At 46.0% G+C, this 71,824-nt stretch overlaps 1 protein-coding gene and 1 pseudogene across 1 annotated transcript; both read right to left on the minus strand.

The window, feature by feature from the left end:
- Positions 1-8,870: 8,870 nt before the first annotated feature.
- On the minus strand, positions 8,871-22,532 carry LOC136161880 (histone-lysine N-methyltransferase PRDM9-like; annotated as a pseudogene).
- Positions 22,533-43,818: 21,286 nt separating this feature from the next.
- Positions 43,819-61,271, minus strand: LOC136157749 (histone-lysine N-methyltransferase PRDM9-like). The gene is made up of 16 exons (XM_065919526.1): positions 61,197-61,271; positions 60,670-60,793; positions 60,257-60,364; positions 56,086-56,135; positions 54,132-54,288; positions 53,200-53,301; positions 52,715-52,986; positions 52,110-52,177; positions 50,847-51,040; positions 48,194-49,179; positions 47,572-47,687; positions 46,852-46,859; positions 45,948-46,028; positions 45,721-45,800; positions 44,855-45,046; positions 43,819-43,902 (listed from the first exon to the last, which is right to left on the minus strand). Exons 1-16 carry the CDS (start codon positions 61,269-61,271, stop codon positions 43,819-43,821), a joined length of 2,697 nt encoding a protein of 898 aa, XP_065775598.1.
- Between the last annotated feature and the right edge of the window lie 10,553 nt (positions 61,272-71,824).

Here is a 71,824-nt window from a genome sequence, read left to right on the forward strand (position 1 = left end):
GGTCAATACCGAAATCAAGTTGATTATATTCTTTGCAGCCAAAGATGGAGAAGCTCTATACAGTCAGCAAAAAGAAGACTGGGAGCTGACTGTGGCTCAGACCACGAACTCCTTATTGCCAAATTCAGACTTAAATAGAAGAAAATAGGAAAAACCACTAGACCATTCAGGTATGACCCAAATCAAAACCCTTATGACTATATAGTGGAAGTGACAAATAGATTCACTTTATGTGATTATGTGATTATGTCTGCTAGACAGAGTGCCTGAATAACTATGGATGGAGCTTTGTGACATTGTACAGGAGGCAGTGATCAAGACCATCCTCAAGAAAAAGAAATGCAGAAAGGCAAAATGGATGTCTGAGGAGGCCTTACAAATAGCTCTGAAAAGAAGAGAAGTGAAAGGCAAAGGAGAAAAAGAAAGATATACCCATTTGAATGCAGAGTTCCAAAGTAGAGCAAGGAGAGATAAGAAAGCCTTTCTCGGTGATCAGTGCAAAGAAATTGAGGAAAACGATAGAATGGGCAAGACTAGAGATCTCTTCAAAAAATTAGAGATACCAAGAGAACATTTCATGCAAAGATGGGCACAATAAAGGACAGGAATTGTAGGTACCTAACTGAAGCAGAAAATATTAAGAACAGATGGCAAGAATACACAGAAGAACTGTACACAAAAGATCTTTGTGACCCAGATAATCACGATGGTGTGATCACTCACCTAGAGCCAGACATCCTGGAATGTGAAATCAAGTGGGCCTTAGGAAGCATCACTATGAACAAAGCTAGTGGAGGTGATGAAATTCCAGTTGAGCTATTTCAGATCTTAAAAGATGATGCTGTGAAAGTGCTGCACTCAATATTCCAGCCAGTTTATAAAACTTATGAGTGACCACAGGACTGGAAAGGTCAGTTTTCATTCCAATCTCAAAGAAAGACAATGCCAAAGAATGCTCAAACTACAGTACAGCTGCACTCATCCACATGCTGACCAGTTAATGCTCAAAATTCTCCAAGCCAGGCTTCAACGGAGCATGAACTATAAACTTCCAGATGTTCAAACTGGATTTAGAAGCGGCAGAGTAACCAGAGATGAAATTGCCAACAACCATTGAATTATCGACAAACCAAGAGAATTTCAGAAAAACATTTATTTCAGCTTTATTGACTATGCCAAAACTTTTGACTATGTGGATTAAAAGAAAGTGTGGCAAATTCTTCAAGAGATGGGAATACCAGACCACGTGACCTGCCTCCTGAGAAACCTGTATGCAGGTTAGGAAGCAACAGTTATAACTGGACATGGAATAACAGACTGGTTCCAAATAGGAAACGGAGTATGTCAAGGCTGTATATTGTCACCCTGCTTATTTAACTTATATGCAGAGTACATCATGAGAAATGCTGGACTGGATGAAGCACAGCTGGAATCGAGATTGCTGGGAGAAATATCAATAACCTCAGATATGCAGATGACACCACCCTTATGGCAGAAAGTGAAGAAGAACTAAAGAGCCTCTTGATGAAAGTGAAAGAGGAGAGTGAAAAAGTTGGCTTAAATCTCAACATTCAGAAAACTAAGATCATGGCATCTGGTCTGATCACTTCATGGCAAGTAGATGGGGATACAGTGGAAAGAGTGGCTGACTTTATACTTTTGGGCTCCAAAATCACTGCAGATGGTGAGTGCAGCCGTGAAATTCAAAGACTCTTGCTCCTTGGAAGAAAAGAAAGAAAAGAAAAGAAGAAAAGAATACTTAGATGGCATATTAAAAAACAGAGACTTTACTTTGCTAACAAGGGTCCGCCTAGTCAAAACTATGGTTTTTCATGTATGTATGGGTGTGCGACTTGGACTACAGAGTAGTCATGTATGGATGTAAGAATTGGACTGTAAAGAAAGCTGAGAGCTGAAGAATTGATGCTTTTGAACTGTGGTGTCGGAGAAGACTCTTGAGAGTCCCTTGGACAGCATTGAGATCCAGCCAGTCCATCCTAAAGGATATCCGTCCTGAATATATCTTGGAAGGACTGATGCTAAAGCTGAAACTCCAATACTTTGGCCACCTGATGTGAGGAAGTGACTCATTGGAAAAGACCCTGATGCTGGGAATGATTGAAGGTGGGAAGAGAATGGGGCGACAGAGGATGAGAGGGTTAGATGGCATCATTGACTCCATGGACATGAGTTTGAGCAAACTCCAGGATTTGGTGGTGGACTGGGAGTCCTGGCGTGCTGCAGTCCATGGGGTCACAAAAAGTCAGACATGACTGAATGACTTAACTGATGGTTTGGGTAGAGGAATTCATATGGTTAAAGCTAGGCTCAAGACAAAGATAGGTTCAAGGAAAAGTACAGAAACTGAGGATGTGGCTAGTCATAGGGTTCTTTAATAAATAGTTTGACTGCATCGCCAATAGTTTGGAGTAGGCTGTATGGCCCTACAACATTTGGGTCTTCTCAGAATTGTGTATAGCCTAGAACTTTTCATTCTACTTGTATTAAGAATGCTATATCTAGGAGGATGGACATAGTAACTATTAGAATATTATGAACATTTTGTTAAGGATAGGATTTAAATCTCTGATCATACAGGTTCAAGTTTTATGCAATTATCAGATTCTGCCACCTTAAATAAGGTCTGTCTTTGGGTGGAAATTTTTCCTTATCCATTAAGATAAAATTATTCATTATTTGAAGGCACTTATTTAAAGTTGGCCCTATTTCTCTTGTCCTTTCCTACTGGGAAAATTGTATAACAGATGGAAACTGACCTGAATGACTCTGGTCTGAACTCAGATCATGTAGAACTTTAATTGTTGAACAAAACAAACCTTTAATACTGGTCACACCATTCAGGTATCCTGATCCAACAGCAAGGTTGTAAACACTGTTGTTAATATGAACTCTAAAATAGGACTGTGCTATTATCCCTAGGTTACTTGTTCTGTTGATCAATTTCTTGGATCAATAAGTGGTAATTTGACTTGACTGGGAGGTCTTGGATTTCAAAGTCACTTGGAAGATCTTTTATTCTCCAAGGCCACCCCAATTAAAATCATTATTAGCTCATTAAAAGTTCTGTTATCCCTTAATGTCCTACTGGACAAACCACAGCTTTGACCCTATGGACCTGGCTTGTTTACACATTAGGGGCCTGCCGACCACAGCCATGTTGCCCTGACCAAGGGAATGTGTGACCCCAGTTAGGGAGGTCTGGGGACTGAGCCTGACCCCATCTGCGTGGGCCAGAATCATGTGCAGAGGGAGACCATACTCTTGAAGTTTAGAAAAAGGGAAGAGCACATGTGAGCTTCACTTGACGTGTGTTTAGGAATCAATGCTTTACAGTATCGTTTTATCCAGATCTCTGCCTATTTCCTCTTCACCCCTGAGCGGTTCCCCATCCCTGGGGCTCCTGGAGACTCCTCAGGTGAGCTCCCTGGTAATTATTCCAATTCACCAGCAAGAGCACGGGGAGAAGGGAGCAGGTTTATCTGGGCAATTGATTGCAGAGCACATGGACCAGCAAAAAGCCACTGAGCAGCAGGTGAGGTTGCAACTGTGTTCTCCTTCCAGTAGACGTCATAGTAACTCAGCAGAGACCAGACCTGCCCCGCCTCTTTCAGCCCAGCATCTGGTGTGTTTTCACAGAATCTCAGTGGGGTAATAGAAGACCCAGACAGCTAGAACCAAGGTAGTGTGTTCAACATTATTATAATGGCTGTAAAAACAGTTAATATCACACAGAACCGAAGGGAATGTGGAAGAGCAGGAGGGGGAGCCTGGGTCCCCAGTGAGACCCTCTCAGCAGAGCTGGGCCTGGGTCAGGCTTGGAGGGTGTGACCGAGCGTTTGCTGCACAGGACGGCACATTTAGAGGGCCTCCTGCAGCGCAGGTTTCAGGGCTAGATAGCAGCTAAGTGCAGAGCATGGTGGCTGAGCTGACGGCTGTGGATCCTGCAGGCTGAACGCTGGGCCCTGAACGTTGGAAGGTTGTCTGGAGTCAGAGGACGTGCTTGCTCTCTCTGCTGAGATGATCTCAGCGGGGACCCAGGTTCCCCCTCCTTCTCTCTAGCAGCCATTGGAGTGCAGCCACTCCCCACAGGGAGCCCTGAGGAAACTCGGCAAGGAAAATACAGGATACCGGCCCCAGAGGATGAGGAATGTATCAAAAGGAATAATTTCAGTGAGATGACTCTTGCACCTTCCCGTACATTAAAAGTGCCAAATTCCTCACCTTTAGATGCTGCCTGCATTTTTGAAGTCCTAAAAGATTCTTGCTGAAAAAACTTAACTCTCAACACCTAGATTATAAATATTTTTATGTCTACACATATGAAGTAGACACTTTCCAAAGAGCAACAAAAGAAGACAAATATCAACATTCAGCACACTGGCACCAATGGTGGACACTCCCCAAAGGATGCAACTGATGGAGCAATTAAAACAATCATCACCCCTTTCCCCATAAGACTGTGGAAGGGACACTGAGTCTGGGCAATTATACAGGGAAGAACAAAATCTGACTCCATGTTCAAAAAATATTTTTTTTTTCGAATTATATCTTTTATTTTAACCTTTGCTTCCTGTTGGTCTGCTTGCTACAAGGATACTGTCCTTACATACTGTTTACTGCCTCAGGAAACCTCGCCCCTCTGCCTCTGTCCAGGACCTGTCCACCTGTGGATGGCTACAGGAGGGAGAAAGTAATACATCTCCTCCCGAGACTGGCCATTCCAGGAGAAGTATGCCAGATTAATGGCCTTTTTACTGTATTTCCTCACCTCCCAGCTCTGTGTTCTATAAAAGACACTGGCATCCAGACCCTGACAAGATGGTTTCTTGGAGATATTAGTCTGCTATCTTCTCAATCTGCTGGCTTTCCAAGTAAAGTCATATTCCTTGCCTCAGCACCTCGGGTCTGATTTATCGGCCTGTTGTGAGGCATACACAGCGAGCCTGGACTTGATAACAATCCCACATGCCTTGCAGTCAAGAAATCAAAACATAAAATGGAAGCAATATTGTAACAGATTCAATAAAGTCTCTGAAAATGGACCATATAAAAAGATCTGAAACCAAAAACCAAAAGGAGCTCAGTAGTTGTCTGAAATGTTTAGAAAGGAGTTCGTGCCCCTCTTGCCCATACCCCCTGAAGCCACACTGAACAGTTAGGACCTGTCCATTCAGGACACCCTCTCCAAACCCCAGCTGGAGGTGCTCTGCCCCCAGTGCCCACCTGGGTCTCAGCAGGTGGCAGGGACCGACCCTGGGGGATCTCCTCTCTGGTCCATGGGGAGCATCACACCAGCCACCCTGTCTCCCTGCCCATAATAAATAAGGAGGGTTGTCAGCACCTGGGTGAGTGATGCTGTGGGCACCTGGACGGCCTCGTCCTTGTGAGATTTCGTGTGAAGACAGCACAGAAGGGGAACCAACAAAGAGGGATCCAGGCAGCAATGAACCCCTCTTTACAGGGACCCTGTGAGACCAGGACTCACTGCCCACCGTGCTCCCACTTTTGGGAACTGGCCTCTGTCATTCTCTGGGCAGGAGGTGGGAAGGACCCGGTCTCTCTTCCACCTCCTGAGACCCAGGTCGCCACCTGGGGTCCAGAGAGGGTGTCCTGAATGCACAGGGCCTAACCTTTCAGTGAGGCTGGCCTTCGTCCAGAGTGCACTGACCTGCTGCTGGGTCTCGGGTTCCCTGGATCCAGCTCCCCCATCGCCAACCCCAGCTTGGTGTCTTGGGAGCCCCTCACTGGTCGGAACCCAGCAGGTGAAAGCTGCATGCCCAGCGAGAAGGAGGAGACGCCGGTGGGGCAGGGGCCCAGCATGGAGTGTCCAAGGCCCCTCTGCTCCCCCAGGAACACCCAGACCCGCCTGCCGTGGCCTTTCTCCTCTTCAGTATGTGTCTTTATGGCTGATGTTGCCAAACACTTTCCTCTGGAACAGAAGGCTCCATGACCGTGGAAGAGGTGGAGGTGAGGAGGTGCTGTAGCCCTAAACCCAGAGAGCTTCAGAACTAACTTCCCGGAGCCCTGAACATACTGCCTGTTACATCTGTACCAACCGAGGCCAGATCCAGGCAGATTCTCTGTGGAAACACTTTCCATGTCCAACAAGAGAACCAAACTAGGCCAAGATCTGTGAGATTTTCTGAGGAAACACTTTTCTGTCCAACAAGCGAGGACTTGTTAACCCCCAACTGAACCCCGAGACGTGGGATGTGCGTAACTCTGGAGACTGCAGGGAAGGTGTTTGAGAGGCTTCTTCCCGGGCGGCTCCCCGAGGCCCCTGGAGTTGCTGGACCCAGAGCGGGAGCACTCGCGCTTCTCTCCTCACTGCAGGCCAGACGGTGCCCCCAACCGCACAGCCCTGCTCCCCTGCCTCCCTGAGTTCAACAGAAACCCCCCGGTCACAAGGCCAAAGCGCAGTCTTCTTGGTGAGCAGAGCAGAGGCTGGTGGGAAGGGGGGTAGAGGCTGAAAGGTTTTTTGTAGAAGAAAAACACGGACGTGTGTTCCCGTGTGTCGCAGCCAGATGCTGCAGTAATTGGTGTTCCCCACACATTTATGGGTGGGTTTTACTTTCTGTATTTTCTAAATTTCTTCTTTTTTAAACAGCTGCATATTATGAGCAAATTTTTGCAATCAACCACGAGCACTTGCAAAATAAGATCTTTTGTTTTTTTCTTTTCCTAAAATGTTGCAGTTTTCTATGTTGACAGATGAACAGCCTCCTACTTTTAAGTATTCATTTAGTTGACTGCGCTTGGTCTGAGCTGTGGCATGCAGGGCCTTCAGTTGCTGCCTGTGGGGAATAGTGCCCTGAGCAGGGATTGAACGTGGCCCCCTGTGTTGGGAGCTCAGAGTGCTAGCCTCTGGATCAGCAGAGAATGCTGCGATCTCCTACTTAAAAAAAGATTATTTATTTATTTTTGGCTGTGCTGGGTCTTTGCTGCTGTGCGGGCTTTTCTCTGGTTTTAGGGCATGGGGGCTGCTCTCTCGTTTCTGTGCTGAACTACTCCCTGTGGAGGCTGCTCTGGTTGGGAAGCAGAGACTCTAGGCTCTTGGGCTGCAGTAGTTGTGAAAGGACTTAGTTGCTCCACGGCACGTGGGGTCTTCCCAGATCAGGGATTGAACCTGTGTCTCGACGGGTGTGGTTAACCTTAAGAACACCACGGACTTTACTCTGTGTTGGAGCTAGGTTCCGGGTCTCAGCAAGAGTGGCTTCCTGGGGCGGTCCCCACCCTCACTCACCCAGGGTGGGGGGCTTAGTGTCCACCTTGTCCCCTCGTGCAGACTGGTCACCCCGGGACGCGTGCTGTGTGAGCATCTGCTCTGCTCACAGCGCACCCCGGGGCCCATCAGACTTCACTCATGAAAGGGAAGTGTAAGGATGAATTATTCCATGGTTGAGAATTTCAAGGTCGCGACAGCGTTGACCAGAGCGCACAGACACAGGTACGAGGCCCATGCATAGAGAAGCCGCGGTGTGGGATTCAAGGACCCTCCGTGTGGGGGTTGGATGGGTGCCGGACGGGGATTTCCAGCAAACGCGGCTCCAGGCTCTGTGCTCGGCAGGGGGACGACTGTGGGCCCTGCCTGTCTGTGGAGGGGCCCTGGGGCTGCCCAGCTCAGCAGGAAAGGCAGGGGTGGGAAGGGAGGTTGCCCTCCCTTAGCACCCCTGACCTCACACCCCCTCATCAGGGCATCCTAGTGCCTAAACGGCCCCTTCCTCATCTATCTGAGGACCTGGAAGGTGTGGGGGCTGGAGGACATGCAGGAAACAATATTCTGTAAAGCAATTATCCTTCTATTAAAAATAAAAGAAGATTAAAGGGAAAAACACAAAGGACAGCAAAGCTGGGGATTGCATTCTCAGCCAGCTTCTGCCAGATTCCGCCTGTGATTACGCATCAGACCAAAATGCTGGTGCTCCCACCCTGTATCACAGACGAGAATAGAGACACAGAGAGGTTGAGCATCTTGCCCCAGCTCACACAGCTGCTGAGAGCAGGGCTGAGACCTGGACCCCTGTCGTCAAATCTGGAGTCCAGATGCTGTGATGACCCTGAGGGTGCGGCAGAGACCAGACGGCTGATGCTGAGTCAGGCGCGTGCGCACACACACACACGTGCACGTGGCCTTCACCTTTGTGGCTACAGAAGTCAGAGGGAACCAGAGGGCCACGAGGAGAGGCCAAAGGAGAGTCGACGTCTATAAGGAGGAGAGGCCCCACTTCCCAGGAGGCTGGGGAATTCTCTTCCCTGGTGAGTCTGACTCCACTCTGCATTCCTCTCGCTGGACCCAGGATTGACTATCCAGTGACCTAACTGAGTTGGCTCCAGAATTATGCCTCCCCTGGGGTTCAGCTACCACTGGACCCCACTGCTGTCAGTAACAACGGGGAATGAGTACATAGTCTGGGATTCAGATTTGTTTGGAGACAAAATTTGTTAGAAGAGACCTAAAAAACCACGAAGGCAATTGGCATGAACATCTCCAGAACACTTAAGAAACCCTCTGCGGTTTATATACCTCCTCTCCTGTCATGAAAGTGGAAGGTCTCTTTAACAAATAATTCTGTGCTTATCACACTCTTTCTTTAAAATATTTATTATATATTTATTTATACGGCTGTGCTGTGTCTTAGTTGCAGCATGTGGGAGCTAGTTCCCCAACCAGATATTGAACGTGGGTCACTGCATTGGAGTTTTGATCCCTGGACCACCTGGGAATTCTCTCCTCATACTCGTGGGGACAGTAACGGGTCACAGGCCTCCTCTGAGGCCCCCTTAGAGCTGAGGCATGGGGTGGCTGCAGAAATCCTCCTGTGGCTAAGGTGTGGTATGTTGCTCATGACTCACTCACACTCCCTGCAAACATAGGTCTTCGCCCCTGTCTGTGTCCTCTGGTGTCTGATGAAATCTATCTTCTGAATGAAGCTTCGGCCACACTCCCCGCAAACACAGGGCTTCTCTCCTGTGTGTGTCCTTTGGTGTTTGATGAGGTTGAAGTTCTTACTGAAGCTTCGCCCACACTCCCCGCAAACATAGGGCTTCTCCCCTGTGTGTGTTCTCTTGTGTGAGATGAGATTTGACTTATCACTGAAGCTTCGCCCACACTCCCCACAAACATAGGGCTTCTCTCCTGTGTGTGTCCTCTGGTGGGTGATGAGGAGGGACTTCCGACTGAAGCTTTGCCCACACTCCACGCAATCATAGGGCTTCTCCCCTGTGTGCGTCCTCTTGTGTTTGATGAGATTGGCCTTATCACTGAAGCTTTTCCCACACTCCCCGCAAACATAGGGCTTCTCTCCCCTGTGTATCCTCTCGTGTGTGATCAGGAATGACTTATTGCTGAAGCTTTGCCCACACTCCCTGCAAACATAGAGCTTCTCCCCCGTGTGTGTCCTCTGGTGTCTGGTAAGGACTGACTTATTGCTGAAACTTCGCCCACACTCCCTGCAAACATAGGACTTCTCCCCTGTGTGTGTCCTATGGTGGGTGATGAGGAGGGACTTCCGATTGAAGCTTCGCCCACACTCCCCGCAAACATAGGGCTTCTACCCCGTGTGTGTCCTCTGGTGTGAGATGAGATGGGACTTCTGACTGAAGCTTCGCCCACAATCCCTGCAAACGTAGAGCTTCTCCGCTGTGTGTGTCCTCTTGTGTCTGATGAGATTGGACTTATCACTGAAGCTTCGCCCACACTCCCTGCAAAAATAGGGCTTCTCCCCTGTGTGTGTCCTTTGGTGTGTGATGAGGTCGGATTTCTGACTGAAGCTTCGCCCACACACCCTGCAAACATAGGGCTTCTCCCCTGTGTGTGTCCTCTGGTGGATGATGAGGACGGACTTGTGACTGAAGCTTCGCCCACACTCCCTGCAAACATAGGGCTTCTCCCCTGTGTGTGTCCTCTGGTGTGTGATGAGATGGGACTTCCGATGGAAGCTTTGCCCACACTCCCCGCAAACATAGGGCTTCTCCCCTGTGTGTGTCCTCTGGTGTGTGATGAGGTCTGATTTCTGAGAGAAGCTTCGCCCACACTCCCCGCAAACATAGGGCTTCTCCCCTGTGTGTGACCTCTCGTGTGTGATGAGACTTGACCTGTCCTTGGACCCTTGCCCACACTCTCCGCATGTGACCCTCATAATCCCTGAGACCCCAGCCCCCGTGAGCAATGTGCCTGTGTCCTCTGGATTCAGTTTCTGGCTTGTGCTGGGCTCGTCTTTCATTCTCTCATGCACCCCAGAACCCCCCACTTGTCCTCCGGGTGAGTAGGAAGAGACCCTTGAAATCCTCTTCAGCCTTACACTTTTCAGCAAAGCTTGGGGCCTGTCCTTGGCCTCCTGACCCTCTGGTTTGTCGCTCGGGCTGTGTGGATCTGAGTATCGCTGATTTTGACTGCCTGGGCAGGGATCCTCTGGTTGGAGGTCTCTTTCAGATGGTCTCAGGAGGGTCTGAGAGGGGTGACTGTGTTGGATGTGTCGGCTGAGGAATTCCTGACTGGAGAAGGCCAGAGAGCACGAGGCACATCGGTGGATCTTGGGCTTCGGTTCTGCTGAAAGTGGAAGCTTTTGTCATGTAGCTGGTTTGCCATTGTCAGGCCCTCCCCACTCATCATCTAATTGTTGAGAGTGCAGGATCTGTCTCCCATCAAGTGTCTTTACAGTCCACTCTTCCATTCCACTGTTATTCTCTACATCTACAGAAATCCAGGAAACGGGTGTCAAGGGCCTTTTCTACATATCACCCAGATAGGGACCTTCCAGCTGCATCAGAGGCAACAACTCTCCTGATAGAGGTGGAGCTGCAGGAACTTTCCCTGCGGGTAATTATCAGAAATGTCATGTCACAGTGGCCACAGGTATTTACCCTACTGAGGGATAAGACTTGGTGAATTAGGTGACATCTCCTGAGAGGCTCCCTGTCAGGGGAAAGGGTCTACTAAGTTAGGGGTGCCTGGCCTGGAGCTCTCTGCATATGGGGGGCAGCACAGGGGCTGGTTAGAGCAGCTGTGAGTAAATCTGACTTTGTGGCTCCTTGTTCAAAGAGCAGCCTTTGTGCCGATCTCTGCAGGAAGTGGGTTTGAAACTGGATGAGCCCGAGTGGCCCAGGTCCGACTGGCTACAGGTCTGGTTATTGCTGCCCAAACTGGTTCAAAAATTGCTCCTCTCTCAGTCTCCCATAAATCATAAAATAATTCCATATCCTTTCTCAAGCCTCACCAGTACTCATAGCTTATTTATTTCATTCAGGCCTAGTCCACTTAACATGCACTAGGAAGCCCTGTTTAAAAATACATGTCCAGCAAGACCCTTCACACACTCACTCCCAAGCATCTTCAGACAGCCCACTCTTCCCTCATGTCTGGCAATGAACTGACCTCTGAGGACACTCCCGGCTGCTGTCTCTTCCCAAAAGTGAACCAAAGCATCGTCTTAGCACAGAGAACATGCTGCTTGCAGCTGAAAGCCTCGTGGTTGTTCTGTGTCACCCAGGAGGACCCCTGGGGCCTGCACGTGGACAAAGGCACTGAGGCTTCCGTGTTCCGTCCAGCCTCCTTCCTCTCCCTCTGTGCTTCCTCCCGGGACCCCTTGCATGGCCTCTCTTCCCCGCCCTGGCGCTGTGGCACTGGCTGCTCCCCTGCCTGGAATCCTTCCCCGCAGGTCTTATCTCTGCAGAGGCCCTGCCGCACCGTCCTGCACCGCACCGCACCCTCTGCTCACGCTGACCCGAGGCACGTTCCCTGCGCTGGTTTTCCTCAGCACCAGCCCCTGTCTGGTATGAAGCCCCTGCTGCCCCATGGCAGTGGTTCTGTCTGTTTCGGGGCGTGAAGCCCCGTCTGACACAGAGCGTGAACTCACATGACAACAGACTGGAAAAGGAACTGAATGCGCATCACTGTACACGTGTCGCTTAGAAATGGGAGGAAATGAAGCAGAAACAAATAAAGGGCAGAGAGCTGGTAGGTGATAGAAAACTTGGAATTTGCTTCTAAGCCTTTCAGCAGAAGGTGATGTTACATATTATTTTGTATGAAGTATTAAAAATTAGAACAAGCATTTTTAATATAAAAATTTTTCCTAACAATCATAGGAAAAGAATCAAATTCTCAGGCATTTTAATTGCAACTCAACTGACTTTGGACTGGTTGTCCTCTGCTTCGAAATCGGACCACGGAGGCTCCCAGGATGGGGTGGGGTGCTGGAAGAGGGGAGACACTCACCTCTCCCGGCCGCGAGCTCACTCTTCCCCCTGCTGTTCCGCTTGATGCCAAGGTCCTGACCATACTCGTCCCCGTACCAGACCAGCAGCTCACAGCCCGGCCTGACCACCTGGCAGGTTCGGTAGAAGATCTGCCCGTGATATTGGAAGGCCACCAGGTTCTGCTCCTCGTCGTCCCGGGCACAGTTCACATACCTGGGGTCGAGGCCGGGAAAGGGAAAGAAACCTCAGGAGACGAGTGCCCTCCACTCTCCGCCCATGCCCAGCTCCTTGCCTTCCGCCTCTGAGGCCGCCCCTCATGTGGACCTTCTGTTCACACCTTCGACCAGGCCATGTGAATTCCCATGCTTTTCTCTCCTTACCTAAGTAGCCATTTTCTGGAGCCCAGTTCCAGACTCATCTCCACCTGGAATGTCCGTGAGGCTGGTGACCTTCAGCTCCTCTAAACTCTGAATTAAGTTCTCTTTCGTCCACAGGACTTGGGGCTCCTTGGCTAGCACGCAGCCCTCAGCACTCACCCCAGCCTGCCTTCTCTCCCGAGGCTTTCTCCCATCTCCCCACGTGTATCCAGGGTCTTATTCGCTTGCCCACCCCCTCCCACGGAAGCTTGGAGAGAATTCTGATATAGCTTGAGACACGGAACAGTAATAGTCTGTTCACTGTCTGCCTGCCCTGATGAAAGGAGAGGCCCTCAGAGAATAGCCCTGCTCAGGGCCAAGCTGCCCCCCATTCCTTCTGAGGCCTCAGGGCCCGCTTCTCACTGGAACCAAGCCTGAGGTGGATGTTGCCCACAGAGAGTCAAGGTCTCCTGTGTTAGGTTATCCTGGTGTGGGCAGTTACTCAAAGATAGAGGAAATAATTTTACTGCTCCTAAAATCAATTGGCTAATGTCTGTTTGCAGTATGTTCTCCAACAGGACATGGGTTGTGTGATCTGCTTCAGTACCGATGTTCACTGTCTAAACAGAAACATAAAGTGCGTGATAAGTGTCCACTAAGTGAGTTAAAGTGTCCCTGGTGAATCTAGACTCCTCAAGTTGTTTTCAAGTCCACCAGTTTTGTTCAGCATATAGACTTGTATCTTGACGGCACATGCCATATTTTTATTTCCTTCTTTCCAGTGTCTTTTGAAATGAAAAAGCATGATATGGAGGGAAAACAGGAAAGGAGATGTGAGAGCTGTTGAGGGAGCCGGGTTGAGAAGGAAAGGGGCGTGGGATGGAGGGAGTCTCAATGTCTACACACTGCAGACCACTGCACTCACCTCATCCAGTTGGCCCAAGACGTGTCCTTTCCATCCACATACTCGTAGCAGTTCCTCCCTTTGGTGATCTGTGGGTCAGAGAAAGAGTTACAAGCTTTCCTCTTTATTATTATTTTTTTTGGTAGGAAGCAATAGAAGAGCTATTTGCCTGTGTAGTCACTGGTGTTTTTCAGCCTGCATGGATTCAACTGCCTGTTGGACCACAGGGTAAGCTCTTTACACATATTCCAAGTCTGAGTCTCTTGGTTCATTGAAGGCAAGGGCTCCACAAGGGAGGAGTCACTTCTGTGTATCTCTACACTGTGCTCCCACCTCTCCTCTGACCTTTAGATGGAAGTCCTCTGTTCATATCCAGGACACACAGTACCCAGGGCTGCCCGTGTCATTGCCGACCATGTTATCACCATCTGTGTCGTCCCATGTAGACATGAAGTACCCCTATCACATACAAACGGTTAGAGGCCAGAGGACAGGGAAACGGGTGCTTCTCACCATCCAGGCGTATCCACCGTTGGCGGCCTCTTCATCCTCTGTGATCTGGCCCTCATAGGGTCCAAAGTGCAGGCCCAGCGGCAGATCGGACGCCTCGTTCCACACTCCAAGCCCAGCGTCAGGGATGCCCGACAGTCTGATGCTTAACCCAGGGGGCAGAGTGAGGGCTGAGCGGTTGACATGCCCCCTTTCCACTGCACAGTCCTTTACAAAGGTTGGGGCCCATGGGCAGCACAGCTGTCGATGAAGAAGTTCTGACACTCCTCACAATCTGGAGGTGAGAACAGGGATGAGAGGAGGTATCGTGATGTTTCTGGTCGTAAAGACTTTCAGAAAGAACTGGGGCATTCATGGCATTTGGCCTCGATCCTGCACCCCAAGTCATAGAGGAAGGGGATGGCCAGGGGACCAAATGGTGAGGTGAGGTTAGTGGACCAAGGCCTCATTGCCCCTTCTCAGTGAGTGGGCCAGCGGGATCACTCACAGAGGTAGTCGTCATCCTGAGGCTCGCTGACCTCTTGGTACACGTGGCCCTTTCTTTCCCGTAGACTGTACCTCTTCACTCCTGTCTCCTTTCCTCTGAGTTCTAAGATGGAGAACAGAAGCTAAGCAACGATGGTGGGGTTCGGGGGGTTAGTCCCATTTTATCAGATAGTGTGAGATCTCCTACCTGTCCATCTATACACTTTGTTAAAACTTTCTTACATGTATTTTTCAAACTTTTACTTTTGTAATTTTTTGCTTTTATGATACAATATTAATTTCTAGGTCAGACTGCATGGCTTATGGGATCTTAGTTCCCTGGCCAGGAATGGAACTCACACCTCCTGCAGTGGAAGCCTGGAGTCTTAACCACTTAACCGCCAGGAAATCCCTTCTCTATACTTTGCTTCTTCTCCCTTTAACTACAGGTTCAGGAGACTGAGGCTCCACTGACCACAGATGCCCAGTTCAGTGATAGCATCTTGCACTTCCTGTTAGTAGGTTTAACTTCCAAACCATCTTACTTAGGAAATAGTTCAATGACACATCTGCTCAGAAAATATATGTTAAGGGCACATGACATGTAAGGCATTGAGCAGAGGTCTGGACACAAACACTAACAAAGGTTGGTTCCCATTATCACAGCTGGATGTACTGAACTACTTGTAGGTGTCATTTATGCCTTAAACTTGCATTTAATGGAAGGCTTTCAAGCACTGTATGAGTCATGTATCCTTATCCTCACTTTACAGATAGCAATCAGGACCTCAGAAAATGTATAAGATTTTCCCAAGGCCCCAGTGCTAACTTCATGTCTCAGATCAGTCCAGCTTAAACCCCGCCTACCCAAAGTCCACCCCACAGACCTAGGCCATACTTATTAGTTTTTCTGCAGGGATTGGAGGAACTTCCCAAATTTCTCTTACCGACTTTTTGTCTGGGGTGCTGTCCAGGGGTCCTTGCTTTTCTGTGATGGGGCACTGGTTTCTGAGCCTGGTTGGAGCCACTTGTCTTCAGCGATTTTGCTGCTCCCGGCAATTCCTTCAATCTAGATTCATTACTTAATGGTGCCCTGGACATTCTCTTCCATGTGAGTAAAAGACAACATGCATTTCTTTAGTTCTTTAGGACTTTATGAAGTGTTTTCACATGCATGACTTGAGTTAATACTTTGACAATTCTTGGAAATACCTGATATGGGGGGAGGGGGGTCTGAACACTGGAGTGTAAGAAAAGGACCTAGGTGGATAGGGAATCAAAACTAGAATTCATATCTTAAGGTTCTTCCCCTTCAACTTTCTGCATAAAAGTGAGAACAAGGCAGGGAGAAAAGCTGGAGGTCAGGGAAAGAGGAGGGTAAGGGCTGGTAGAGAGATCCGGGGGCTTTCTCTTAATAGTGGCCCTTTGACGGACGAGGACGAATGGAAAATTACAGAGGGGACGAAGCACATGTGGAAAACAAGGTGACAAAGCAGTGAGATTAAGAAGAGAAAAGACGATCGGCAGAAACACATTTAGACAAGAAAGCAAATGAGATGAAAGCTGCAGGTTGCCATGTCCTAGCGACAATGTTTGGAATTAAAGTAGCCGGTCTCATCAGTTCTCCTTGAACAAGGCTGTATGGCCAGCTGGTTCTCCTCAGTTTCCTGATACATGAATTGGTATACAGGCTAATTCTTAGTATTATAGTAATGTTGAAATTTAATAACCTTCAACAAATTGTTGTGTGAGCTATTTAATACAGTAAGAATGTGAATGTACATCCCTCACGTATCAATTTATTCCCTCAACTGCCACTATATTTCAAGTGTGGCTCAGAGATACTATCTTCAGCATCCTTTGACCTTTCTACTCCTAGATGAATGCTTAAATGTGGAGTCACTCACTCACGAACCAATCAGGGGGCACTTAGGGGCTTTGAGGTAGGCCTGGACTTCTGAGAACTAATGGGTGTGGTCCAGGATCTCAAACCTCACAACACAGGAGCAGGCTAAACAAATGATTACAAACAGGAGAGTTGCTAATTAGAGCTCAGTGGAAGGAGTTGTTACTCCCTCCTATAAGAATGAGCATTTGAAATGATGCCCAGATGATGAGTTTCTACTCAAAAGCAGATAATCTATGTGAAGTCCTTCTGTTATTTTCTTATTTGTTGCTTTTCAGTCATAAACCCGAGGCTTATCAGGGTTGCAAGTTGCTTCCTCTTATTGAAGTGAGAGGCTCTGAGGTAGGGATCTTGTCTCCTTCTTCATCATGGACTGTCCACTCTACAAACTGCCCAGCATGTCCTTAAGCTCCTTCATCTTGGACTGTCCACTCTACAAACTGCCCAGCATGTCCTTAATCTTCCCTTATTCAGATGTTTTAGCATATCCCTCCCTAGCAAAGCACAAAAAACTGAGGTTGAAAACATCTCTCAGATGAATGATATAAAGATGTATGAATAAGCTTCATAGAACTATGGAAGTTTTAATCAGTTTGTAAGGGGTTTAGAGAACGTGCCTTGGTTTAGATTGCACTTCCAGTGATACTGTGGTCTCAGGTATATAATCAAATGTTTCTTACCTTTTCTTTGTATCTATAATGGTGATAGCTCTGTACCTACTTATAGGTACTGTAGGATTGATTTAAGGTTTAAGCAAGTTTTTTCACATAAAATGCTTAAAGTCTGAAACATTATGAAAATAATGTAACAACAGAACCGCCTACTACTCTTGTTGTTCTTACTAACTGCAAAGATGGTGATGATATCAGACATTGTGCTAAAGATTCAGGACAGGGAGGCAGCGGTCTCCAGGATCTCTGTGTTTTCTCCTATTCTCACCTGTGACTGGATCCATGAGGAGGATATTTTGGCAACAGGATTTGGGAAATACTCACTTTCTGGTGTTTACTGTGCTCCACTCTGAAGGGCATCGAAGAAGGTTTACCTAAAAAACGATGAGAATCAGTGTTTTGGTTGGGAAATGTTTCCAAACTCTGGGTATTCTAATTAAGGACACATAATTCTAAGCCAGAGATTGACAAAGACAATGATTACCAAAGGAGGAATGGAAAATGATTTCTGTATCATCAACTCCCATGGTTCCACTGGGAGCATTACATAATTTACTTAAAAGTAAAAAAAAATATGAAACTTCATCCGTGCCTCATCTGATGTTCATAAAATATTTAATAAATTTAATAGTCTATCATGACAAAAGTTCTCAACAATGTAGGAATAGGAGGAAGTGACTGCAATATAATAAATGTCATATTTTGAAAGTCGACCTCTAACATCATAGTCATCAGTGAAAAAGATCAAGGAAAAAAGCCAAGGATGCCCGTTATCAAATTTCTGTTCACCATAATATTAGAACTCCTAGCCAGCGCTGTAGGTTAGAAATGGAAACAAAAGGCTTTCATTTGGAAAGAAAGAAGTAAAATTCTGTCTGCTCACAGGGACATGGTTTGATGTGCAGAAAAATCTTTAAATCCCCACACACAAAATACCTGCACAGAAAGTTGCATGGTACAAAATCAACACTCAAATATCTTTCCATGCATAAAGAATGACCATTCCACAAAGAAAAATAAGAAAACAATCCTATTTAGTTTTTATTTTTTTGATGCTATAGTCAAGAGCTAGATTAAAAAAAATATTTATTTTTATTTCTTTGTTTGTGTCAGGACTTTGTTGCAGCATGTGGGTCTAGTTCCCTGACTAGGGACTGAACCCAAGTTCTCTGCATTGGGAGTGTGCAGTCTTAGCCATTGGACAAAAATATTATTTATGATAGCATTGAGAAGAATGAAGTAATTAGGAGTAAACTTAGGGAGATCAGACTTATATGTTGAAAACTACAAAATATTGCTGAAAGGAGTCTGATATAAATAAGTAGATAGGTGTCTCATGTTTATGGATTTGGAGGTTTAATATGATTAAGGTGTTCATACTACCCAAAGTAATTTAAAGATTCAAAGCAATTCCTACTAAAATTCAGGGAATTTTTTTCAGATATAGAAAATCCATCCAACAGTTAACACGGAATCTCAGAGCACCCCAAACAGGCAAAGCAATCGTAGAAAGACCAGCAAAGCTGGAGGCCTCTGATTTCAGAACACACTACAAAGGGACAGGAACCAAAAGAGTGTGGATTTGGCAAAACCTGTGTGCTTAGTCGCTCAGTCTTCTTGACTTTCTGTGACCTTTTGGACTGTAGCCCACCAGGCTCCTCTGTCCAGGGGATTTCTCAGGCAAGAATACTGGACAGGGTTGCCATTGCCTTCTCCAGGGGATCTTCTTAACCCATGGATTGAACCCACATCTCCTGTGTCTCCTGCACTGAAGGCAGATTCTTCACCTGCTGAACCACTGAGGAAGCTGGCTGGCATAAAGGCAAATATGTCAATCAATGGAAGAGAATAGACAGCCAGAAATCTACTCCTGGATACATGGTCTAATGATCTTCATCTAGGGTGTCAAGATAATGGGGAAAGTTTACTCCCTGTAATGAATGGTGCTGGGGAAGCAAACTAACCATATTCAAAATAATGAACATGTTACATCTTGAAGAAAAATCAACTCAGAATGGATTAAAGACCTAAATGCAAGACTTGATAAGACTCTTAGAAGAAAACAAGGGTGAAGCTTCAGGACACTGAATCAGCAGTGATTTCTTAGATATGGTGCCAAGTGCACAAGTATTAGTAACAAAGTAAAGATAGACAAATGAGATTAATCTTAAAACCTCTGTCCAGCAAAGGACACTGAACAGAGTTGAAAAGGCCACCTATAGAATGGTAGAAATATTTGTAAAATATGCATCTGATAAGGAGTTAATAAGCATACACCAGTATGAAGGCTACCTATAAGCCACGAAGAGAACCTGATGAACCATGATGGCACCTTGATATCAAATTTCCATGCTCCAGCATTTTAAGAAAACAAATTTCTGGGTTTAAGGAATGCAGTTTTGTTATGGCAGTCTGAGCTGATTAACAGTGAGAGAAGGAATTGACTAGACATTTCTCCAGAGAAAATACACAAATGGTAACAAACAGGAAAAGATGCTCAATATTACTAATCAATAGGGACATACAAATTGAAACCTTCTGTGATGGGCAATATGTATAAGAAGACAACAGCAAGTTTGGTATGGATATGGAGAAATTGGAACCCTTATACACTACAGTTGGCAATGTAAAATGTTACAAGCTTTCTAGAAAAGAGTATGGAATTTCCACAGAAAATTAGAAGTGCTGTATGATCTAGCAATCCCACTCAAGAGTGTGTTTCCATAAAAAATTGAAAGCAACATATTGACTAAATAGTGGGCAAATGCATGGTCATTGCAGCATTATTCCCAATGGGCGAGATTGTAAGCAATCTAAATGTTCATTGGTGGATAAAAGATAAAGATTATATATGAGATATATCTTATAGCTCTTATATCCACATGCACCCAACAGAATGTTTTGAAGCCTTAAAAAAGAATTCTGTCATATACTACATCAAGGATGGGCCTTGATGATATTATACTAAGAGAAATGAACCAATCAAAAAAGACAAATATGGCCTGATTCCACTTCTCTGAGGTATCTAAATTAAATCCATGGAATCAGAAAATATAATCGTGGTTGCCAAGGGCTGTGAGGAGGAAGGATTGGAGAATTGTTCCTCAGTGGGTTAGGGCTTCAGTCACGCAAGATGTAACACTTCTACAGATTTGCTGTACAGCAATGTGTGTATATATCCCCGGTGGCTCAGCAGTAAAAAATCCACCGGCAATGCAGGAGATGCAACAGATGCAGGCTCAATCCCTGGGTTGGGAAATCACCTGGAGCAGGACATGGCAACCCACCCCAGGATTCTTGCCTAGAGAATCCCATGGACAGAGGAGCCTGGTGGGCTCCAGTCTATGGGGACGCAGAGTCAGCCATGACTGAGCGATTAGCACTGCGGCCACTAACACTAACGTGTACATAGTTAGCAGCGGTGTGCCATACACTCAGAAACTGTTAAAAAGGTAAATAAAGACGAGCAGGCGTATGGTGAACCGAGGCGTATGTATTCCCTATGAAGAGTCTCTCCTCATGTCAAAACCTTTGCAGACAACCAAATGTTTGGTTTTCATGTCCGTTTCGCTAGTTTTAATAACCTCAGGGAACAGAGGGACTTCCCTGGTGCACAGTGGATGAGAATCTGCCTGCCAGTGCAGAGGACTCAGGTTCGATGGCTGGTCCAGGGAGAGGCCACTTTCTGCGGGGCAGCTAAGCCTGTGTGTCAAAAACTACAGAGCCTGCATGTGCTCTGCAACGAGAAGACACTCACCGCAGCCAGAGAAAGCCTGTCCACAGCAACAAAGACCCAGTGCAGCCAAAACTAAATAAGTAATTTTTTAAAAATCTGGGAGAACAGAAATCCATAGATGGAGAATCATAGAACTATCTAAATTGTTTTCTCCAGTCAAGCAGATTAAATCTGCTAAACTGTTTGAGCAGCAGAAGAGGAAGTGAGCTGCTCACTTCTATTTTATAATAAGTGTACTTCATTTTATTTACCTGATGCCATCTCTGGTCAGTGAAATGTGGGAAAGATCATGGAGAATAAATAGTTCTCTCCAATCCTTTCCCAGAATCAAAATAAAGAATTAGTTTAACGTTAGGGTAAGAAGATCATTGGTTTTGTTTTATATACATATATAAATAATGTATCTTGACATAATATGTTAATCATTTCCTCTTTGAAGAGATTTAATCCAATAACCAATAACCAATCTCTTTGGGGAATTTATTTATAAGGTTTGTTTAACTGCCTTTCACTAAGAATGTTTAGGAAAAATAATTCTTTTTTAAAAGAATGGTAAATTTTAACCATAAAACTTTTGAGAATTTCACTGGAAAACCTATACATTCATCTTCATTCAGGCTAATGTCAATACTCAGCCACAGCCACTTTGGAATGCTGAAAATTATGTTTTCCTTGCTGCCGGCTGAGATGTAGTTGAGACCTAAGCCCAGGCTGGTTTCAGGAAGACACGTCCACATCCTCCTGGCCTCTCACCTTGCTGCCTTGGTGTCCATTCTTCATCAGAATCCTCAGTGTCATCTCCCTGGGGCTTGATGACCTGCCTGCGGGGATGCATGAAAGTTGGTCGAGTGGCTCTGAAACCTGGAAAGAAGCAAAACATTTGTTCTAAGAAGGGGAAACAAAGCATAGAAGCAATAGAAAGTGTCACAAAGTCAGGGAATCTGTAGGATGTGCTGGGGGAATCTAGAACAAGGCAAGAGGTGAGCTCTGCACTACAGGTTCACCCTCCCTCTGGTACAGAACTGCAAATATTTCCTCCAGGTTAGTCTCCACACAAAAGGGAACTGTGAGCAGGTGAGGCCACCTAAGAGCAGGCCAAGTGAACACTGAGGGTGAAGACCTGTTTCATGTTTCCCAGGCTCACAGGCGCCCAGCACTTCCTGTTACCTATAGCAATCAGCGCTTCGTAGTTTCTTTTCACATTCCTATATCGGATTTTTTCCCATTCTCCCATCTCTTCCCATTCCTCCTTGGAGAAGTATACGGAGATGTCTTTGAAAGCATCTTTGGCCTAAGGGAAATAATACATTTCATCAGTGATTTACTAATCTAAGTCAGACCTTAGAGCTGGGCCTTCTCCTCCACCTATTGAGCAGGGAATAGCCTGAAGCTTCTGGATCGTCTGTGTGAGACAGGGATGAAGACTTTCCTTCCCGACTGTGTCCTCCTTAACTGAACAAACACTGAGCATTTTCCTAACTCTCCCTGGACACAGAGCAGTTGAGAAGCTAGTGTCCCGTTTTGTCCCTCTCCACCGCACCATCTCAGACAGGACCAGGCGTTCCCATCCTGTGTACGGTCACAGGGAAGTTCACTCAGCTGCCAAGGCAAGCAGTCTGTGGTGCTTCAGGGGCCAGTGCCATGTCCTTCCTATAGAGCTGGCTTCGAGCCCTGCTTTGCTGCCTCCACCTCTCACCGTGGACTTCCGCTCTGTTCTCCCGGCATCTCCCTCAGTGCTCTCCTCTGGAGACCTGTTCGGCCTCATGGCCATTGGAGTGCTCAAGGCCAAGGTGCCTGTGGAAGAAGAAGGTGCTGAGATAGCCCAGACCACTGTCCAGAGCCTGAGCTGCCTGCCTTGGGTGGAGTGTCCAGGGCAGGAAGGTGAGGGGAAAGTCAGGGTGAGGGTATTGGTGGGATGGACGGATCCTGACTAGATATGACAGATCAGCCTAATATGAACTAGATTTGGTTTCTTTGGTTCCCCTACAATTGAGCCCCTGTGAGGAAAGGCACTGGGAGGGATGTGTCTGTGGGTGACGGAGGGATTCTCGAGGAGACCCGGAAACCCCTAACTGCTGGACTGGGGTCAGGCTGAAATCAGGGCTCTGTTCCAGTGAAGCAGAGGGAATGTTTCTCCAAGAAGGGTTTTGAGGATCTCCTCCTACGGACTCAGAAATATCTGGGCATAACGTAGCTTCTACGTCTAAGGGAGAAGTCGCTCGGCTTGAGGAGATCTGGGTTCCACGGGCTGAAGTAACTGGGGTCCTCAGTCAGAGGGGACTGGGGATCTTTTGTCTGATGTAGAATGCGCAGGGTGAGAAAACTTGGGATCTGTGAGGCTGAGGAAATCGGGGGTTTCTTATTAAGGGACTTTTGGGCTCCGATAGGCAGGACAGTTAGGGTCTTGAGGAGGACGAGTTATAAGAGCTCCCCGGCGGAGGTATTCAGGGTCTCCGAGGTTTAGGAAATTTGCTGTCACTGCGGGTGGTATTTTTAGGGTGCCTCAGGCTGAGGGGAACTGGGGTTAATCTAGGTATTTGAGTGTCGCAGCACTAGGGGATTCGGTGTTTCTGTGGGTGAAGGGACTTGTAATCCCTGAAGCTGACGAGACGCAAGCCCCCTTCAGATTAGGACTCAGGTTACTCAAAGTTGACAGGATTTCGGGCCTCCCTCCCTGGAATTTGAAGCCATCAGGCTAAGAGTTTACCAGAAGTGCGCAGGACACGTTCCCTTCAGCCTCCCCGCTGTTCTGCCGCACTGCCCACCCTGTCCCCAGGAACGCTAGAGGTTCAGCGAAGTCGAGTCCTTCGGCGCTGAGGTGAAGTGAAACGCCAGCAACCTGCCTGTACCCTGTCAGGCACAAGCGACCAATCGACGTTGTGACTGAGGCGGTCTGGCCAATAGGCGCTCGGAGAATGCGGAGCGCGATGGAGGCCCCGCCCCACCGCTCGGGGATTGGCTGCTCTGTGGGCGTGTCTGCCAAGCCTCCAGTGCGCAGGCGCAGCTTGGCTGGTCTCTTTGTTTTCAGGCATGGCCTCTGAGGCCTGGATCCTCAAGTGGGCGGGTTGTCCTCAGGCTGAATGTTTCTTTCCAGTGCCCTCAACTGATATATCGGCTCCACCAGACTGTAACCGCGCTCCCGGAGTTTATCCTAGGCCCACTCTGCCCTGCCTTATCAAATCCAGTTTTGGCGAGAACTCTTATGTGGTGAGTACTGCATTATTCAAGGGAAACGGTGTAATTAACTGCATTCTGATGAGATGCACGATAAACACCATATGGTCAAAGATTTAAACACAATGCGTGGAATAAGGATGTTAGAAAAAACTTGGAGGATTTTTAACCTGAATGTAGAAGTGGCACTGATGAGCCATCTGTTTATTTAATGTAGGTATGGAAAGTCTTCAGAAATGAGGTATAAGTAAAACCTCAGAGCCTTGCAAGTGTTTTCTGTAAGCCAAGGCATCGATCTGGAGGACTGTGGATCCATAGAGCTGGTTTTGCCTGACACCTACTGGCTTTACAAGATAAAATAGGGACAGTGTTTCTAGCCCTTAGCTAGCTTTGCTCACAGAAAAATAATGTGATTTCCATGCATTGGAAGCAAAGCGACTGATTGTAGAATTAGCATCAAGTGGTGTTTGGGAGTCTACATGGAGAAATATTACCAGAAAACCGAGTTTATCTCTTGGTGGGTGTAGAGCTAGAAGGTACAACGCAGCCAAAGCTCATGGGAAGGAAAAGTGTATTAATTGCAGAACCATGGGGAACACCATGGAGCTTTCCAGAACAGTCTCTCTGTAAAGCACAAATTTGGGTAAGCTTTAATCTATGAGTACAGGCATGTTCTGGCTTCTGTGGTGACTCAGATGGTAAACAATCTCTGCATAGCAGAAGACCCGGGTTCAACCCCTGAATGAGGAAGATCCCAAGAGGAGGGCGGGGCAGTCCACTCCGGTATTGTTGCCTGGAGAATCCCATGGACAGAGGATCCTGGTGGTCCATGATGTTGCAAAGAGTCAGACATGAGTGAGTGACTAATACTTGAACTTTACAGGCATGTTCATTAAGGGTCTTGCGCTGTGGGAGACTCCAAGCTTCAGTTGATTGAAGTCTTGAGAGTCAGAACCAGTCACCATTAGCATCCCTTACATTCCAGCTCGTCTGGTATACATATAGCTATCTATTCTTGATATAGATATAGATATCTATTCTTCTTCGTATTCTTTCCCCTTATCAGTTCAATTCAGTCACTCAGTTGTGTCTGACTCTTTGCAGCCCCATGGACTGTAGCACGCCAGGCCTCCCTGTCTATCAGTAACGCTCGGAGTTTACCCAAACTCGTGTCAACTGAGTCGGTGATGCCATCCAACCATCTCATCCTCTGTGGTCCCCTTCTCCTCCTGCCCTCAATCTTTCTCAGCATCAGGGTCTTTTCAAATGAGTCAGCTCTTCACATCAGGTGGTCAAAGCATTGGAGTTTCAGCTTCAACGTCAGTCTGTGCAATGAACACTCAGGTCTGATCTCGTTTAGAATGGACTGGTTGGATCCCCTTGCAGTCCAAGGGACTCTTGAGTCTTATCCAACACCACAGTTCAACATCATCCATTCTTCAGCAGTCAGCTTTCTTCACAGTCCAACACTCCCATCCATACATGACCACTGGAAAAACCATAGCCTTAACTAGACAGACCTTTGTTGGCAAAGTAACATCTCTGCTTTTTAATATACTGTCTAGGTTGGTAATAACTTTTCTTCTAAGGAGTAAGTGTCTTTTAATTTCCTGGCTGCAGTCACCATCTGCAGTGATTTTGGAGCCCCCAAATTAAAGTTAGCCACTGTTTCCCCATCTATTTGCCATGAAGTGATGGGACCAAATGCCATGATCTTAATTTTCTGAATGTTGAACTTTAAGCCAACATTTTCACTCTCCTCTCTCACTTTCAACACGAGGCCCTTTAGTTCTTCTTCACCCTCTGCCATAAGGGTTGTGCCATCTTCTTTGCTGATATTTCTCCGGGCAACTTTGAATCCAGCTTGTGCTTCATCCAGCCCGGTATTTCTCATGATGTATTCTGCATAGAAGTTAAATAAGCAGGGTGACAATATATAGCCTTGATATGCTCCTTTCCCAATTTGGAACCAGTCTGTTGTTCCATGTCTGGTTCTGACTGTTGTTTCTTGACTGCATATAGATTTCTCAATAGGCAGGTCAGGTGGTCTGGTATTCCTATCTTTTGGGAACTTTCCACAGTTTATTGTGACCCACACTGTCAAAGGATTTGGCATAATCTGTAAAGCAGAAATAGATATTTTTTCTGGAACTCTCTTGCTTTTTCGATGATCCAGTGGATGTTGGCAATTTGATCTCTGGTTTCTCTGCCTTTTCTAAAACCAGCTTGAAGATCTGGAAGTTCACAGTTCACGTATTTTTCCAGCCTGTCTTGGAGAATTTTGAGCATTATTTTGCTAGTGTATGAGATGAGTGCAATTGTGGGGTAGTTTGAGCATTCTTTGGCATTGCCTTTCTTTGGGATTGGAATGAAAACTGACCTTTTCCTGTCCTATGGCCACTGCTGAGCTTTCCAAATTTCCTGACAGATTGAGTGCAGCACTTTCACAGCATTATCTTTTAGGATCTGAAATAGCTCCACTGGAATTCCATCACCTCTACTAGCTTTGTTTGTAGTGATGTCTCCTAAGGCCCCCTTGACTTCACATTCCAGGATGTCTGGCTCTAAATGAGTGATCACACCATCATGACTGTCTGGTCCATGAAGATCTTCTTTGTACAGTTGTGCTGTGTTTTCTTGCCACCCCTTCTTAGTATCTTCTGCTTCTGTTAGGTCCATGCCATTGATGTCCTTTACTGAGCCCATCTTTGCATGAAATGTTCTCATAAGCATAAGTTTTAAGGTTGCTATTGCAGGGAATGGCCACAAGGCATCAGGACTTTTTCATGCCCAGTTTTGATTGCCTTGAATGTGAAAACTTTCAAGTTTTAACTCAAGACTGTAATTCGATATGGAATGTACCTGAAAAAACACCCAAAAGCTTGTGTGTTTTTTCTGAACATTCTTATTTATTTATTTTAATATTTTTTTTAGTTTACTGGCAGATCCATGTTGCATGTGGGATTTTTAGTTCCCCGACCAAGTGTCGAACCCTCGCCCCCTGCCTCTGAAGCACAGGATCTTAACCACTAGACTGCAGGGAAGTCCCCCTAAGCTTTATTTTTTTAAAGTAACCTTTATTTCATATTGTAGTAACATTGATATGCCATGTGTTGTTGGTGGCAGGTGAACCGAATATATTTTCTATTTTGTTGTTGTTCAGTTGCCGAGTCAGGTCTTGTAGGAGCGTTCCCGTTTCTACAGGCCCTGTTATACTGGTTAGACATCTATTTGTATAAACATAAGTGTTCATAAATGTAAATATCTAGGTACATAGATATGTAAATTTCCAGATAGAGTTGTCAATGTCTAGCTATGTAGATATACAAATGACTATATGCATAGAAATAGACATTCTAGGTATATAGATGTATAAATACCTAGCTTTATAGAGACATAAATATCTATATAGATAGACATATAAATATATATGTACATGTAGACATAACTATCTATGTATATACAGATGTAAATATCTATTATAGATACATATAGCCATAGATATCTATAAACATAGAAATATAAATATCTGTATACACGGAGGATGGTTACATAGTGGACAATGAAGGAGACCACCTTATAGACAAAACAAGTGATACAGATAGTGGCATTTATAAGAGCATACTAGGAGAGTGAAAGATAAACATTTTCAAACAAAGAGAACACAGCTAAGCAAGATGAATATGACTAGTCTTAATCTGATGACAATAAACCAACAAGTCCACGGGGGGGTCCGTAGATGATGGCAAAGTCTGGAAGGGTGAGGTAGTGAAAACAAGTTAAATGTTTCATCTTTGTTTACAAAGTATACCTTATACATTTTTGGATTCATACTTGTTACCTCCTTAAATATGTATCATTCTATATATCCTCATATGCCCACATACAAACTGTTTCAACTCAAATCAGGCATAACTCCAACTTGTTGCAGCTCTAGTTAGTCAATAGTTGCAGTTTCATGAAAAAGACACATTGTGATTCTTTTGTATAGACCAGTAATGGTTAGGATTTCTGTATAATTTTTTTTATTTTTTAGAGTCCTTAGAGATCATTTAAAATTTCAACACTTCTCCCTGCTTCACCTTATTCTAATTCAATTGACATTGGAAAAGTTATGGAAAGAGTGTTTAATATAATCTGAACTCACCAGGTATCTACTGTTTGGTGTACATAAAGATCTGAGAAGTAGACTTCAATGGATGTAAAAATAAATATTGTGGATATAGAACATATTTAGAAATTGTGAGAGTCATTTGACCAGAGAGCAATCACAATGGATCCACTTCATCTCCCACACCCATGAGGACAAGTTCATCTTGGTAATAATATCAACAACTGAAGAGTTAAAGTGTTATCACTGTGAAAAATGATTATGAAAAGAAATCTATGCAATGTTTTCATAGATAGAACACAACTTTCCAAGAGGCTTTAAATTTCAGGTGAATGTTTTATTATTTGAAATCTTGAGTGGATTACAGACTCTGTAAGTTTTACAGACTGTTCAAAGTTACATTCTGTTCCATCCCAGAATGAATGCATTACCTTTTGGTTCATGCACTTGTGACGGACTTAATCAGCTTAGAGACAATCTGTGTTGGAGAGTGTTCTAAACCAATGTGTGCGTACCAGCTGCAGGTCTGACAAGAACCATTTACTCTCATGTTGTAGTTTCTGTTCAGTGGCTAAGTTGCATCTGACTATTTGTGACCCCATGGACTGCAGCACCCTAGGAATCCCTGTCCATCACCAACTCACGAAGCTTGCTCAACTTCTTGACAGTTGAGTCAGTGATGCCATCCAACCATCTCTTCCTCTGTCATCCCCTTCTCCATTTCCTTCAACCTTTCCCATAATCAGGGTCTTTTCCAGTGGGTCGGCTCTTTGCATCAGGCGGCCAAAGGATTGGAGCTTTGGATTCAGCGTCAGTCCTTCCTATGAATGTTCAGGACTGATTTCCTTTAGGATTGACTGGTTTGATCTCCTCGCAGACCCAGGGACTCTCAAGAGTCTTCTCTAGCACCACGGTTCAAAAGCATTAGTTCTTCATTGCTCTGCCTTCTTTGTGGTCCTGCTCTCACGTCCGTGCATGGCTACTACAAAAACCAGTAGCTTTCACTCTCTCATTGGGATATCAAATTTGTTTTTACATGTTGTCTGCTATATTTAGACCCTTGGTTCATACTTCATGTACCCATGTAGTGTTGTATTTCAATCCAGTTTGAAACAGAGCTTTATTTGAAGAACGTTTTGCCCACCAGCAGTGTTCTATTCTCACCAGCACCACTTACCTTGGTGTGACATCAGAAACTCTTACATGTGACATGAATATCAATTTCATCTTAGTAGAGTTTAAACAGAGAAGTGACAAAATCAGGGTGCCTATTTTATCAGGTTTCTCCAGGCAGAAAATTGAAGCTTGATGTGGTTCAATTGCTCAGTCGTGTCCAACTCTTTGCAACCCCATAGACTGCAGCATGCTGGGCTTCCCTGTCCTTCATCATCTACCAGAGTTTGCTCAAACTCCTGTTCATTATGTTGGTGATGCTATCCAACCATCTCATCCTCTGTCATCCCCTTCTCCTCCTGCCCTCAGTCTTTGAAATAGAAACTGTTAGAAGGCGGAGTTAGTATAGCTTATGGGCTCCTTGACTCCATTTTTTTTTTTTTTTGCAAAAATTTTCTTATGTACTTTTTCAAATGTGACCTTTCATTCATATAATAGCGAATAACAGAATTACAAGAAAGCAATTTGAAACAAAGGATTGTTTCTACCCTGACAATCTGAACACAAAGGAACCAGTGGGAACTGCAAAGATCTGGGGGTCATGTTTTTAAGAAAATTTTAGGTTGGCAAATACTAACTAGTATGCTTTCCTTTTCAACAGTTTTTATTCTGATAAAGAATATCCTTTTCTAGAAGGCTTCTAGTGTGGCTGCCTCCTGCTGGAAGCATGGGAGAAGGATTCAGGGCACTGTCTGTCTGTCTTTACAAGACACTGGACTCAACTCTAAGAAATCCCTGGATCTTCCCTGGATCTTGACCACCACATGGCCAAAGATACTGGTAACAGTTTTGTTTTGCTTGTTAAAGTGTTTAATGACAAAGATTCTTTCGATTTCCTGATGTGGGTGACATGTGGGGCCCAGTGATGATTTTTTCTTTAAGAAACGTACTTGCCACTTCCCACCTGAGGGTGAGGCCCCTGTCCAGTGATGAGAGACCCTGCATGTGTGTGACCTGTGTTTCCAGGAGAGCAACTTTACACTAGTTAAACCTGGCCAAGTTCTGTCTGCATGGTAGATTTAGACCTCTCTGTCTTGTCTAGGAGCTTCCCTGGTGGCTTAGATGGTAAAGAATCTGCATGCAGTGCAGGAGAACTGGGTTCTTCTCTGGATCGGGAAGATCCCCTGGAGATGGGAATGACAACTGAATCCAGTATTCTTACCTGCAGAATCCCATGGACAGAGGAGGCTGGAGGGCTACAGTCCATGTGGTCACAAACAGTCAGACATGTCTGAAGGATGAATACTTTGACTTTTCAATCCTGTCTGCACTGATTATGTTTCGACAAGACTGCTTGCTTTCTGCAATGAGAATATTGACACCTGACCATGTTCTGTGTGCTCTAGGACGTGGAGACCTGGGTGCGGACTGGGCCTGGCCTCCCTCCTGGAAAACTCCGTGCCTTTGTCTGAATGTCAGTGCTCAGAGGTCTGGGGTCTGGAGCTGAGGTGGGCTTCTCTGGGTAATGTGCCCTGCTCTGAGAGGGGTTCCATGGCCCTCCCAGGGGTCAGTGCTGCAGTAGGGGTCGTAGTCTTTCCTCCTGCCAGGCTCACCTGCCCTGAGGCTCATGGAGACTCCTCAGGTGTGCTACTTGATAATTATTCCAGTTTTTCAGCGCATTCAGTTTGAGTAGGGAGGCAGGTTCACGTGGTTCACTGATTCCAGGGTACAAGGATCAGGCAAAAAATCAACGGGCAGCAGGTGAGGTTGCTATGTGATCACCTTCCCTTCAGCCTTCCCTGCTTAGCAGACACCAGACCTGTCCCCCGTCTTCTAGCCCCACGCCTGGTGTGTTTTCTCAACACCTCAGTGGGAAAACAAAGAACGGAGCCTGCTGGAACCAAGGCAGTGTGTCCAACATTATCGTGACAGCTGTCAAAAGAGTTACTATTAGACAGAACCAAAGGGCATGAGAGGGGGACTTCTCTGGGACGAGAGAAGCTTTCAGGAACCCAGTCGTTTCCGCCTTTGGGGCCCAGTCATCAGGGACCTGGTGTCCTAACCAAGAGTCATGCAGCCGCAGATGCAGGGTTTGGGGACTCTGTGGGTCTCACCCCATCCACACGGGTCTGGATCCTGTGCCCAGAGACCCCGTGTCTGCTCTTCACCTCTGTGTGCATTGCCCCTTGGAGATCGCCAACATCTGAATTGAGGGTGTTGCCCTGATTAACCTGTGGTCTTTCTCTTCTCTTCACCTTGTGAGATTCACATGAGATCAGGCACCTTTGAATGGGTTGCACCTCTGTGTTCTGTTGAGTGAAAACCTTTGGCGGTGTCATATTAACATCACAGTGTATCACAGAACTAATCTGCAGGGTCGCCGCTGTCTGGGGTCCCCTAGATGGATTTTCTGTAATTTAATTTCTATTTTCTATTGGAATCAGGTTGATTTCCATTGTTTTATTGGTTTTAGCTGTACAGAAACTTAATTTGATTTTACATAGTAGTGTATCTATTCTTTTTCCATTTTTCCCCTCATATAGATTATTACAGTCTCTGTAGTAGAGTTCCCTATTCTTTTCAATAGGTCCTATTTGTTTTTCAATTTGTTAGATCTTAGTGTGTATATAAATCCTAAAGTCTTTATCCCTTCTTTCCTTCGTTTGATACTCATAATTTGATTTTCGCACGCTGTGAAGTCCGTTTTGTACATTATGTCATTGGTATGAATTTATAGGCTACCCCTGTAAGTGATATCTCATGATATTGTCTTTCTGTCTCTGAATTTCCTCACTTGGGGTGATGATTTCTTCGTACACCATACTGCTGACAGCATCCATGTTTCACTCTGTTTTATGGTTGAGTGGCGTTGCAGTTATAGCTGTTCCGCCTTATCTTCACTTTTCTTCCACTGGGCCTTTTGCTGGATTCCAGGTCTTGCCTATTGAAGGAGTGCTGCCTTGAAAATCAAGGTGCATGTGTCATTTTGAATGCTGATTTTCTGTGGACCACGCTTCCCTGATAGCTCAGTTGGTAAAGAATCCACCTGCAATGCAGGAGACCCCAGTTTGATTCCTGGGACAGGAAGATCCGCTGGAGAAGGGATGGTCTACCCACTCCAGTAATCTCGGGCTTCCTTTGTGGCTCAGCTGGTAAAGAATCTGCCTGCAATGCGGGAGACCTGGGCTTGATCCCTGGGTTGGGAAGATCCCCTGGAGAAGGGAGAGGCTACCCACTCCAGTGTTCTGGCCTAGAGAATTCCATGGACCGTATAGTTCATAGGGTTGCTAAGTGTTGAATACGACTGAGTGACTTTCACTTCACATTCTCTGGACCTAGGCCCATGAGTGGGAGTGCAGGGTCAAATGATATCTCTATGTCTTGTATTTCTTGGAAGCTCCATGCTGTTTTCCATAGCGCGTTCAACATTTACATTCCCAAAAAGATTGTAGGAGGATTTCATTTTCCGTATATTCTTTGCAGATGTTTCATTTTATTTATCTATTTAATATTTATTCTTGTAGAATATTTTGATGATGGCCACTGTGACCAGAATGAGGTGATACCATATTGTAATTTTGATTGGCATTGATTCAATAATTTTTGGTGTGGACTATCTATCCATGTGCTTTTATTATTTTATACTTTGTGAGTACAATTTGTCTCTTGACACTTGGCCCTGTTTGGAATTCTTTTCTGATGAAACACCCCAGGACATTTCTTGAGGGCAGATGTCATTTAAAGCCCTGTCAAACTTGTGACTATTTAGAGCCCTTCAGCACCTGTTTTATGGCTTCCCTGCTCACTTGGTGGTAAAGAATCCACCTGCAATGCAGGAGACTTTCAGGAGGCCTGGGTTTCCTGGGTTGGGAAGATTCCCTGAAGAAGGAAATGGCAAACCACTCAAGTATTCTTGCCTGGGGAATCCCATGGACATCCTTTGTCCTGGCAGGCTACAGTCCATGGGGTTGCAAAGAGTCGGGCATGACTGAGCAACTAAACAACAAAAACCGCACCAGTTTTGACATGTAAATATTGATCTGTACCAGCTAATTACTCCCCCCACCCCCTGCCACCTTTCCATTTTGGTAAGCCTATGTTTCTGAGTCTGTGAATCTGTTTGCATTTTGTAATGATGCTCATTTGTATCCATTTTTAGATCCCACATAAGTGATACTCTCTATTACCTGTCTTTCCCTATCTCAGTTATTTCCCTTAGTTTGATCACCTCTAGTTTCTTCCCTGTACATGGAAATGGCATTATTTCATCCTTCTTTCTGTCTGAGCCATAATGCATTGTGTATATGTGCCTCATTTTCTGTGTCGATTCGTCTGTCCTTGTACACTTAAGTTGCTTCCCTGTCTTGGCTATTGTACCTAGTGCTGCCATGATTTTTGTAGTACAGGTGTCTTTTAAAATTTTGCTTTTTTTCTGAATCTACTTCCAGGTATTGGATTTCTGGGTCACTGGGTGCTTCTGTGCTTAGTTTTTAAAAGAACCTCCATAATGTTCTACCTAATGGGTGTACCAATTTACATTCCCACCAACAGTGTTGGAGGCCTTCTTTCATTCCACACCCTCTGCAGAATTTATTGTTGTAGGTTTTTAATGTGGCCATTCTGACCAATGTGAGGTGATACCTCATGGTACATTTGATTTGCCTTTCTCAAAGAACGAGTGATGCTGAGCATCTTTTCATGTGCTTTATCACCGACTCTATGACCTCTTTAAAGAAACATGCGTTTAGACCTTTGGCTGATATTATTGTTGAGTTGTTTTTTTTTTTTTTTTTTTTTTTTTTTAATTGAGCAGTACCAATAATTTGTATGTGTTAAAGAGAAAGTTCTTGTGAAATCAACCCTGCATATTCATTGGAAGGACTGAAGCTCCAGTCTTTTGACCACCTGATGCAAAGATTTGACTCATTGGAAAAGACCCTGATGCTGGGAAAGATTGAGGACAGGAGGAGAAGTGGGCAGCAGAGGATGAGATGGTTGGATGGCTTTACCCACTCAACAGACATGAATTTGAGCAAACTCCCAGAGATAGTGAGGGACAGGGAGGCCTGGCATGCTGCAGTCCATGGGGTCACAAAGAGTCAGACAAGACTTAGCAACTGAACAACTACAAAAACTTGAATCCTCCTGAAGATTAACTGCCTAGCAATTCAGCTGGCATTTAATATTCAGTTGTCCAGTATGAAAGACAAAAAGATATGACACTGAATGATGAATTCCCCTGGTTGTTAGGTGCCCAATATGCTACCGGAGAAGAGTGAATAAATAAATCCAGAAGGAATGAAAAGGCTAAGTCAAAAGGGAAACTGTTGTGGGTGTGTATGGTTGTATAAGTAAAGTCTGATGCTGTAAAGAGCAATATTGCATAGGAACGTGGAATGTTAGGTCTATGAATCCAGGTAAGTTAGAAGTGGTCAAGAAGAAGATAGCAAGAGTGAACATTGACATTTGAGGAATAAGTGAACTAAGATGTGTGGGTTAGGGTTAGGGTTAGAATGTGGTCCACTGGAGAAGGGAATGGCAAACCACTTCAGTATTCTTGCGTTAAACCCCATAAACAGTGTGAAAAGGCAAAAAGTTAAGACACTGAAAGATGAACTCTCCAGGTGGATGGGTGCCCAATATGTTACTGAAGATCAGTGGAGAAATACCTTCAGAAAGAATGAAGGGATGGAGCCAAAGCAAAAACAACACCCAGTTGTGGATGGGACTGGTGATAGAAGAAGGTTTGATGCTATCAAGAGCAATATTGCATAGGAACCTGGGATGTTAAGTCCATGAATCAAGGCAAATTGGAAGTGGTCAAACAGGAAATGACAAGAGTGAACATCGACATTCTAGGGATCAGCAAACTAAGATGGACTCTAATGGGTGAATTGAACACAGATGAGCATTATATCTACTCCTGTGGGCAGGAATCCCTTAGAAGAAGTGGAGGAGCCATCATAGTCAACAAACGAGTCTGAGATGCAGTCATTGGATGCAATCTGAAAAACAACAGGATGATCCCTGTTCGTTTCCAAGGCAAACCATTCAATGTCACAGTAATCCAAGTCTATGGCCCAACCAGTAATTCTGAAGAAGCTGAAGTTGAACAGTTCTATGAAGACCTACAAGATCTTCTAGAAGTAACACCCCAAAAAAGATATCCTTTTCATTAAAGGGGACTGGAACGCAAAAGTAGGAAGTCAAGAAACACCTGGAGTAACAGGCAAATTTGGCCTTGGAGTACAGAATGAAGCACGGCCAAAGTTAATAAAGTTCTGCCAAGAAAATGCACTGGTCATAGCAAACACCCTCTTTCAGCAACACAAGAGAAGACTCTACACATGGACATCAACAGATGGATGACACCGAAATCAGGTTGATTATATTCTTTGCAGCCAAAGATGGATATGCTCTATACAGTCAGCAAAAACAAGACCAGGAGCCCACTATGGCTCAGATCATGAATTCCTTATTGCCAAATTCAGAGTGAAATGGAAGAAAATAGGGAAAACCACTAGATCATTCGGGTATGACCTAAATCAAATCCCTTATGACTATACAGTGGAAGAGAAAAATAGATTGAAGGGACTAGGTCTGATAGACAGAGTCCCTGATGAACTATGGATGGCAGTTCATGACATTGTAGAGGAGGCAGAAATCAAGACCATACCCAAAAATACAGAAAAGAAAAAGAAATACAAAAAATCAAAATGGCTGTCTGACGAGGCCTTACAAATAGCTGTGAAAGAGGGAAGTGAAAAGCAAAGGAGAAAAGGAAAGATATACCCATTTGAATGCAGAGTTCCAAAGACTAGCAAGGAGAGATAAGAAAGCCTTCCTTGGTGATCAGTGCAAAGAAATAGAGGAAAACAATAGAAAGGGAAAGACTAGAGATCTCTTCAAGAAAATCAGAGATACCAAGGGAACACTTTATGCAAAGATGGGCTCAATAAAGGACAGAAGTGGTAGGGACCTACAAGAGGCAGAAGACATTAAGAAGAGGTGGCAAGAATACAGAGAAGAACTGTACAAAAAAGATCTTCATGACCCAGATAACCATGATACTGTGATCACTCACTTAGAGCCAGACATCCTGGAATGTGAAATCAAGTGGGCCTTAGGAAGCACCACTATGAACAAAGCTAGTGGAGGTGATGGAATTCCAGTTGAGCTATTTCAAATCCTAAAAAATGATGTTGTGAAAGTGCTGCACTCAATATGCCAGCAAATTTGGAAAACTCAGCAGTGGCCACAGGACTGGAAAGGTCAGTTTTCATTCCAATCCCAAAGAAAGGCAATGCCAAAGAATGCTCAAACTACCCCACAATTGCACTCATGTCACACGGCTAGTAAAGTGATGCTTAAAATTCTCTAAGCCAGGCTTCAGGAAGACATGAACTGTGAACTTCCAGATGTTCAAGCTGGATTTAGAAAAGGCAGAGGAACCAGAGATCAAATTGCCAACATCCCCTGGATCATCAAAAAAAACAAGAGAGTTCTGGAAAAAGATCTATTTCTGTTTTATTGACTATGCCAAAGCCTTTGACTGTGTGGGTCCCAAGAAACTGTGGAAAATTCTGAAAGAGATTGGAATACCAGGCCACCTGATCTGTCTCTTGAGAAACCTATATGCAGGTCAGGAATCAAGAGTTAGAACTGGACATAGAACAACAGACTGGCTCCAAATAGGAAAAGAAGTATGTAAATGCTGTATATTTTCAGCCTACTTATTTAACTTATATGCAGAGTACATCATGAGAAATTCTGGGCTGGAAGAATTAGAAACTGGATTCAAGATTACCGGGAGCAATATCAATAACCTCAGATATGCAGATGACACCACCCTTATGGCACAAAGTGAAGTAGAACTAAAGAGCCTCTTGATGAAAGTGAAAGAGGAGAGTGAACAAGTTGGCTTAAAACTCAACATTCAGGAGACTAAGGTCATGGCATCTGGTCCTATCACTTCATGGGAAATAGTTGGGGAAACAGTGGAAGCAGGGCTCCAAAATCAGTGCAGATGGTGATTGCAGCCATGAAATTAAAAGACACTTGCTCCTTAGAAGGAAAGTTATGAGGAATGTAGACAGCATATTTAAAAGCAGAGACATCACTTTGCCAAAAAAGGTCCGTCTAGTCAAGGCTATGGTTTTCTCAGCAGTCATGTATGGATGTGAGAGTTTGACTATAAAGAAAGCTGAGTGCTGAAGAATTGATGCTTTTGAACTGTGGCGTTGGGGAAGACACTTAAAGAATCCTTTGGACTACAAGGAGATCCAACCAGTCCATCTTAAAGGGTATCATGCCTGAGTGTTCATTGGAAGGACTGATATTGAAGCTGAAACTCCAGTACTTTGGCCACCTGCTGCAAAGAGCTGACTAATTGGAAAAGACCCTGATGCTGGGAGGGATTGAGGGCAGGAGGAAAAGGGGACGGCACAGGATGAGAAGGTTGGATGGCATCACCAACCGAATGGACATGAGTTTGGGTAAACTCCAGGAGTTGGTGATGGACGAGAAGGCCTGGCGTGCTGAGGATAACGGGGTCGCAAAAAGTTGGAGACGACTGAACAACTGAACTAAACTGAGGATAATAATTTGTTGTAGGTGTCATGCATTGAAGTTAAGTAAGAATCAAGCTGTTGTTTTAGTAAAACCTGTATCAGCATAGGGTTTGGAGAAGGCAATGGCACCCCACTCTAGGACTCTTGCCTGGAAAATCCCATGAATGGAGGAGCCTGGTAGGCTGTGGTCCATGGGATCGCGAAGAAGCAGACACGATGGAGTGACTTCACTTTCACTTTTCACTGTCATGCATTGGAGAAGGAAATGGCAACCCACTCCAGCGTGTTGCCCGAAGAATCCCAGGAACGGAGGAGCCTGGTGGGCTGCCGTCTATGGGGTTGCACAGAGTCAGACACGACTGAAGCAACTTAGCAGAAGCAGCACAAGGTTATACAAAACAGGTCCACACCCCCCTGACCCTGCTTTCTCACATCCACGCCCCGTGCCCTGCATCCCCACATCCACGCAGTGCAAGCCAGCAGTCTGCCCTCTCTTTCCATTCAGTCTTTGGTCTTCGCTGAGGTGTTTTGGCCCTGGGGAAGGAAATGGCAACGCACTCAAATGTGGCTGCCCGAGGAATCCCATGGACTGAGGGGCCTGGGGGGCTACAGTGCATGGGGTCGCAAAGAGTCGGACACAGCTGAGCGACTGAGGTGTTATACAGAATTGCGTCTAGTGCCGCCGTGTTTGCATCTGCCGTCCACTCCACCATCCAATGAGCAGGAAGGACATAATCCCTGCTCCTTCTCAGCCAGTAAGTAATTGGAAGAGATTATTAGTGGTAACAAGAATTCGTATTGTAACAAGGAAAATGAGTGTTTGAAGAATCAGGTAATGTTGCAGTCTGAGTGAACGGATCGTATTGCGAAGTCTCTAATTGATCATATGACAAGTAGGGCCACCAGCACACATTATTGAGAAATTATCTATTTAGAACTGAATGATAGCTTAAGGGTTTGTAGTCTGATTCAGTACCAGGTTGAGATAATTATCTCTTGGCCTGTATACATGAATATTACTGTTGGAATTAAGCTAATTGTGAAGGCATATGAGATAATCTTACATATAGACGGTATGTGGTGGTTTTTATCAATGTTAGAGCTTGTTGTTATGATAGATGATATACATAGTGAGGCTAGAGTGAAAGAGGAAATTTAATCTATCACTTTTATTTGGAGTTGCACCAATTATTTGGTTCCTAACACAAATGGATAAAAGTTTGAAAAAGCCATGCTGTTAGTCATGGGAGTATAGAAACAGCAATTCTTATATACTTCTGTGGTAAATAAGAAGGTATTGTCTCCTCTTACTAGATTCACAACCAAGTGTTTTTTTCTAAACTATATATACAGTATAGGGGGCCTAGAATGATTTTTGGGTTTAAGGATAGGAGTAGAAGAGGTAGGATGGGTAAAGATATGAGAGCATTTTCTCATGTAAAAGATGAAGAGATACAGTTTAGGTGGTGAGTCTATTTGCCTCACTGTGTTGTAATGAGTATATATAAAGAGTATAGGGCAGCAATTACTATATTAATTTCTATTAAAATAATTGCAATGTTTAATCACGAGAAGGATATTGCTACAGATAGCACTCCAATCAAGTTAATAGTTGGGGGTAGAGCTAGGTTTGTTTCACTTGCTGGTAATCATCAGGTTGCTATTAGTAGGAGGAACATTTGTGGGCTTTAGGCTAGGATTATTGTTTGGCGATGGACCTGGTAATTAGAATTTGCCAGGGAGAACAATGCAGAGGATGTAAGACCACGGGCAGTTATCAGGGCTGTGGCTCCTGTAAAACCCCAAGGTGTTCGGGTGAGGATAGCAAAGTGCTGTGTGGCTGACAGAAGAGTGTGCAGTGAGTGACTTCAGGTCTGTCTGGCAAAAGCAAATGGAGGTGGCTATAATTATGCCTCATAAGGACAATAGAATGAGTGGATACCCTGTGAAGTCTGTTAGTGGGTTTCAAATTATTGTAATTCGTAACTCATATTATATCATAGCATCCAAATTTTAGTAGTGCTGGCAGCATAGCCAGAACTCTGAAGCCTGCAATAGGGGCCTCTTCATGTGCTTTAGGTAGTCACAGGTGGAGGCCATGAAATGGTGTTTTTACTATAAAGGCAACTATGCATACCAACCGTATGAAACCATTGGATCAAGAGTTGGATACTCATTGGGCTCAGCATTAGAATAATGTAAGGTCCTATAAAAGCTACATCTGCTGACCCCAGCCTCCCATTCCATCCCTCCACCTCCCCCTCCTCCTCGGAGAGCGCCAGTCTGTCCCCTCTGTCCCTGAGTCCATTTCTGTTTCATGTGTGTGTGTTCAAGCGCTCAGTTGTGTCTGACGCTTTGTGACCCCCTGGACAGTAGCCCACCAGGCTCTTCTGTCCATGGGATTCTCCAGGCAAGAATTCATCGCTGGGTAAATGCAGGCCCGTAATCATCATGACCCATCACGGACCTCTCAGATGCCATCCGCTGGGTGAGTGCATGCTTGTGGTCACTCTGAGCTGTCACAGACCTCTCAGAGACTGTCTGCTGGGTGAAAACACACTTGTGGTCACTCTGCTCTGTCACAGACCTCTTAAAAGTCATCTGCTGGGTGAATGCAGGTTCGTGGTCACTCTGGTCTGTCACAACCTCTCAAAGGCTGTCCACTGGGTGAGTGCAGGCTCGTGGTCACTCTGGTCTGTCACAGACCTCTCAGAGGCCATCTGCTGGGTGAATGAATGCTTGTGGTCACTCTGGCCTGTCACAGAGCTCTCAGAGACTGTCTGCTGGGTGTACAGGCTCATGGCTGCTTTAGTCTGTCACTGACCTCTCAGAAGCCATATGCTGGGTGAATGTGGGCTCCTGGTCACTCTGGTGCACAGTTTCCACAGGCCTGTCGAGAGGCACCATGTGGCTGCCTCAGCTGGGTGCCACTTATTGCACTCTTGCTGCCCCGAAGTTATGTCTGGAGAAGGCTAATCCCAATGAGAAGCTACATTCAGACTTCAGCTCACATCCCAGGAACTAGTCTTCCAGCCTTAGCAGGTCACACGGGGTTTCCTGTGTTAGTGCTCACAGCTCACAACCCCTAGAGAGTGGGCCGGATCTGGGGACACAGGTCCTCTGCTGCTAAAAGTGACAGTAGACTGTGTTCCCAGGGATGGACCACAAGGGGTGATGGGAGAATGTCTGCCCTACCTGCTTGGAGGCACTGTGCCCCCAGCCCCTGCCTTCTCCCCACTCAGGTGTGGAATGTGGGAGAGCCAGAGGGGGAAGCTGGGTCCAAAGTGAGACCCTCTCAGCAGAGCTGAGCCTGGGTCAGGCTTGGAGGGTGTGACCAAGAGTTTGCTGGACAGGACAGCACATTTAGAGGGCCTCCTGCAGTGCAGGTTTCAGGGCTAGATAGCAACTAAATGCAGAGCATGGTGGCTGAGCTGACGGCTATGTATCCTGCAGGCTGAATGCTGAGCCCTGAACATTGGGAGGTTGTCTGGAGTGACAGGACGTGCTTGCTCTCTCTTCTGAGATCATCTCAATGGGGACCCAGGTTCCCCCCCCTACTGTCTAGAAGCAATCAAACTAAAGCCACTCCCCACTGTGATCCCTGGGGAAACTCAGGAAAGAAAAGAATACCTGCTTTCCAGCAGCCATCAGGTTGCAGCCACTCCCCACTGTGAGCCCTGGGGAAATTCAGGAAAGGAAAGAATACCTGCTTTCCAGCAGCCATCAGGCTGCAGCCACTCCCCACTGTGAGCCCCGAGGAAACTCAGGAAAGAAAAGAATACCTGCTTTCCAGCAGCCATCAGACTGCAGCCACTCCCCACTATGAGCCTTGAGGAAACTCAGGAAGGAAAAGACAGGATGCTGGCCCCAGATGGTGAGGTGTGTATCAAAGGGGCTGATTTCAGTGAGATGGCTGGTGCATCTTCCCACACACAGAAAAGTGCTAAATTTCTTAACTTTAGATGCTGCCCCCTGGTTTTGGAATCCTAAAAGATTTGTACTGAATAAAACAACTCTCAACACCTGTATTATAGTATTATGTCTATACATATGAAGTAGAAACTTTCCAAAGAACAACCGAAGACCAATCTGAACATTCAGCACACTGGCAGCAGTGGTGGGCACTCCCCAAAAGATGCAGCTAGTGGAGCAATTAGAACACTTATCACCCTTTTGCCATAAGATTGTGGAATGGACGCTGACCCTGGGGAATTATTAGGGGAAGAACAAAATCTGACTCCATGTTGAATGTTTTACTTCAACTTTTACTTCCTGTTGGTCTGTTTGCTACAGAGATGCTGTCCATATGTAATGGCCTGCCTCAGGAAGCCCCGCCCCTCTGCCTCTGTCCAGGACCTGTGCACCTGTGGATGGCTATAGCAGGGAGAAAGTAACACATCTCCTCCCGAGGCTGGCCATTCCAGATATTTGCCAGATTAATGGCCTTTTTACTGTATTTCCTCACCTCCCAGCTCTGTGTTCTATAAAAGACACTGGCATCCAGATCCTGACATGATGGTTTCTTGGAGATATTAGCCTGCTATCTTCTCAGTCTTCTGGCTTTCCAAGTAAAGTTATATTCCTTGCCTCAGCACCTCGCCTCTGGTTTATCGGCCTGTTGTGAGGCATGCAGAGTGAGCTTGGACTTGGTAACAATCCCACATGCCTTGCAGTCAAAAAATCAAAACATAAAACGGAAGCAATATTGTAAGAGATTCAATAAAGACTCTGAATATGGACCATACAAAAAGATCTGAAACCAAAAACCAAAAGGAACTCAGTGGTTGTCTGAAATATTTAGAAAGGAGTTTGAGCCCCTCTTGCCCATACCCCATGAGGCCACAATGTACAGTTAGCCCTGTCCATTCAGGACAGCCTCTCCAGACCCCAGGTGGAGGTGCTCTGCACCCACTGTCCACCTGGGTGCCAGGGGTAGAAGAGACACAGCCGAGGAGGTGTCTTTTCTGGTCCAGGGGAGCATCACACCAGCCATCCTGTCTCCCTGCCCATAATAAATAAGGAGGGTTGTCAGCACCTGGGCGAGTGATGCTGTGGGCACCTGGACTGCCTCGTCCTTGCGAGATCTGGTGTGAAGACAACACAGAAGGGGAACCAACCAAGAGGGATCAAGGGAGCAGTAAACCCCTCTTCACATGGACCCTGTGAGACCCAAGACTCACTCTGCCCACCCTGCTCCCACTTTTGGAAACTGGCCTGTGTCATTCTCTGGGCAGGAGGTGGGAAGGACAACCCAGTCTCTTCCACCTCCTGAGACGCAGGTGGGCCGTGGGAGCAGCAGCACGTCCACCTGGGGTCCAGAGAGGGTGTCCCGAATGCACAGGGCCTAACCGGTCAGTGAGGCCGGCCCTCGTCCACAGGGTCCTGACCTGCTGCGGGGTCTCGGGTTCCCTGGCATCCAGCTCCCCCATCGCCAACCCCAGCTTGGTGTCCTGGGAGCCCCTCACTGGCGGGCACCCCGGAGGTGAAAGCTGCATGCCCAGCGAGAAGGAGGAGAAGCCGGTGGGAGAGTGGTCCAGCATGGAGTGTCCAAGGCCCCTCTGCTCCCCCAGGAACACCCAGCCCCGCCTGCCGTGGCCTTTCTCCTCTTCAGTATGTCTCTTTGTGGCTGATGTTGCCAAAGACCTTCCTCTGGAACAGAAGGCTCCATGACCATGGAAGGGGTGGAGGTGAGGAGGCGCTGTAGCCCTAAACCCAGAGAGCTTCAGAACTAGCTTCCCTGAGCCCTGAACGTACTGCCTGTTACATCTGTACCAACCGAGGCCGAGATCCAGGCAGATTCTCTGTGGAAACACTTTCCATGTCCAATGAGAGAACCAAACTAGGCCAAGATCTGGGCACATTCTCTGTGGAAACACTTTTCTGTCCAACAAGCGAGGACTTGTTAACCCACAACTGAACCCCGAGACGTGGGATGTGCGTAACTCTGGAGACTGCAAGGAAGGTGCTTGAGAGGTTTCTTCCCGGGCGGCTCCCCGAGGCTCCTGGAGTTGCTGGACCCAGAGCGGGAGCACTCTTGCTTCTCTCCTCACTGCAGGCCAGACGGTGCCCCCAACCGCACAGCCCTACTCCACCACCTCCCTGAGTTCAACAGAAAACCCCCCGGTCACGAGGCCAAAGAGCAGTCTTCTCGGTGAGCAGAGCAGAGGCTGGTGCGAAGGAGGGTGGAGGCTGAAAGCTTCTTTGCAGAAGAAAAACACGGACATGTGTTCCCGTGTGTGGTGGCCAGATGCTGCAGTAATTGATGTTCCCCACACATTTATGGGTGGGTTTTAGTTTCTGTATTTTCTAAATTTCTTTTTTTCAAACAGCTGCATATTATGAGCAAATTTTTGCAATGAACCATGAGCACTTGCAAAATAAAATCTTTTTTTTTTTCTTTTCCTAAAATGTTGCAGTTTTCTCTGGTGACAGATGAAGAGCCTCCTACTTTTAAGTATTCATTTAATTGGCTGCGCTGGGTCTTAGCTGTGGCATGCAGGGCCTTCAGTTGCAGCATATGGGATCTAGTGCCCTGACCAGGGATTGAACGTGGCCCCCTGTGTTGGGAGCTCAGAGTCCTAGCCTCTGGATCAGCAGAGAATGCTGCGATCTCCTACTTAAAAAAAGATTAGTTATTTATATTTGGCTGCGCTGGGTCTTCGCTGCTGTGCGGGCTTTTCTCTTGTTGTAGGGCATGGGGACTGCTCTCTCGTTTCTGTGCTGAATTTCTCCCTGTGGTGGCTGCTCTGGTTGGGAAGCAGAGACTCTAGGCTGTTGGGCTGCAGTAGTTGTGAACGGACTTTTTTGTTCCACCCACGTGGGGTCTTCCCAGGTCAGGGATTGAACCCGTGTCTCCTGCATTGGCAGATGGATTCTTAACCACAACACCACCAAGGGAGTCATTTCCCTCCACGGTTCCTGCCAACATCCCCCTGAAAAAAAAGACTAAAAATAACCTGTTTAGTAAGCTTTCAGGAGTCTGAGCTCTGAGGTCAGCGTCTGTGGTGTCATTCTCCCAAAGGCATCTTGGCTTCAGATACTGGCTGGACTCATGAGTCCCGTAAGCAGGGCAGGGCTGGTGGCTGAAGACAGGCTTGGCCTCTGGAGCTCTGCCCTCACCGACTCACCCAGGTTCCCCAAGCCCTGACAGCCAAGCAGAGCCGTGCGCAGGCGGGGCTGGTACAGCCACGGGGCCGCTGTGGTCAGGGTGGAGCGTGCTGCGGAGGCAGTTGGCTGTCCGCACCATGACTGCTGGCGCCCTGTGTGCCCGCGCAGGGCAGTCACGGTGTCAGGTGGGGCCTGGCCACTGTCCTGGGGACAGGACGGGACCTCACAGAGCTCGCATCCCCACTCCCCATCTCCCAGCTCCTCTTCAGATCACGGCTTGTGGCTGCTGGCAGCTCCCTGGGCTGGGAGGCTGTGTAATGCACCAACCCACTTGCTCAAGGTCAGCTGAGACCCCCAGCTCTGGGGTCACACAGCATCCCTGCCACCATCCAGGTCATCCCACTTCTGTGAGGGAGGGCCTGTGTGGCGCTGTGGGTGATGGGGGGATTGGGCGTGTTGTGGACTGGCCCCAAGAGTCAGCTTCTTGAGGGGAGGGGAACAGATGGGAGGGGAGGTAGAAGCTTTGACCTGCTCAGCCTTCCCGGGGATTCCAGGCCCAGCTCTGGTGGGAGGTGCAGGTAAGAAGCCCCTGCAGGTTTCTGGGTCCCCACCATTTTCAGTTGAAGCCCCTCTGCCTACACCACCCCTAACTCTCCCTCCCGTGGCCCCGGCCTGAAGCCACAGAACATGGGGAGTTTACGTGGCTTCCCTTCCTGTAGGGAAACCAAGCCACAGACAAACACGTTCCTTTAAGAAAGCATAGAAACCGGGAAATAATAGTGGGTGGTTATCACTGACATGGTTCATGTAGAGACGCTTCACAAGCCTGGGACACGGAGGGAACTGAGGGCCATTGCCCCGAGTCCTGGAGCTCGCACCCTCCGCCCCCCGCCCCGTGGCCCACTCTCCCCTTGGTGTCTTCTGGTGGCTGGGCGGACTTCAGCCTCCTGAACCCCTTCTGGAAGGATCAGGCCAGGGCAGAGGTCATTCACAGAGGGGAGGGTGTGGTTGACCTTAAGAATGCCATTGCACCCACTCTGTGTTGGAGCTAGATTCCAGGTCTGAGCAAGCATGGCTTCCTGGTGCAGTCCCCACCCTCACTCACCCAGGGTGGGGGGCTTTGTGTCCACCTTGTCCCCTCGTGCAGCCTGGTCACCCCGGGACGCGTGCTGCGTGAGCGTCTGCACTGCTCACAGCGCAACCCAGGGTCCATCAGACTTCACTCATGAAAGGGAAGTGTAAGGATGAACTATTCCATGGTTAAGAATTTCAAGGTCGCGACAGCGATGACCAGAGCGCTCAGGCACATGTACGAGGCCCATGCATAGAGAAGCCGCGGTGTGGGATTCAAGGACCCTCCGTGTGGGGGTGGGATGGGGGCCGGATGGGGATTTCCTGCAAACGCGGCTCCAGGCTCTGTGCTCGGCAGGGGGACGACTGTGGGCCCTGCCTGTCTGTGGAGGGGCCCTGGGGTTGCCCAGTTCAGCAGGAACGGCAGTGGTGGGATGGGAGGTGACCTTCCCTTAGCACACCTGACCTCACACCCCCTCATCAGGGCATCATAGTGCCTGAACAGCCCATTCTTCGTCTAGCTCTGAAGACCTGGACGGTGTGGGGGCTGGAGGACATGCAAGAAACAAAATCTGTAAAGCAATTATCCTTCTATTAAAAAATAAAAAATATTAAGGAGAAAAACACAAAGAACAGTAAAGATGGGGCTTGCGTTCTCAGCCAGCTTCTGCCAGATTCCGCCTGTGCTGAGACATCAGACCAAAATGCTGGTGCTCCCACGCCGTATCACAGATGAGAATAGAGACACAGAGAGGTTGAGCATCTTGCCCCAGCTTAGCAGCTGCTGGGGGCAGGGCTGAGACCTGGACCCCTGTGGTCGAATCTGGAGTCCAGATGCTGTGATGACCCCGAGGGAGCGGCAGAGACCAGACGGCCCATGCTGAGTCAGGCTCGCGAGCACACACACACACACACACACGCGCGCATGTGGCCTTCACCTTTGCGGCTACAGAAGTCAGAGGGAAGCAGAGGGTCACCAGGAGAGGCCAAAGGAGAGCCGGGGTCTATAAGGAGGAGAGGCCACACTTCCCAGGAGGTCGGGAATTCCCTTCCCTGGTGATTCTGATTCCACTCTGCATTCCTCTCCCTGGACCCAGGATTGAGTGTCCAGTGACCTAACTGAGTTGGCTCCAGAATTATGCCTTCCCAGGGGTTCAGCTAACTGGACCCCAATGCTGTCAGTGTTAAGGGGGGAATGAGTACATAGTCTGGGATTCAGATTTGTTTGGAGACAAAATTTATTAGAAGAGGAGACCTAAAAAACCACGAAGGCAATTGGCATGAACATCTCCAGAACACCCAAGGAACCCTCTGCGGTTTATATCCCTCCTCTCCTGTCATGAAAGTGGAAAGTCTATTTAACAAATAATTTTGTGCTTATCACATGCTTTCTTTAAAATATTTATTATATATTTATTTATTTGGCTCGGCTGTGTCTTAGTTGCAGCATGTGGGAGCTAGCTCCCCAAGCAAATATTGAACGTAGGTCTCTGCATTGGAGTTTTGACCCCTGGACCACCTGGGAATTCTCTCCTCATACTCGTGGGACAGTAAGGGGTCACAGGCCTCCTCTGAGGCCCCCTTAGAGCTGAGGCATGGGGTGGCTGTAGAAATCCTCCTGTGGCTAAGGTGTGGTTTGCTGCTCATGACTCACTCACACTCCCTGCAAACAGGGCTTCTCCCCCGTGTGTGTCCTCTGGTGTCTGATGAGGACGGACTTGTGACTGACGCTTTGCCCAACTCCCTGCAAACATAGGGCTTCTCCCCTGTGTGTGTCCTCTGCTGTCTGATGAAATCTGACTTCTGAATGAAGCTTTGCCCACACTCACCGCAAACATAGGGCTTCTCCCCTGTGTATGTTCTCTTGTGTGAGATGACATGGGTCTTCTAACTGAAGCTTCGCCCACGCTCCCTGCAAACATAGGGCTTCTCCCCTGTGTGTTTCCTCTGGTGTTTGATGAGGGTTGATTTCTGACAGAAGCTTCGCCCACACTCCACGCAATCATAGGGCTTTTCCCCTGTGTGTGTCCTCTTATGTGAGATGAGATTGGCCTTATGACTGAAGCTTCGCCCACACTCCCTGCAAACATAGGGCTTCTCCCCCATGTGTGTCCTCTGGTGGGTTATGAGGAGGGACTTCCGTCTGAAGCTTCGCCCACACTCCTCACAAACATAGGGCTTCTCCCCTGTGTGTATCCTCTGGTGTGTGATGAGGACTGACTTATCACTGAAGCTTCGCCCACACTCCCCACAAGCATAGGGCTTCTCCCCTGTGTGTATCCTCTGGTGTGTGATGAGGACTGACTTATGACTGAAGCATCGCCCACACTCCCTGCAAACAAAGGGCTTCTCCCCCGTGTGTGTCCTCTGGTGTGTGATGAGATGGGCCTTCTGATTGAAGCTTCGCCCACAAGCCCCGCAAACATAGGGCTTCTCGCCTGTGTGTGTCCTCTGGTGTCTGATGAGGACGGACTTCTGACGGAAGCTTCGCCCACACTCCCCGCAAACATAGGGCTTCTCCCCCGTGTGTGTCCTCTGGTGTCTGATGAGATGGGACTTCCGATGGAAGCTTCGCCCACACTCCCCGCAAACATAGGGCTTCTCCCCTGTGTGTGTCCTCTTGTGTGAGATGAGATTTGACTTATCACTGAAGCTTCGCTCACACTCCCCACAAGCATAGGGCTTCTCCCCCGTGTGTGTCCTCTGGTGTCTGATGAGATGGGACTTCCGATGGAAGCTTCGCCCACACTCCCCGCAAACATAGGGCTTCTCCCCTGTGTGTGTCCTCTCGTGTGTGGTGAGACTTGACCTGTCCTTGGAGCCTTGCCCACACTCTCCGCATGTGACCCTCATAATCCCTGAGACCTCTGCCCTCGTGAGCAATGTGCCTGTGTCCTCTGGATTCAGTTTCTGGCTTGTGCTGGGCTCGTCTGTCATTCTCTCATGCACCCCAGAATCCCCCATTTGTCCTCCGGGTGAGTTGGAAGAGGCCCTTGAAATCCTCTTCAGCCTTACGCTTTTCAGCAATTGTTGGGGCCTGTCCTTGGCCTCGTGGCCCTCAGGTTTGTCGCTCGGGCTGTGTGGATTGGAATATCTCCGATTTTGACTGCCTGGGCAGGGATCCTCTGGTTGGAGGCGGTCTCTTTCAGATGGTCTCAGGAGGGTCTGAGAGGGGTGACTGCGTTGGATGTGTTGGCTGAGGAATTTCTGGCTGGAGAAGGCCAGAGAGCAGGAGGCACATGGGTGGATCTTGGGCTTCGGTTCTGCTGAAAGAGGAAGCTTTTGTCAGGTAGCTGGTTTGCCGTGGTCAGGCCTTGCCCACTCATCATCTAAGTGTTGACAGTGCACGATCTGTCGCCCATCAAGTGCCTTTACAGTCCACTCTTCCATTCCACTGTTATTCTCTACATCTACAGAAATCCAGGAAGCGGGTGTCAAGGGCCTTTTCTACATATCACCCAGATAGTGACCTTCCAGCTGCATCAGAGGCAGCGTCTCTCCTGATAGAGATGGATCTGCAGGGACTTTCCCTGCGTGTAGGTGTCTGAAAAGTCACGTCACAGTGGCCCCAGGTATTTACCCTACTGAGGGATAAGACTTGATGACTTAGGTGGAATCTCCTGAGTGGCTCCCTGTGAGGGGAAAGGGTCTATTAAGTTAGGGGAGCCTGGCCTGGAGCTCTCTGCATATGGGAGGAAGCACGGGGGGTGGTTAGAGCAGGTGTGGCTAATTCTGACTTTGTGGTTCCTTGTTCAAAGAGCAGCCTTTGTGCCGATCTCTGCAGGAAGTGGGTTTGAGCCTGGATGAGACCGAGCGGCCCAAGTCCCACTGACTACAGGTCTGGCTCCTCTGCCCAAACTGGTTCACAAATTGCTCCTCTCTCAGTTTCCCATAAATCATAAAATAAAGGCATATCCTTTCTCCAGCCTCACCAGTACTCATACCTCATTTATTTCATTCAGGCTTAATCCACTTAACATGCACTAGGAATCCATGTTTAAAAATACATGTCCAGTCAGACCCTTCACGCCCTCACTCCCAAGCATCTTCAGACAGCCCACTTTCCCCTCATGTCTGGCAATGAACTGATCTCTGAGGGGACTCCCCGCTGCTGTCTCTTCCCAAAAGTGAACCAAAGCATCGTCTTAGCACAGAGAACATGCTGCTTGCAGCTGAAAGCCTCGCGGTTGTTCTGTGTCACCCAGGAGGACCCCTGGGGCCTGGACGTGGACACAGGCCCTGAGGCTTCCGTGTCCCGTCGAGCCTCCTTCCTCTCCCTCTGTGCTTCCTCCCGCGACCCCTGGCCTGGCCTCTCTTCCCCGCCCTAGGGCTGGGGCACTGGCTGCTCCCCTCCCTGGAATCCTTCCCCGCAGGTCTTATCAATGCAGAGATCCTGCCGCACCGTCCTGCACCGCACCCCACCCTCTGCTCACGCTGACCCGAGGCACGTTCCCTGCGCTGGTTTTCCTCAGCACCAGCCCCTGTCTGGTGTGAAGCCCCTGCTGCCCCAGGGCAGTGGTTCTGTCTGTTTCGGTGCGTGGAGCCCCGTCTGGCACAGAGCGTGAACTCACATGACAAAAGACTGGAACAGGAACTGAATGCGCATCACTGTACACGTGTCGCTTAGAAATGAGAGGAAATGAAGAAGAAACAAATAAAGGGCAGAGAGGTGGTAGGTGCTCAAAATGTTGCTTTTTGCTTCTCAGCCTTTTAGCAGAAGGTGATGTTGCACATTTTTTTGCATGAAATATTAAAAATTAGAACTAACATTTTCAATATAAAATTTCTCCTAACAGTCATATGAAAAGAATCAAATTCTGAGGCATTTTAATTGCAACTCAACTGACTTTGGACTGGACTGTCCTCTGCTTCGAAATCGGACCACGGAGGCTCCCAGGATGGGGTGGGGTGCTGGAAGAGGGGAGACACTCACCTCTCCCGGCCGCGAGCTCACTCTTCCCCCTGCTGTTCCGCTTGATCCCAAGGTCCTGACCGTACTCGTCCCCGTACCAGACCAGCAGCTCACAGCCCGGCCTGACCACCCGGCAGGTGCGGTAGAAGATCTGCCCGTGATACTGGAAGGCCACCAGGTTCTGCTCCTCGTCGTCCCGGGCACAGTTCACATACCTGGGGTCGAGGCCGGGAAAGGGAAAGAAACCTCAGGTGACTAGTGCCCTCCACTCTCCGCCCATGCCCAGCTCCTTGCCTTCCGCCTCTGAGGCCGCCCCTCATGTGGACCTTCTGTTCACACCTTCGACCAGGCCATGTGAATTCCCATGCTTTTCTCTCCTTACCTAAGTAACCATTTTCCGGAGCCCAGTTCCAGACTCATCTCCACCTGGACTGTCCGTGAGGCTGGTGACCTCCAGCTCCTCTAAACTCTGAATTAAGTTCTCTTTCATCCACAGGACTTGGTGCTTCTTGGCTAACATGCAGCCCTCAGCACTCACCCCAGCCTGCCTTCTCTCCCGAGTCTTTCTGCCATCTCCCCACGTGTATCCAGGGTCCTATTCGCTTGCCCACCCCCTCCCACGTAAACTTGGAGAGAATTCTGATATAGCTTGAGACACGGAACAGTAATAGTTTGTTCACTATCTGCCTGCCCTGATGAAAGGAGAGGCCCTCAGATAATAGCCCTGCTCAGGGCCAAGCTGCCCCCCATTCCTTCCCAGGCCTCGGGGCCCACCTCTCACTGGAACCAATCCTGAGGAGGTTTTTGCCCACAGAGAGTCAAGGTCTCCTGTGTTAGGTCATCCTGGCGTGTGCACTTACTCAAAGATAGAAAATATAAGATTACTGCTCCTAAAATCAATTGGCTAATGTCTGTCTGCAGTATATTCTCCAAAAGGACATGGGTTGTGTGATCTGCTTCAGTACCGAAGTTCACTGTCTAAACTGCACCATAAAGGGCGTGAGAAGAGTCCACTAAGTGAGTTAAAGTGTTCCTGGTGAATCTAGATGCTTCAAGTTGTTTTCAAGTCCACCAGTTTTGTTCAGCATATAGACTTGTATCTTGACGGCACATGCCATATTTTTATTTCCTTCTTTTTAGTGTCTTTTGAAATGAAAGAGTATGGTATTGAGGGAAAAGAGGAAGGAAGAAGTGAAAGCTTTTGAGGGAGCCGGGTTGAGAAGGAAAGGGGCGTGTGATGGACGGAGTCTCAATGTCTACACACTGCAGACTCAGTGCACTCACCTCATCCAGTTGGCCCAAGACGTGTCCTTTCCATCCACAAACTCGTAGCAGTTCCTCCCTTTGGTGATCTGAGGGTCAGAGAAAGAGTTACAAGCTTTCCTCTTTTTTTTTTTTTTTTTTTTTTTGGTAGGAAGCAATAGAAGAGCTATTTCCCTGTGTAGTCATTGGTGCTTTTCAGCCTGCATGGATTCAACTGCCAGTCGGACCACACGGTAAGCTCCTTACTCATCATTCGAAGTCTGAGTCCCTTGGTTCATTGAAGGCAAGGACTCCACAAGGGAGGAGTCACTTCTGAGTATCTCTACACTGTGCTCCCACCTCTCCTCTGACCTTAGAGAGAGGTCTAAGTGTCTGTACACTGTGTTCCCACCTCTCCTCTGACCTTTAGATAGATGACATGAGTGTCTGTACACTGTGTTCCCACCTCTCCTCTGACCTTTAGATGGAAGTCCTGTGGTCACGCCCACGGCACACAGTACACAGGGCTGACTGTGTCATTGACGTCCATGTTATCACCATCTGCATCCTCATATGTAGACATGAAATACCCACCACCACGTACAAGTGATTAGAGGCCAGAGGACAGGGAACCGGGTGCTTCTCACCAGCCAGGCGTATCCACTGTTGGCGGCCTCTTCATCGTCTGTGATCTGGCCCTCATAGGGGCCAAAGTGCAGGCCCAGCGGCAGATCGGACGCCTCGTTCCACACTCCAAGCCCAGCGTCAGGGATGCCCGACAGTCTGATGCTTAACCCAGGGGGCAGCGTGAGGACTGAGCGATTGGCATGCCCCTTTTCCACTGCACAGTCCTTTACAAAGGTTGGGGGCCCATGGGCAGCACAGCTGTCGATGAAGAAGTTCTGACACTCCTCACAATCTGGAGGTGAGAACAGGGATGAGAGGAGGTACAGTGATGTTTCTGGTCATAAAGACCTTCATAAAGAACTAGGGCATTCATGGCATTTGGCCTCGATCCTGCACCCCAAGTCATAGAGGAAGGGGATGGCCGGGGGACTAAATGGTGAGGTGAGGTTAGTGGACCAAGGCCTCCTTGCCACATCTCCGTGAGTGGGCCAGCGGGGTCACTCACAGAGGTAGTCGTCATCCTGGGGCTCGCTGACCTCTTGGTACACGTGGCCCTTTCTTTCCCGTAGACTGTACCTCTTCACTCCAGTCTCCTTTCTTCTGAGTTCTAAGATGGAGAACAGAAGCTAAGCAAGGCTGGTGGTGGGGTCTGGGGAGTTAGTCCCATTTTATCAGAAAGTGTGAGATCTCCTACCTGTCCATCTCTACACTTTGTTAAAATTTTCTTATATGTATTTTTCAAACTTTTACTTTCGTAATTTTATGTTTTCATGTTCCATTATTTATTTCTCGGCCAGACTGCATTGCTTGTGGGATCTTAGTTCCCTGACCAGGAATGGAACTAACACCTCCTGCAGTGGAAGCGTGGAGTCTTAACCTCTTAACCACCAGGGAGTCCCTTCTCTATATTTTCTTTCTTCTCCCTTTAAATACAGTTTCAAGAGACTGAGGCTCCCCTGACCACAGATGCCCAGTTCAGTGATAGCTTCCTGCACTTCCTATTAGTAGGTTTAACTTCCCAACCTTCCGACTTAGGTAATAGTTCATCGACACATCTACTCAGAAAATATGTGTTAAGCGCACATGACAAGTAAGGCATTGAGCAGAGGTCTGGGCATGAACACTAACAAAGAACGGTTCCTCTTATCACAGTTGCATTTATTGAACTACTTGTAGGTGTCAGACTTTTGCATTTAATGTAAGGTTTTCAAGCACTGTATGAGTCATGGATCCTTATCCTCACTTTACAGATAGCATTCAGGATCTCAGAAATTGTATAAGATTTTCCCAAGGCCCCAGTGCTAACTTCATGTCTCAGATCAGTCCAGCTTAAACCCCGCCTACCCAAAGTCCCTGCCACACACTTAGGCCATGCTTATTAGTTTTTCTACAGGAATTAGAGGAACTAATTAGAGGAACTCCCCAAATTTCTCTTACCGACTTTTTGTCTGGGGTGCTGTCCAGGGGTCCTTGCTTTTCTGTGATGGGGCACTGGATTCTGAGCCTGCTTGGAGCCACTTGTCTTCAGCGATTCTGCTGCTCCCGGCAATTCCTTCAATCTAGATTCATTACTTAATGGTGCCCTGGACATTCTCTTCCATGTGAGTAAAAGACAACATGCATTTCTTTAGTTCTTTAGGACTTTATGAAGTGTTTTCACATGCATGACTTTAGTTAATACTTTGACAATTCTTGGAAATACCTGATATGGGGGGAAGGGGTCTGAACACTGGAGTGTAAAATAAGGACCTACGTGGATAGTGAATCAAAACTAGAATTCATATCTTAAGGTTCTTCCCCTTCAACTTTCTGCATAAAAGTGAGAGCAAGGCAGGGAGAAAAGCTGGAGGTCAGGGAAAGAAGAGGGTAAGGGCTGGTAGAGAGATCCTGAGGGTTTCTCTTAATAGTGGCCCTTTGACGGACGAGGACGTATGGAAAATTACAGAGGGGACAAAACACATGTGGAAAACAAGGTGACAAAGCAGTGAGATTAAGAAGAGAAAAGACGATCGGCAGAAACATATTTAGACAAGAAAGAAAATGAGATGAAAGCTGCAGGTTGCCATGTCCTAGCGACAATGTTTGGAATTAAAGTAGCCGGTCTCGTCAATTCTCCTCGAACAAGGCTGTATGACCAGCTGGTTCTGCTCAGTTTCCTGATCCATGAATTGGTATACAGGCTAATTCTTAATATTATAGTGGACATGAAATTTAATAACCTTCAACAAATTGTTGTGTGAAATATTTAATACAGTAAGAACGTGAACGTACATCCCTTACGTATCAATTTATTCCCTAAACTGCCACTATATTTCAAGTGCAACTCACAGATACTATCTTCAGCATCCTTTGACCTTTCTACTCCTAGATGAATTCTTAAATGTGGAGTCACTCACTCACGAACCATTCAGGGGGCACTTAAGGGCTTTGAGGTGGGCCTGGACTTCTGAGAACTAATGGGTGTGGGCTAGGATCTCAAACCTCACAACACAGGGGCAGGCTAAACACATGATTACAAACAGGAGAGTTGCTAATTAGAGCTCAGGAAGGAGTTGTTACTCCCTCCTACAAGAATGAGCATTTGAAATGATGCCCAGATGACGAGTTTCTACTCAAAAGCAGGTAATCTATGTGAAGTCCTTCTGTTATTTTCTTATTTGTTGCTTTTCAGTCATAAACCTGAGGCTTATCAGGGTTGCAAGTTGCTTCCTCATATTGGAGTGGGAGGCTCTGAGGTAGGGATCCTGTCTCCTTCTTCATCTTGGACTGTCCACTCTACAAACTGCCCATCATATCTTTAAGCTTCTTCATCTTGGACTGTCCACTCTACAAACTGCCCAGCATGTCCTTAAGCTTCCCTTAGTCAGATGTCTTAGCATATCCCTCCCTAGCAAAGCACAAAAAACTGAGGTTGAAAACATCTCTCAGATGAATGATATAAAGATGTATGAATAAGCTTCATAGAACTATGGAAGTTTTAATCAGTTTGTAAGGTGTTTAGAGAACGTGCATTGGTTTACATTACACTAGCAGTGATACTGTGGTCTCAGGTATATAATCAAATGTTTCTTACCTTTTTTTTTTTTGTATCTATAATGGTGATAGCTCTATACCTACTTATAGGTACTGTAGGATTGATTTAAGGTTTAAGCAAGTTTATTCACATAAAATACTTGAAGTCTAAAATATTATGAAATAATGTAACAACAGAATAACCTACTACTGTTGTTGTTCTTACTAACTGCAAAGATGGTGATGATATCAGACATTGTGCTAAAGACTCAGGACAGGGAGGCAGCGGTCTCCAGGATCTCTGTGTTTTCTGCTATTCTCACCTGTGACTGGATCCATGAGGAGGTTATTTTGGCAACAGGATTTGGGAAATACTCACTTTCTGGTGTTTACTGTGCTCCACTCTGAAGGGCATCGAAGAAGGTTTACCTAAAAAACGATGAGAATCAGTGCTTTGGTTGGGAAATGTTTCCAAACTCTGGGTATTCTAATTAAGGACACATAATTCTAAGCCAGAGAGTGACAAAGACAATGATTACCAAAGGAGGAATGGAAAATGATTTCTGTATCATCAACTCCCATGGTTCCACTGGGAGTATTACATAGTTTTCTTAAAATTAAAAAAAATATATGAAACTTCATCCGTGCCTCATCTGATTTTCATAAAATATCTAATAAATTTAATAGTCTTTCATGACAAAAGTTCTCAACAATGTAGGAATAGGAGGAAGTGACTGCAATATAATAAAGGTCATATATTGAAAGTCTACCTCTAACATCATAGTCATCAGTGATAAAGATCAAGAAGAAAAGCCAAGGATGCCCGTTATCAAATTTGTGTTCACCATAATATTAGAACTCCTAGGCAGCGCTGTAGGTTAGAAATGGAAACAAAAGGCTTCCATTTGGAAAGAAAGACGTAAAAGTCTGTCTGCTCACAGGGGCATGGTTTTATGTGCAGAAAAATCTTTAAATCCACACACACAAAATTCCTGCAGAGAAAGTTGCACGGTACAAAATCAACACTCAAATATCTTTCCATGCATGAAGAATGACCATTTCACAAAGGAAAATAAGAAAACAATACTATTTATTTTTTATTTTTTTAAAGCTATATTCAAGAGCTAAATTATAAAAAAAATATTTATTTTTATTTCTTTGTTTTTTCCAGGACTTTTGTTGCGGCATGTGGGATCTAGTTCCCTGACTAGGGACTGAACGCAAGTTCTCTGCATTGGGGGTGTGGAGTCCTAGCCACTGGTCAAAGAATCTTATTTATAATAGCATTGAGAAGAATGAAGTAATTAGGAATAAACTTAAGGAGATGAAAGACTCATATGTTGAAAACTACAAAATATTGCTGAAAGGAATCTGACATAAATAATCGATAGGTGTCTCATGTTTATGGATTTAGAGGCTTAATATTATTAAGCTGTTCATCCTACCCAAAGCAATTTAAAGATTCAATGCAATTCCTATTAAAATCCCAATGGAAGTTTTTTCAGATATAGAAAATCCATCCAACAGTTAACACGGAATCTCAGAGCACCCCAAACTGGCAAAGCAATCTTAGAAAGAACAGCAAAGCTGGAGGACTCTGATTTCAGAACACACTACAAAGGGACAGGAGCCAAAAGAGTGTGGATTTGGCAAAACGTGTGTGCTTAGTCGCTCAGTCTTCTTGACTTTCTGTGACCTTTGGACTGTAGCCCACCAGGCTCCTTTGTCCAGGGGATTTCTCAGGCAAGAATACTGGACAGGGTTGCCATTTCCTTCTCCAGGGGATCTTCTTAACCCATGGATTGAACCCACATCTCCTGTGTCTCCTGCACTGAAGGCAGATTCTTCACCTGCTGAGCCACTGAGGAAGCTGGCTGGCATAAAGACAGATATGTCAATCAATGGAACAGAATAGACAGCCAGAAATCAACTCTTGGATACATGGTCTAATGATCTTCATCTAGCGTGTCAAGATAATGGGGAAAGTTTAATCCCTGTAATGAATGGTGCTGGGGAAACAAAATAACCATATGCAAAATAATGAACATCTTACATCTTGAAGAAAAATCAACTCAGAATGGATTAAAGACATTTATGCAAGACTTGATAAGACCCTTAGAAGACAACAAGGGTGAAGCTTCACGACACTGATTCAGCAATGATTTCTTAGATATGGTGCCAAGTGCACAAGTATTAGTAACAAAGTAAAAATAGAGAAATGAGATTAATCTTAAAACCTCTGTGCAGCAAAGGACACTGAACAGAGTTGAAAAGGCCACCGACATGATGGTAGAAAATATTTGTAAAATCTGCACCTGATAAGGGGTTATTAAGCATACACCAGTTTGAAGGCTACCTATAAGCCAGGAAGAAAACCTGATGGACCATGATGGCACCTTGATATCAAGTTTCCATGTTCCAGCATTGTAAGAAAACAAATTTCTGTGGTTTAAGGAATGCAGTCTGTTTTGTTATGGCAGTCTGCGCTGACTAACAGTGAGAGAAGGAATTGAATAGACAATTCTCCAGAGAAAATACACAATGGCCAACAAATATATGAAAAGATTCTCAATAATACTAATCGGTATGGAAATACAAATTGAAACCTTCTGGGATGGGCAATATGTATAAGAAGACAATAACAAGTTTGGTAAGGATATGGAGAAATTGGAACCCTTATACACTATTGTTGGCAATGTAAAATGTTGCAAGCTTTCTAGAAAAGACTATGGAGTTTCCACAGAAAATTAGAAGTGCTGTATGATCTAGCAATCCAAGTCAAGAGTGGGTTTCCGTAAAAAATTGAAAGCAAGATAATGAGTAAATAGTGGGCACATGTATAGTCATTGCCGCATTATTCCCAATGGGCAAGATGTGTGAGCATTCTAAATGTTCATTGGTGGATAAAAGATAAAGATTATATATAAGATATATGTTATAGCTCTTATATCCACATGCACACAACGGAATGTTTTGAAGCCTTAAAAATGATTTCTGTCATATGCTACATGGATGGGCCTTGATGATATTATACTAAGTGAAATGAACCAATCAAAAAAGACAAATATGGCCTGATTCCACTTCTCTGAGGTATCTAAATTAAAACCATGGAAACAGAAAATATAATCGTGGTTGCCAAGGGCTATGAGGAGGAAGGATTGGAGAATTGTTCCTCAGTGGATTAGGGCTTCAGTCACACAAGATGTAACACTTCTACAGATTTGCTGTACAGCAAAGTGTATATATAATCCCAGTGGCTCAGGGGTAAAAAATCGACCTGCAATGCAGGAGATGCAACAGATGCAGGCTCAATCCCTGCGTTGGGAAGATCACCTGGAGCAGGACATGGCAACCCACCCCAATATTCTTGCCTAGAGAATCCCATGGACAGAGGAGCCTGGTGGGCTCCAATTTATGGGGACACAGAGTCAGATATGACTGAGAGATTAGCACTGCGGCCACTAACACTAACGTGTACATAGTTAGCAGCGGTGTGCCATACACTCAGAAACTGTTAAAAAGGTAAATAAAGACGAGCAGGCGTATGGTGAACCGAGGCATATGTATTCCCTAAGAATCTCTCCTCATGTCAAAACCTTTGCAGACAACCAAATGTTTGGTTTTCATGTCCCTTTCACTAGTTTTAATAACCTAAGGGAACAGAGGGACGTCCCTGGTGCACAGTGGATGAGAATCTGCCTGCCAGTGCAGAGGACACAGGTTCGATGGCTGGTCCAGGGAGATGCCACTTTCTGCGGTGCAGCTAAGCCTGTGTGCCAAAAACTCCAGAGCCTGCACGTGCTCTGCAACGAGAAGACACTCACCGCAACCAGAGAAAGCCTGTCCACAGCAACAAAGACCCAGTGCAGCCAAAACTAAATAAGTAATTTTTTAATATCTGGGAGAACAGAAATCCATAGATGGAGAATCATAGAACTATCTAAATTGTTTCTCCAGTCTAGGCAGATTAACTCTTCTAAACTGAGCAGCAGAAGAGGAAGTGAGCTGCTTACTTCTATTTTATAATAGGTGTACTTCATTTTATTTACCTGATGCCATCTCTGGTCAGTGAAATGTGGGAAAGATCATGGGAATAAATAGTTCTCTCAAACCCTTTCCCAGAATCAAAATAAAGAATTAGTTTTACCTTAGGTTAAGAAGATCATTAGTTTTATTTTATATACATATATACATAATGTATCTTGAAATAATATGTTAATCATTTCCTCTTTGACGGGATTTAATCCAATAACCAATAACCAATCTGTTTGGTGAATTTATTTCTAAAGGATCTTTAACTGCCTTTCACTAAGAATGTTTAGCAAAAATAATTCTTTTTAAAAATAATGATAAATATTAACCATAAAACTTCTGAAAATTACACTGGAAAACCTATACATTCATCTTCATTCAGGCTAATGTCAATATTCAGCCACAGCCACTTGGGAATGCTGAAAATTATGTTTTCCTTGCTACTGGCTGAGATGTAGTTGAGACCTAAGCCCAGGCTGGTTTCAGGAAGACACGTCCACACCCTCCTAGCCTCTCACCTTGCTGCCTTGGTGTCCATTCTTCATCAGAATCCTCAGTGTCATCTCCCTGGGGCTTGATGGCCTGCCCGCGGGGATGCATGAAATCTGGTCGAGTGGCTCTGAAACCTGGAAAGAAGCAAAACATTTGTTCTAAGAAGGGGAAACAAAGCATAGAAGCAATGGAAAGTGTCACAGAGTCAGGGAATCTGTGGGATGTGCTGGGAGAATATAGAACAAGGCAAGAGGTGAGCTCTGCACTGCAGGTCACCCTCCCTCTGGTACAGAACTGTAAACATTTCCTCCAGGTTTGTCTCCACACAAAAGGGAACTGTGAGCAAGTGAAGCCACCTAAGAGCGGGCCAAGTGAACCCTGAGGGTGAAGACCTGTTTCATGTTTCCCAGGCTCACAGGCGCCCAGCACTTCCTGTTACCTATAGCAATCAGCGCTTCGTAGTTTCTTTTCACATTCCTATATCGGATTTTTTCCCATTCTCCCATCTCTTCCCATTCTTCCTTGGAGAAGAATACGGAGATGTCTTTGAAAGCATCTTTGGCCTAAGGAAAATAATAGATTTCATCAGTGATTTACCAATCTAAGTCAGACCTTAGCGCTGAGCCTTCTCCTCCACCTTTTGTGCAGGGAGAAGCCTGAAGCTCCTGGATGGTCTGTGTGAGACAGGGATGAAGACTTTCCTTCCCGACTGTGTCCTCCTTAACTGAACAAACTGAGCATTTTCCTAGCTCTCCCTGGACACAGAGCAGTTGAGAAGCTAGTGTCCTGTTTTGTCCCACTCCACCCCACCATCTCAGACAGGACCAGGTATTCCCATCCTGTGTACAGTCACAGGGACGTTCACTCAGCTTTCAAGGCAAGCAGTCTGTGGTGCTTCAGGGACCAGCGCCATGTCCTTCCTATAGAGCTGACTTTGAGCCCAGCTTTGCCGACTCCACCGCTCACCGTGGGCTTCCGCTCTGTTCTCCCGGCATCTCCCTCAGTGCTCTCCTCTGGAGACCTGTTCGGCCTCATGGCCATTGGAGTGCTCAAGGCCAAGGTGCCTGTGGAAGAAGAAGGTGCTGAGATAGCCCAGACCAGTGTCCAGAGCCTGAGCTGCCTGCCTTGGGTGGAGTATCCAGGGCAGTAAGGCGAGGGGAAAGTCAGGGTGAGGGTATTGGTGGGATGGACGGATCCTGACTAGATATGACAGATCAGCCTAATACGAACTAGATTTGGTTTCTTTGGTTCCCCTACAATTCAACCCCTCTGAGGGAAGGCACTGGGAGGGATGTGACTGGGTGACGGAGGGATTCTCGAGGAGACCCGGAAACCCCTAACTGCTGGACTGGGGTCAGGCTGAAATCAGGGCTCTGTTCCAGTGAAGCAGAGGGAATGTTTCTCCAAGAAGGGTTTTGAGGATCTCCTCCTGGGGACTCAGAAAAATCTGGGCATAACGTAGGTTCTACGTCTAAGGGAGAAGTCGCTCGGCTTGAGGAGATCTGGGTCCCACGGGCTGAAGTAACTGGGGTCCTCAGTCAGAGGGGACTGGGGATCTTTTGGCTGATGTAGAATGCGCACGGTGAGAAAACTTGGTATCTGTGAGGCTGAGGAAATCAGGGGTTTCTTACTAAGGGATTTTAGGGCTCAGAAAGGCAGTACAGTTAGGGTCTTGAGGAGGAAGAGGTTTAAGAGCTCCCAGGCGGAGGTATTCAGGGTCTCCGAGGTTTAGGAAATTTGGTCTCTTTGCGGGTGGTATTTTGGGGGTGCCTCAGGCTGAGGGGATCTGGGGTTAATCTAGGTATTTGAGGGTCGCAGCACTAGGGGATTTGGGGTTTCTGTGGGTGAAGGAACTTGTAATCCCTGAAGCTGACGAGACGCAAGCTCCCTTCAGATTAGGACTCAGGTTACTCAAAGCTGACAGGATTTCGGGCCTCCCACCCTGGAATTTGAAGCCATCAGGCTAACGGTTTATGATGGCTGCCCAGGACGCGTTCCCTTCAGCCTCCCCGCTGTCCTGCCGCACTGCCCACCCTGTCCCCAGGAGCGCTAGAGGTTCAGCGAAGTCCAGTCCTTCGGCGCTGAGGTGAAGTGAAGGGCCAGCAGCCTGCCTGTACCCTGTCAGGCACAAGCGACCAATCGGCGTTGTGACTGAGGCGGTTTGGCCAATAGGCGGCCGTAGGGTGGGGAGCGCGATGGAGGCCCCGCCCCACCGCTCGGGGATTGGCTGCTCTGTGGGCGTGTCTGTCACGCCTCCAGTGCGCAGGCGCAGCTTGGCTGGTCTCTTTGTTTTCAGGCATGGCCTCTGAGGCCTGGATCCTCAGGTGGGCGGGCTGTCCTCAGGCTGAATGTTTCTTTCCAGTGCCCTCAACTGGAATCTCGGGTCCACCAGACTGACACCGCGCTCCCGGAGTTTATCCTAGGCCCCCCTGTGCCCTGCCTTATCAAATCCAGTTTTGGCGAGAGCTCTTATGTGGTGAGTACTGGATTATTCAAGGGAAACGGTGTAATTGACTACATTCTGATGAGACACAAGATAAACACCGTATGGGCAAAGATTTAAGCACAGCGCTTGGAATAAGGATGTTAGAAAAAACTTGGAGGATTTTTAACCTGAAAGTAGAAGTGGCACTGATGAGCCATCTGTTTATTTAATGTGGGTATGAAAAGCCTGCAGAAATGAGGTATTAGTAAAACCTCAAAGCCTTGCAAGTGTTTTCTGTAAGCCAAGGCATCGATCTGGAGGACTGTGGATCCATAGAGCTGAGTTTGCCTGACACCTACTGGTTTCGCAAGATAAAATAGGGACACTGTTTCTGGCCCTTAGCTAGCTTTGCTCACAGAAAAATAATGTAATTTCCACGTATTGGAAGCAAAGCGACTGATTGTAGAATTAGCATCAAGTGGTGGTTGGGAGTCTGGATAGAGAAATGTTATCAGAAAAGCGAGTTTCCCTCTTGGTGGGTGTAGAGCCAGAAGGTACAACACAGCCAAAGCTCATGGGAAGAAAAAGTGTATTACTTGCAGAACTATGGAGAACAACATGGAGCTTTCCAGAGCAGTGTCTCTGTAACCACAAAGTTGGGGAAGATTTAATCTATGAGTACAGGCATGTTCCAGCTTCTGAGGTGACTCAGATGGTAAACAATCTCTGCATTGCAGAAGACCCGGGTTCAACCCCTAAATGAGGATGATCCCAAGAGGAGGGCAGGGCAGTCCACTCCAGTATTCTTGCCTGGAGAATCCCATGGACAGAAGATCCTGGTGGTCCATGGGGTTGCAGAGAGGCAGACATGAGTGAGTGACTAGCACTTTAACTTGACAGACATGTTCATTAATGGTCTTGGGCTGTGGGAGACTCCAAGCTTCATTTGATTGAAGTCTTGAGAGTCAGAACCAGTCACCATCAGCATCTCTGACATTCCAGCTGGTCTGGTATACATATAGCTATCTATTCTTGATATAGATATAGATATCTATTCTTCTTCATATTCTTTCCCCTTATCAGTTCAATTCAGTCACTCAGTCGTGTCTGACTCTGTGCAGCCCCATGAACTGTAGCACCCCAGGCCTCCCTGTCTATCAGTAACTCCCGGAGTTTACCCAAACTCGTGTCCATTGAGTCGGTGATGCCACCCAACCATCTCATCTTCTGTTGTCCCCTTCTCCTCCTGCCCTCAATCTTTCTCAGCATCAGGGTCCTTTGAAATGAGTCAGCTCTTCACATCAGGTGTCCAAAGCATTGGAGTTTCAGCTTCAACATCAGTCTTTCCAATGAACACTCAGGTCTGATCTCGTTTAGAATGGACTGGTTGGATTCCCTTGCAGTCCAAGGAATTATCGACCCTTCTCCAACACCGCAGTTCAAAAGCATCCATTCTTCAGCACTCAGTTTTCTTTAGAGTCCAACTCTCCCATCCATACATGACCACTGATAAAACCATAGCCTTGACTAGACAGACTTTTGTTAGCAAAGTAGCATCTCTGCTTTTTAATATACTGTCTAGGTTGTTAATAACTTTTCTTCCAAGGAGTAAGTGTCTTTGAATTTCATGGCTGCAGTCACCATCTGCAGTGATTTTGGAGTACCCCAAAATAAAGTCAGCCACTGCTTCCCCATCTATTTGCCATGAAGTGATCTGACCCGATGCCATGATCTTAGTTTTCTGAATGTTGAGCTTTAAGCCCACATTTTCATTCTCCTCTTTCACTTTCATCAGGAGGCCCTTTAGTTCTTCTTCACTTTCTGCCATAAGGGTTGTGCCATCTGCATTGCTGATATTTCTCCCGGCAATCTTGAATTTAGTTTGTGCTTCCTTCAGCGTGGTATTTCTCATGGTGTACTCTGCTTAGACTTTAGATAAGCAGGGTGACAATATATAACCTTGATATGCTCCTTTCCCGATTTGGAACCAGTCTGTTTCTCCATGTCTGGTTCTGACTGTTGCTTTTTGATCTGCATACAGATTTCTCAAGAGGCAGGTCAGGTGGTCTGGTATTCCCATCTTTTGGGAATTTTCCACAGTTTTTTGTGACCCACACAGTCAAAGGCTTTGGCATAGCCTATAAAGCAGAAATAGATTTTTTTTTTCTGGAACTCTCTTGCTTTTTCGATGATGCAGTGGATGGTGGCAATTTGAACTCTGGTTTCTCTGCCTTTTCTAAAACCAGCTTGAAGATCTGTAAGTTCACAGTTCATGTATTGGTCAAGCCTGTCTTGGAGAATTTTGAGCATCATTTTGCTAGTGTATGAGATGAGTGCAATTGTGGGGTAGTTTGAGCATTCTTTGGTTTTGCCTTTCTTTGGAATTGGAATGAAAACTGACCTTTTCCAGTCCTGTGACCACTGCTGAGTATTCTAAATTTCCCAACAGATTTAGTGCAGCACTTTTACAGCATCATCTTTTAGGATCTGAAATAGCTCAACTGGAATTCCATGACCTCTGCTAGCTTTGTTTGCAGTGATGTCTCCTAAGGCCCACTTGACTTCACATTCCAGGATGTCTGGCTCTAGATGAGTGATCACACCATCATGTCTATGTGGTCCATGAAGATCTTTTTTGTTCAGTTCTTCTGTGTTTTCTTGCCACCCCTTCTTAATATCTTCTGCTTCTGTTAGGTCCATACCATTGATGTCCTTTACTGAGCCCATCTCTGCATGAAATGTTCTCATAAGCGTGTTTTAAGGTTCCTATTGCAGGGAATGGCCACAAGGCGTCAGGACTTTTTCATGCTCAGTTGTAATTGCCTTGAAATTGAAAACCTTGCAAGTTTTCACTCAAGACTGTAATTCAGTATGGAATGTACCTGAAGAAACACCCAAAAGCCTGCGTGTTCTTTCGGGACATTCTTTTTTATTTATTGTAATAATTTTTTTAAATTTACTGGCAGTGCCATGTTGCATGTGGGATTTTTAGTTCCCCGACCAAGTGTCGAACCCTTGCCCCCTGCATTTGAAGCACAGAATCTTAACCACTGGACTGCAGGGAAGTCCCTTTAAGCATTATTTTTTTAAAGTAACGTTTATTTCATATTGTAGTAACAGTGATACACCATGTATTGTGCGTGGCAGGTGAACCGAATGTATTTTCTATTTTGTTTTTTTCAGTTGCCGAGTCAGGTCTTTTGGTCGGAGCGTTCCCTTTTCTACAGGCCCTGTTATACTGGTAAGGCATCTATTTGTATATACATAAGTGTACATAAATGTAAATATCTAGGTACATAGGTATGTAAATGTCCAGAGAGAGAGATAAATGTCTAGGTACATAGATATACAAATGTTTATATGCATAGAAATATACATTCTAGGTACATAGATATATAAATCCCTAGGTTCATTGAGACATCAATATCTATATACATAAACATATAAATATATATGTACATATAGACATAACTATCTATGCAAAACAGAAAAAGAGACACAGATGTACAGAACAGAGTTTTAGAGTCTGTGGGAGAAGGCGAGGGTCGGATATTTTGAGAGAACAGCATCGAAACATGCCTATTATCTATGGTGAAACAGATCACCAGCCCAGGTTGGATGCATCAGACAAGTGCTTGGGCCTGGTGCACTGGGAAGACCCAGAGGGATCGGGTAGAGAGGGAGGTGGGAGGAGCGATCAGGATGGGCAATACATGTAAATCCATGGCTGATTGATGTCAATGTATGACAAAAACCACTACAATATTGTAAAGTTATAGCCTCCAACTAATAAAAATAAATGAAAAAAAAAAAAAGAATTCTTTTATTTTAAACCATGGGCCCCACCCAAACCCGATTAATGAGAAAATTTTGAATTGATTTTCAGTTGATGGTGATGCACATGAAATTTGGGAACCTCAGTGGCTGTTTTTTAAAATCAACTTGGACAGGGAACCCTCTTACACTGTTGGTGGGAATGCAAACTAGTACAGCCGCTATGGAGAACAGTGTGGAGATTTCTTAAGAAACTGTAATTAGAACTGTCCTATGACCCAGGAATCCCACTTCTGGGCATATACACCGTGGAAACCAGATCTGAAAGAGACACATGCACCCCAGTGTTCATCACAGCACTGTTTATAATAGCCAGGACATGGAAGCAACCTAGATGCCCATCAGCAGACGAATGGATAAGGAAGCTGTGGTACATAAACACCATGGAATATTACTCAGCCATTAAAAAAAATTCATTTGAATCAGTTCTAATGAGATGGATGAAACTGGAGCCCATTATACAGAGTGAAGTAAGCCAGAAAGATAAAGACCAATACAGTATACTAACACATATATATGGAATTTAAAAAGATGGTAACAACAACCCTATATGCAAAACAGAAAAAGAGACACAGATGTACAGAACAGACTTTTGGACTCTGTGGGAGAACGCGAGGGTGGGATGTTTCGAGAGAACAGCATCGAAACATGTAAATTACCTAGGGTGAAAGAGATCAGCAGCCCAGGCTGGATGCATGAGACAAGTGCTCGGGCCTGGTGCACTGGGAAGACCCAGAGGAATTGGGTGGAGAGGGAGGTGGGAGGGGGTATCGGGATGGGGAACACATGTAAATCCATGGCTGATTTATGTCAATGTATGACAAAAAACACTACAATATTATAAAGTAATTAGCTTCCAACTAATAAAAATAAATGGAATAAAAAAGAAATATACATTCTAGGTACATAGACGTATAAATACATAGGTTCTAAGAGGCATAAATATCTATGTATATACAGATATAAATATCTATTATAGATACATATAGAGATAGATATCTATATCCATAGACATGTAAATATCTGTATACACGGAGGATGGTTACACAGTGGACAATGAAGGAGACCACCTTATAGACAAAATAAGTGATACAGATAGTGGCACTTATAAGAGCATACCAGGAGAGAGAAACATAAACAATTTCAAACAAAGAGAACACAGCTAAGCAAGATGCATGTGACTAGTTTTAATCTGAGGGCACTAAACCAACAAGTCCACAGGGGGTCAGTAGATGTTGTCAAAGTCTGGAAGGGTGAGATAGTGAAAACGAGTTAAATGTTTCATCTTTGTTTGCAAAGTATACCTTATACATTTTTGGATTCATACTTTTTACCTCCTAAAGTATGTATCATCCTATATATCCTCATATGCCCACATCCAAACTGTTTCAACTCAAATCAAGCATAAGTCCAACTTGTTTCAACTCTTGTTAGTCAATTGTTGCAATTTCATGAAAAAGACACATTGTGATTCTTTTGTATAGACCAGTAATGGTTAGGATTTCTGTCTAATATTTTTTTTTTTAGTGTCCTTAGAGATCATTTAAAATTTCAACACTTCTCCCTGCTTCACCTTGTTCTGATTCAATTGACATTGGAAAAGTTATGGAAAGAGTGTTTAATATAATCTGAACTCACCAGATATCTACTGTTTTCTGTACATAAAGATCTGAGAAGTAGACTTCAATGGATGTAAAAATAAATATTGTGGATATAGAACATAATTTGAAATTGTGAGAGTCATTTGACCAGAGAGCACTCACAATGGATCCACTTCATCTCCCACACCCATGAGGACAAGTTCATCTTGGTAATAATATCAGCAACTGATGAGTTAAAGTATTATCACTGTGAAAAATGATTATGAAAAGAAATTTATGGAATGTTTTCATAGATAGGATGCAACTTTCCAAGAGGCTTTAAATTTCAGGTGAATGCTTTATTATTTGAAATCTTGAGTGGATTACAGACTCTGTAAGTTTTACAGACTGTTCAGAGTTACATTCTGTCCCATCCCGGAATGAATGCATTACCTTTTGGTTCATGCACTTGTGACGGACTTAATCACCTTAGAGGCAATCTGTGTTGGAGAGTGTTCTAAACCAATGTGTGCGTACCAGCTGCAGGTCTGACAAGAACCATTTACTCTCATGTTGTTGTAGTTGCTGTTCAGTGGCTAAGTTGCGTCTGACTCTTTGTGACCCCATGGACTGCAGCACGCCAGGAATCCCTTCCCATCACCAACTCCCGAAGCTTGCTCAAATTCATGACAGTTGAGTCAGTGATGCCATCCAACCATCTCTTCCTCAGCCATCCCCTTCTCCATTTCCTTCAACCTTTCCCCGCATCAGGATCTTATCCAGTGGCTCGTCTCTTTGCATCAGGCGGCCAAAGGATTGGAGCTTTGGTTTCAGCGTCAGTCCTTCCTATGAATGTTCAGGACTGATTTCCTTTAGCATTGACTGGTTTGATCTCCTCGCAGACCCAGGGACTCTCAAGAGTCTTCTCTAGCACCACAGTTCAAAAGCATTTGTTCTTCAGTGCTCTGCCTTCTTTGTGGTCCTCCTCTCACGTCCGTACATGACTACTGCTAAAACCAGTAGCTTTTACTCTCACATATGGGATATCAAATTTGTTTTTACATGTTGCCTGCTATGTTTAGGCTCTTTGTTCATACTTCATGTACCCATGTAGTGTTGCATTTCAATCCAGTTTGAAACAGAGCTTTATTTGAAGAACGTTTTGCCCACCAGCAGCGTTCTATTCTCACCAGCACCTCTTGCCTTGGTGTGACATCTCAAAACTCAGAAATTCTTACATGTTATATGAATATCAATTTCATCTTAGCAGAGTTTAAACAGAGAAGTGAAAGAATCAGGGTGCCTATTTTATCAGGTTTCTCCAGGCAGAAAATTGAAGCTTGATGTGGTTCAGTTGCTCAGTCATGTCCAACTCTTTGCCACCCCATAGACTGCAGCATGCTGGGCTTCCCTGTCCTTCACCATCTACCAGAGTTTGTTCAAACTCCTGTTCATTATGTTGGTGATGCTATCCAACCATCTCATCCTCTGTCATCCCCTTCTCCTCCTGCTCTCAGTCTTTGAAATTGAAACTGTTAGAAGGCAGAGTTCATATAGCTTATGGGCTCCTTGACTCCATTTTTTTTTTTTTTTTTTTGCCAAAATTTTCTTATGTACTTTTTCAAGTGTGACCTTTCATTCATATAATAGCGAATAACAGAATTAGAAGAAACCAATTTGAAACAACGGGTTGTTTCTACCCTGACAATCTGAACACAAAGGAACCAGTGGGAACTGCAAAGATCTGAGGGCCAAGCTTTTAAGAATATTTTAGGTTGGCAAATGCTAGCTAGTATGCTTTCCCTTTCAACAAGTTTTATTCTGATAAAGAATATTCTTTTCCAGAACGCTTCCAGTGTGGCTGCCTCCTGCTGGAAGCATGGGAGAAGGAATCAGGGCAGTTTCTGTCTGTCTTTACAAGACAGGGGACTCAACTCTAAGAAATCCCTAGATCTTCCCTGGATCCTGACCACCACACGGCCAAAGATACTGGTAACAGTTTTGTTTTGCCTGTTCAAGTGTTTAATGACAAAGATTCTTTCGGTTTCCTGATGTGGGTGACATTTGGGACCCAGTGATGATTTTTTCTTTAAGAAACTTACTTGCTAGTTCCCACCTGAGGGTGAGGCCCCTGTCCAGTGATGAGAGACCCTGCATGTGTGTGACCTGTGCCTCCAGGAGAGCAACTTTGCGCTAGTTTAAACCTGGCCAAGTTCTGTTTGCATGGTAGATTTAGACCTCTCTGTCTTGTCTAGGGGCTTCCCTGGTGGCTTAGATGGTAAAGAATCTGCATGCAGTGCAGGAGAACTGGGTTCTTCTCTGGATTGGGAAGATCCCCTGGAGAAGAGATTGGCAACTGAATCCAGTATTCTTGCCTGCAGAATCCCATGGACAGAGGAGACTGGAGGGTTCCAATCCATGTGGTCATAAACAGACAGGTCTGAAGGATGAATACTTTGACTTTTCAATCCTGTCTGCACTGATTAGGTTTAGACAAGACTGCTTGCTTTCTGCAATGAGAATATTGACACCTGACCGTGTTCTGTGTGCACGAGGACGTGGAGACCTGGGTGCTCACTGGGCCTGGCCTCCTTCCTGGAAAACTCCATGCCTGTGTCTGAATGTCAGTGCTCAGAGGTCTGGGGTTTGGAGCTGAGGTGGGCTTCTCTGGGTAATGTGTCCTGCTCTGAGAGGGATTCCATGGCCCTCCCAGGGGTCAGTGCTGCAGTAGGGGTCGTAGTCTTTCCTCCAGCCAGGCTCACCTGCCCTGAGGCTAATGGAGACTCCTCAGGTGGGCTACTTGGTAATTATTCCAGTTTTTCAGCACATTCAGTTTGAGTAGGGAGGCAGGTTCACCTGGCTCATTGATTCCAGGGTACAAGGATCAGGCAAAAAATCAACGGGCAGCAGGTGAGATTGCTATGTGATCGCCTTCCCTTCAGCCATCCCTGCTTAGCAGACAGCAGACCTGCCCCTCGTGTTCTAGCCCTGCGCCTGGTGTATTTTCTCAACATCTCAGAGGGAAAACAAAGAACGGAGCCTGCTGGAACCAAGGCAGTGTGTTCAACATTATCGTGACAGCTGTCAAAACAGTTAGTATCAGATAGAACCAAAGGGCAGGAGAGGTGGACTTCTCTGGGACGAGAGAAGTTTCCAGGAACCCCGTCGTTTCTGCCTTTGGTGCCCAGCCATCAGGGACCTGGTGTCCTAACCAAGAGTCATGCAGCCGCAGATGCAGGGTTTGGGGACTGTGTGGGTCTCACCCCATCCACACGGGTCCGGATCCTGTGCCCAGAGACCCCGTGTCTGCTCTTCACCTCTGTGTGTCTTGCCCCTTGGAGATCCCCAAAATCTGAATTGAGTGTCTTGCCCTGACTAACCTGTGGTCCTTTCTCTTCTCTTCATCTTGGGACATTCACATGAGGTCAGGCATCTTTGAATGGGTTGCTGCTCTGTGTTCTGCTGGGTGAAATCCTTTGGCGGTGTCATATTAACATCATAGTGTATCACAGACCTAATCTGTAGGGTCACCACTGTCTGGGGTCCCCTAGATGGATTTTCTGTAATTTAATTTTTATTTTCTATTGGAGTCAGGTTGATTTCCATTGTTTTATTAGTTTTAGCTGTACAGGAACTTAATTTGATTTTACATAGAAGTGAATCTATTCTTTTTCCATTTTTTCCCTCATATAGATTATTACAGTCTCTGTAGTAGAGTTCCCTGTTCTTTTCAGTAGGTCCTACTTGCTTATCAA

Source organism: Muntiacus reevesi, chromosome 2 (genome assembly GCF_963930625.1).
Source record: "Muntiacus reevesi chromosome 2, mMunRee1.1, whole genome shotgun sequence".
In the NCBI taxonomy this organism is placed as follows: Eukaryota; Metazoa; Chordata; class Mammalia; order Artiodactyla; family Cervidae; genus Muntiacus; species Muntiacus reevesi.

Excerpts from the sequence above, each read along its gene's own strand:
- LOC136157749 (XM_065919526.1), bottom strand. The coding sequence starts at position 61,271 with ATGGCCATGAGGCCGAACAGGTCTCCAGAGGAGAGCACTGAGGGAGAT. Across the intron at positions 52,987-53,199 it reads CCAGGATGACGACTACCTCT|ATTGTGAGGAGTGTCAGAAC; the intron begins GTGAGTGACCCC and ends TCTCACCTCCAG. Across the intron at positions 45,047-45,720 it reads CACGGGGCGGGGGGCGGAGG|GACAGTGGCCAGGCCCCACC; the intron begins GTGCGAGCTCCA and ends TCCTGTCCCCAG.